We start from the raw sequence: 72,089 nt of genomic DNA on the forward strand, positions 1-72,089 counted from the left end.
GTGCTGGGTCCGCTGTTATTTGTTATTTATATTAATGATTTGGATGAGAATTTAGGAGGCATGGTTAGTAAGTTTGCAGATGACACCAAGATTGGTGGCATTGTGGACAGTGAAGAAGGTTATCTGGGATTGCAACGGGATCTTGATAAATTGGGCCAGTGGGCCGATGAATGGCAGATGGAGTTTAATTTAGATAAATGTGAGGTGATGCATTTTGGTAGATCAAATCGGGCCAGGACCTACTCCGTTAATGGTAGGGCGTTGGGGAGAGTTATAGAACAAAGAGATCTAGGAGTACAGGTTCATAGCTCCTTGAAAGTGGAGTCACAGGTGGATAGGGTGGTGAAGAAGGCATTCAGCATGCTTGGTTTCATTGGTCAGAACATTGAATACAGGAGTTGGGATGTCTTGTTGAAGTTGTACAAGACATTAGTTAGGCCACACTTGGAATACTGTGTACAGTTCTGGTCACCCTATTATAGAAAGGATATTATTAAACTAGAAAGAGTGCAGAAAAGATTTACTAGGATGCTACCGGGACTTAATGGTTTGACTTATAGGGAGAGGTTGGATAGGCTGAGACTTTTCTCCCTGGAGAGTAGGAGGTTTAGGGGTGATCTTATAGAAGTCTATAAAATAATGAGGGGCATAGATAAGGTAGATAGTCAAAATCTTTTCCCAAAGGTAGGGGAGTCTATAACGAGGGGGCATAGATTTAAGGTGAGAGGGGAGAGATACAAAAGGGTCCAGAGGGGCAATTTTTTCACTCAAAGGGTGGTGAGTGTCTGGAACGAGCTGCCAGAGGCAGTAGTAGAGGTGGGTACAATTTTGTCTTTTAAAAAGCATTTGGACAGTTACATGGGTAAGATGGGTATAGAGGGATATGGGCCAAGTGCAGGCAATTGGGACTAGCTTAGTGGTATAAACTGGGCGACACGGACATGTTGGGCCGAAGGGCCTGTTTCCATGTTGTAAACTTCTGGTGTTGTAAAATTGTTTACAATTGTAAACTTCTAAGAGATGGAGCTCCCTCTGGTGGTTGAAAGTGCAAATTGCATCCATTCCACATGCAAGGCCTGGAAAGGAACGCCTATTGCAGGTAAGTGCTCCCTTGGGACCAAACTTGCGTCTTGCCTGCCCAGGGTCCGTCGGGCGTGGGGTGTTAGTGCATCGTGCTAACATCGCCCAGAACAGACCCTTAACCAATTTTTCCCCCTTATTAACCAAGCACTATGTGGCCTCCTTATTCTTCCTACCAAAATGCACCACCTCACACTTATCTATGTTGAAATTCATTTGCCAATTACATACCCATTCTGTAAGTTTATTAATGTCCTCTTGCATTTTGACGCAATCTTCTTTGTATTAATTACACCCCCCAATTTGGTGTCATCTGCAAATTTTAAAATTGTACTTCCGATTCCCGAATCCAGATCATTAATGTAAATTGTGAACAACAGTGGTCCCAGCACCGATCCCTGTGGAACATCAAGTCCCACTTTTTGCCAGTCTGAGTAACTACCTTTAACCCCTACTCTTTGTTTTCTCTTTTGTAGCCAGCTTGCAATCCATTCTGTTACTTGTCTCCTGACTCCACATACTCTGGCGTTAGTCATGAGTCTACTATGCGGTACCTTATCGAAGGACTTTTCAAAATCCAAATATATTACATCTACTACCTTACCCCAGTCTACTCTTCCTGTTACTTTTTCAAAGAATTCAATAAGGTTGATCAAGCTTGTCTTTCCCTTCTGAAATCCGTGCTGACTATTCTTTATTATATTTTTATTCTCTAGATGTTTTTCTATTACATCTTTGAGTAAAGCTTTCATTATCTTTTCTACGACCGACGTTAAGCTAACTGGTCTATAGTTCCCTGGACATGTTCTATCTCCCTTTCTAAATATAAGAATAATATTAGCTGTCCGCCAGTCTTCTGGCACTATTCCCTTTTCTAGTGAATTTTTATATATATGTAATAGTGCCTCTGCTATCCCTTCACTAACTTCTTTAATATTTGTGAATGCAATCCATCCGGGCCAAGGGTTTTATCCTCTCTAAGTTTGATTAGTTTATCAATTATCGCCCCCCCTTACTAACTTAAATGTTTTAATATCTTTTTTGATCTCTTCTTCTAACGTCCTACCCACCTTGTTAGTCTCCCCGGTAAATACGGAGGCAAAGTAATTATTCAATATTATAGTCATTTCACTGTCATTACCTATGAGTTTATCTCCTGCATTCCTTAATGGCCCTATCGCTATTCTGATTTTTCTTATGTTATTTATGTGCCTGTAGAATACTTTACTATTTCTTCTTATATTTCTTGATCGTTTAATTTTGTAGTTCCTCATTGCGTTCCTAATTGTTTTTTTGATTTCTTTCCTAACCTCTTCATATTCCCTTTTGTCATCCTTTCCTTTATTGTCTAAGTACTTCGTGTATGCCTTTTTCTTTAGTTTCAATTTTACCCTTATTTCTTTACTCATCCATGGTGTTTCATTATTGGCTAGTTTGTTCTTATTTTTTAGAGGAATATATTTCTTCTGAACTCTATTGATCACCATTTTAAATATTTCCATTTAAATGCTGTTCTGTCTCTTTCTTTGTCAAAATCTTTTTCCAGTTTATCTTCCCCAGTTCCATTCTCATCCCCTCAAAATTAGCTTTTTTCCACTCTATTACTTTGATCTTTGTCTTACTTATGTCTTTCTCAATCATTATTTTAAACCTTATGTTATTATCGCTATTGCCTAGATGTTCCCTTACGCTTACTTCTCTTATCTGTTCTGATTCAATTCCCATCACTAGATCCAGCAGTGATTTCTGCTGAATCTAGTAATGGGGTTGGGCTTCTCACGTACTGGGTAAGAAAGGAGTCCTGTACACACTGTAAAAACTCCATTCCCTTTTCTCCTTTCCCTACCTCTTCTTGCCAGTTTATTTGGAGGTAGTTGAAATCTCCCATGATTATTATTCATTGGTTTTTACTCATTTCGTAGATTTGTCTACTTATTTCATCCAACATTTCCCTTCCACTATTAGGTGGTCTGTGGAATATACTTGTTAATGTGATCAATCCCTTCTTATTCTGTGTCTCAATCCATACTTGTATAAATATTTCTGTAATTTGGCTAGAAATGTGATTTGGAAAAAAAGCTGAGCAGTTTTCTCTCTATTATATCTATTTAAAAAAAAAAATATTTATGGGCAGTGCTTTTTTTAATTCATTCTTAGGATGTGGGCATAACTGGCAAGACCAGCATTTATTGCCCGTCCCTAGTTGTCCTTGAGACTGATTTGGTGGGCCACCTTTTTGATCCACTGGTAGTGGTTTGATACAACTGAGTGGCTTGCTAGACCACTTCAGAGGGAAGTTAAGAGTCAACCATATCGGCCAGACTGGGTAAAGACCCAGATTTCCTTCCCTAAAAGACATTAGTGAACCAATTGGGTGTTTACGATAATCCGACAGCTTCATGGTCATTTTTGATGATGGCAGATTTTTATTTCCAGATTTTTGTAAACTGAAATCAAATTCTCAAACTGCCATTGTGGGATTTGAACTCACATTCTCTGGATTACTAGTCCAGTAATATAACCACACTACCATATCCATAACCACAACAACAATATGCATTCATATAACGTCTTTAATGTAGGAAAACATCCCAAGAAAACTTCACAAAAGCATAATCAGACAAAAATCAAGACCGAGTCAAAGAAGCAAGTATTAGGAGGAGTGACTAAAAGCTTGGTCAAAGAGGTGGATTTTAAAGAGCGTCTTAAAGGAGGAGAGGTGAAGTGATATAAGGAGAGAATTGCAGAGTTTATGACCTAGAGGGCTACAGTGCAGTTTTAAATATCTGTCTGGGCATTGGGATATGGATTTTGAAGTTAGAATCCTCCCCAATTAGATCAGTCAGTTATAATCTTTCTCCTCAATACCTGTTTTATTCTTAGGTCAGTTTGGTTAAGTAATTCCATAGTATTTCTGCTCCCTAATATTTTATATCTTTGATATGCGTCCATACAGATCCTTGGATTTAGCATGGCCATACTTATCAGCCAATGGCCCAGGGCTGCTTAGCTCCCCACATTCTCAACAGGCACAGCCATAAATATACTTTCAATCAATTGCCCTGTGGAACAAAAAATAAATTCCTCACCCTGGCACAGTGGGGAGGTCAAGAATCATCCTAGGAGGCTTATGATCTTCATCTTAAAATTACTAAATATTTTGCACTCTCACTCCATTCCTTTTTTGGTCCTAGCTCTTGATCAGGTAGTTTTCTAATATTTAAGGATGCATTTTCAGCTGGGATTCATGACCAGCCATGACTTTAACCGTGAAGATTTACATGAAGATTATATCAGCATGGAAGAAGCTCAGCACCTATCCATTTTCTCACCTCCCAAATAAGTCAACTTACCTCAGTTGGAAGCACTCTTGCCTCTGATTCAGAAAGTTGTGAGTTCCAGCATTGCCAGCGATGCTGCTCACTGAATAAGACTTCAAATTGAGAGGACTTAAAGGGACTCTTTCGCTGCCTCGCCCAGGTTGGGAGGAACTCTGCAGTGTGCACCAGGTAGTATGTGACATGATTAATTATAGCTTGCTGTGCCCTTCACAACTTTGCCATTCAAAAAGAGCTGCACTTTAACATTATTGGTGAGGAGACCCTGGCTCAATTGGAACCAGAACTAAGTAGAGAAAAAGCATCATGATGACCGACACTCAGAGGACTCTTCAGTAACTGCTGCAAGGGCCATCGGAGCACATGAAGGGCTTTTAGGGTTGCATGTTGTAAGTGATTGCTGTCAGGGGATTGGATAGCCACAGTGCAAGATCCTTAACCAGACAGCATTGTGAAGGGTTAGTTGTACAAATGGGTGTTGTATAAGGTTAAGAATATGCTGTTTCCTCGGGTGGACAAGAAAGAAAAGGGAGATTGTGTTACCTTGCCTGCCCTGGTGAGGTCCAGGTGGCATGATTGACATTCCTGGCAGGATTGCTGGCACGCACACCGAGGAATCTGTGCCTCCTTTATTCAATTTCCTTTCCGAGGGCTTGGAGGTCCGAATCAGAAAAACTTCTGTGTTTATCTTTGTGCCCGGGTACCTTGTTTGGCTGCTTGCTCCAGAGGGTCCTGCTGTAGGCATTCTTGGAAGGTATGAGATAAAGATCGATGAGTCATGCAGTGAAGTTATCTGAGAGTCAAGTGAGACTCTCCTTCCTTACCTGCTTGTCCCCCAGTCTGTTGCTGAAGTGTGCAGGTGGAACTGTCTTTTTAAAGGCTGCACTCCAGTTTCCATGCATGCGAATAGATTACATCTGTTTTACACAGGATTTACATCAATCACGACACCAATGTATACGCAAATGAGTGGACCCAGAAAACCCTTGTGTAAATACCTGTCCTGACCACCAGCACAAAACTTAATCCCATCTTTGTCTTTGAGATGCTGATTGCTCTCCTGTGCACTCCCAGCACTTCTTGTATTTAAAAAAAAATTACATAGCAGTGTCATTGTTTGCATATTTTTACATCCCAGGGTTTTAAAGGAAGTAGGTGAGCACATTGCAGATGCCCTAACTATAATCTTTCAAAGTTCTCTAGATTCAGGAACTGTCCCTCTAGATTGGAAAATTGCACATGTCACTCCGCTTTTTAAGAAAGGAGAGAGAGGGAAATCAGGGAATTATAGACCTGTTAGCCTAACATCTGTTTTGGGGAAATTGCTGGAGTCTCTCATTAAGGATAGGGTGATTGAACACCTCGAGAATTTTCAGTTAATCAGAGAAAGCCAGCATGGATTTGTGAAAGGTAGGTCGTGCCTGACAAACCTGATTGAATTTTTTGAAGAGGTGACTAAAGTAGTGGACAGGGGAATGTCAATGGATGTTATTTATATGGACTTCCAGAAGGCATTTGATAAAGTCCCACATAAGAGACTGTTAGCTAAGATAGAAGCCCATGGAATTGAGGGAAAAGTACGGACTTGGTTAGGAAGTTGGCTGAGTGAAAGGCGACAGAGAGTAGGGATAATGGGTAGGTACTCACATTGGCAAGATGTGACTAGTGGAGTCCCGCAGGGATCTGTCTTGGGTCCTCAATTATTCACAATATTTATTAACGACTTAGATGAAGGCATAGAAAGTCTCATATCTAAGTTTGCCGATGACACAAAGATTGGTGGCATTGTAAGCAGTGTAGATGAAAACATAAAATTACAAAGCGATATTGATAGATTCGGTGAATGGGCAAAATTGTGACAAATGGAATTCAATGTAGACAAATGTGAGGTCATCCACTTTGGATCAAAAAAGGATAGAACAGGGTACTTTCTAAATGGTAAAAAGTTAAAAACAGTGGATGTCCAAAGGGACTTAGGGGTTCAGGTACATAGATCATTGAAGTATCATGAACAGGTGCAGAAAATAATCAAGAAGGCTAATGGAATGCTGGCCTTTATATCTAGAGGACTAGAGTACAAGGGGGCAGAAGTTATGCTGCAGCTATACAAAACCCTGGTTAGACCGCACCTGGAGTACTGTGAGCAGTTCTGGACACCGCACCTTCGGAAGGACGTATTGGCCTTGGAGGGAGTGCAGCGTAGGTTTACTAGAATGATACCCGGACTTCAAGGGTTAAGTGACGAGGAGAGATTACACAAATTGGGGTTGTATTCTCTGGAGTTTAGAAGGTTAAGGGGTGATCTGATCGAAGTTTATAAGATATTAAGGGGAACAGATAGGGTGGATAGAGAGAAACTATTTCCGCTGGTTGGGGATTCTAGGAGTAGGGGGCACAGTCTAAAAATTAGAGCCAGGCCTTTCAGGAGTGAGATTAGAAAACATTTCTACACACAAAGGGTGGTAGAAGTTTGGAACTCTCTTCCGCAAACGGCAATTGATACTAGCTCAATTGCTAAATTTAAATGTGAGATAGATAGCTTTTTGTCAACCAAAGGTATTAAGGGATATGGGCCAAAGGCAGGTATATGGGGTTAGATCACAGATCAGCCATGATCTTATCAAATGGCGGAGCAGGCACGAGGGGCTGAATGGCCTACTCCTGTTCCTATGTTCCTATGGTGTGTGTTTGATTCGTGGGTGTATTCAGCAAAGCAAACATGAAAATAATTAAAGACTCAGAGGAAAAGACCGGGGAAAATGTTTGTATATAGAAGGGGGTGGGGGTAGTGGGGGGAGGTGGTGGGGGGTTGGGGTTGGTGGAGTTCTCCTAATCGTCCACTATTATTACAGTGGAAGATCGGTGGAAACCCCAGAGAATTTCTGTTCCTCCAGGTTTCCGCCGAAGTGAAGGCGGCCAATCTGAAGATCTCATCGTGATCCAGAGCACTGAAACACCAGAACTTCATCTGATAAAACTGCTATATTCAAATTTTGTTACTGCCACAGCCTTTAGATATCAATAATAATTTGCTCACACGTTGACCTGTGCGTCTGTAAATAAAAAGCAAAGTAGCTTCTTGAAGACTGCACTAGTTTCAGCATGTCTTTTAGCCTGACATCTCTTTTCAGCTTTGTAATAGCTTTTTCTATTGAAAAAGAGTTCTCTGCCTTAGCAAGGAGTGATCAATTACCGGGTCTGACACTTAATTAAAATCTTTTCCTGTAGCGATGTGACAACCTTCAGATTGAGTCAGTAAGACATTCTGGTTAGTGCACAAAGGAGAGACAAACATAGGGCCAAATCTTGCTGGAGTGGCTCATCTCGTGGAATGCACTGTTAGTTAGACTTTTTCCTGCACCCTTCAGTTCAAAATATTTTTGCAGCGTAACTTGCTGGAAGTACGAGCTGATAACGTGCGGCAAGGGCATCGGGGCATCTGGGTCCTTAGTGAACAATGGGACCAACAGTGTATCTCCTTAATCAATGAGATTTAACGATCGAGAAAGAAACAGAGGAATGAAAGAGAAGGAGGATGAGCTGGAGTCAAATCAGGTACGGAAAGAGAAATAAAGAGAGGGAAAGAAAGATTGGATTAAGAGAGAAAAAAGTAACAGAAAAGAAAGAAAAAAAAATTAAAATGTTAAATTTGTAATTTTTAAAATCTCTAACAACTATTTACTACATGCAGAACATATTGTTAGGATGGACAACATATGATTGCCAAAGCAAATGCTTTATGGAGAATTAGTGGATGGGAGAAGGCAGCAGGGCGCACAACAAAGGTGCTACAAAGACTTACTGAAGATTCACAACATGGTCATTAACTCTTTGGAAACCCTGGTCACCAACAGACCGCAATGGCATGCAGAAGTGAGAGAAGGAATGAAGGGCTTAAACTACAATGCCGTGCCAATGTGGAAGCAAGACATGAGAGACAGAAGAATCAGCAACGTCAGAGGGATCAACAGGGGGAAACTACCCAGGAACATGGTTATGTGAGGCTTGTGGTAGACAATGTCTGCCATATATCGGCCTGCATTGTCATCAATGCATTCATCCACCAGGAACTAAGGCTCTCTTCATTGTGGGAACCGTCAACCTCGAGTACGAGGGACACATTGCTACTAATTTCCAATTAGCTCATTTACATCTATAAATGAAATCCAGAAAAATACCTCTGCTCCACCCCATTTTACAAATGGAAAAAAAAATCCTTTTTTTTAATGTGTGTAATTTAGTATGTGATAAGTGAACACAAAGGCTTCCTTTGGGTTTACTTGGGAACATGAAAATAGCAAATTATAGCACTTTACTGGCAACACATGTCCCCTTATTCTGCAGTCCAAGCTGTTCCTGTTGGAACAAGCGTAATACTTAAAGTGGTTAATTGACACAGAACCATTGCAAAAAAACAGTAAATAGGATGCATAACCACACTTTAGATTATCAACCATTGATTGGCTGGCTAGGTATATATATATATATATATACTGTGTATGAGCTGCAAGGTGAGCGTTAATAAAGCTGTTTATTTGGTATAATGACCTTGTAACATACTGATGTGTTTTCGCTATGACTTAATATTGCTTTGAGCTAGAGAAGGAGATATTCATCCTGTGTGACAGAACTAAGAGCAAATCAGCTCACGGTGACTACTGCTCACATCTGGCTCATGCAATCATAAGGAGGAGCAATCACTGGTCCATTATTACCGATGTTTTGTCACTTCTCTCAGGCAGTTCATAATAGTTTCTTAATTTCCCAAAAGAAGCCTTGTCAAGATATCTCAAACCATGACCAGTATCGGGTTTGGCATAGCCTGCTTCCTGATAACTGTGCCTCATAATGCCACTTCCTTGATTCATATACTCATCCACCCCCTCACTGATGAAATCTTGCTACCTCAATTTGATAATGATTTTCCTGACTGAGGAGTTTTCTCCTTGACATTGCAACTAACAGAAGGTGGTAATTTGTCTGTCTATACAGGCAGACCAGCAGTATGTGTACCTATGATTGCTACATTTTGGAACCATCCTGCTCCTCTCCTTTTTCAGTTTAGAATGGATACTGGAGAGACCGCACTTTAGGAAACATGTGAAGGCCTAAGAGAGGGTGCAGAAGAGATTTACTAGAATGATTCCAGGGATGAGGGACTTTAGTTATGTGGATGGACTGGAGAAGGTGGGGTTGTTCTCCTTGGAACAGAGACGGTTGCGAGGAGATTTGATAGAGGTGTTCAATATCATGAAGAGTCTAGACAGAGTAGATAAAGAGTAACTGTTCCCATTGGCGGAAGGGTCAAGAACCAGAGGACATAGATTTAAGGTGATTGGCAAAAAAATCAAAGGTGACTTGAGGAAAAACTTTTTCACACAGCGAGTGATTGGGATCTGGAATTCACTGCCAGAGGGGGTGTGGGGGCAGATTCAATCATGGCTTTCAAAAGGGAACTGGATAAGTACATGAGATGAAAAAAATTGCAGGGCTATGGGGATAGGACATAGAAGTGGGACTAGCTGGATTGCATTTGCATAGAGCTGGCACGGACTCAATGTGCCAAATGGCCTCCTTCCGTGCGGTAACCTTTCTAAGATTCCATGATTCTACCTGGAATTAGAGGGCGCCATCGTTATTGGAAGACTCTACTCTGAATAAACATTGTCTGTTCTCTAAGGATCAATTAAAAAATACCTGGTAATCTTTTCAAACTGCCAGGTTACCACAGCGCAGTTTATAATGAGCTCCATGAGGTTGGGCAATAGTGGAATATTTTTCAGTTGGAGGTTCTGAGCTCATTGGGGAATTGAGATTATGCAAGTAGTGATGAAATTAGGAAGAACTGGATAACGCAGAGGTGCAAACTCTTGATTGTAACAAACCAATAAACTCAGTATATTTTGGAAAATTAGTTGATAGCTGGAGTTCATTCAGAAATTGCAATTCTTGAAAAACAGTAAAAGCCTGGAATTCAGATTTGAACTGAATGCATTATTCCTTTTTGCAGAAAAAGGCAAGGCCTTACCTTAGCTTTGTGAAGCTAAGTGCACTCTTTTCATTGCATCCGATTTATGCATCTACATAGTCGCAATGAAGGCTCATTTTGGGGACCAATGTCCTGTGCTCCAAGGACACCTGAAAGGCATCTGACCCAATATTGGGTTGGACCATTTTTCAGGTGTCTGGGGCAACCGCCTAAAATGGGCATTAGATCACTTGCATATGCTAATGAGGGCCTAATGCCTGATTTAAGACCCCTCATAGAAATTGGGTTGCCCTGAATGGAGCAGGCATCAGGTCTGCTCCACTCAGGTTTCCTTAAGTTCACCCAAATAATGTTAATGAGGCCCGAGGCCCAATTTTGGGCAGGTGTTCCTTGTGCGGGGCCCATTTCAGATCCAAAAACAGGCCTGAGGGATTTTCCACCCCATTGTGTTTCCCTGACCCCAAAAAAATGCAATCTGTACAAAATGCACAACCCTACATACTGTTTACTTTTTGGCTGAAACCAGATATTAAAAAGCGATTTGATGCCATCTCGTGGTCAGAAATTGCATGGTTCCAACAAGCTGCTGAACCCATAATAACCAAAGATTGTTAAACTAGAAAAATTAAGCCTGGAAGTAAATGCAACTTGTTCATCAGAACAATGCACTTTACTTATCAGACTCAGTCAGGTTAAAAAACAAAAAGCCACAGACATGTATATCTGCTTTAAAAACTGTCAATTCATTTATTCCTACATTAATTCAGTGTACAGTATGTTAAACTGTTACAATGGATTAAACAAGCTTTTCAACAATTTAAACAAAACAGCAGTCTGAGAGAAAACAACAGTGCTCCTCATTTAGGCATTTAACAATGGGCAGAAGACACCTATTAAGGAACAGAGACCCTAACTGGGGGGAGGGAGGAGGGAGAGGTCAGAACACACAATTGACAGGACAGGTTTTTAAGAAGGAGAAGTTTTAGGGAAAAATATTGTCAACAGCTGTTTAAATATACAAAATAAGTCAGTCACGTTATAATTGTAGGAAGACAACAAAGGCTACCGGTTAAAACTGCCTATTTCCAGAGGATGCAACAGAAATCAAAAGGCTTGCATTATGACCGTAACCTGTGAAGACAAAATATCTTTACATGTGTGTCTAACAACAGCTCCAACAATGCTTAATGACTTAATCAGTCATGACAGTGGAGGTTACAACAGTGAGCTGTATTTCACACATTTCTTTCTCAAATGTTTCGGCCTTTTAGTCAAAAGCTTTAAATAAGTTGTCCTGGATGGTCGTTTACTGTTCTAGAACAAAAGTAAGAGAATCCAAAAACATGTTATGCATGAGGCTTTAGGTTATATTTGTAAATAACTTGACAAATCTAGAACAGTACGAGTTGGTATAAAAAATACCCTAAATTATTATCTACAGAGTATTTTTAAGCTCTTTCTACTAAACAAACAAAAGCCACACATGGTAGGCTGTTCAAATATTATTGCAGACTAAGAAGAAAAACACACAGGGAATGCAGACAATCAGAACCTATGCATCAGAACCAATAACAACAGCATGATTAAATTACTTATTTTTGTTGGACTAAACATGGTCATTTAAACTCATTGGGGGTAATTTTGACTTTGGGCAATAGTGTAAAATGGGCAATATTGTATCTGCAGCTAGTTATACATCTCTCCTGATTTTACTTGCATTCTCTGCATTAATGAATTACTGCCAGTGTTATTATATTTGACCATTTCCACTGGCGCCTTCATCCTACACGTGTCCGCACACACACTTTTCAGCTGGAGTCACTGGTGAGCACGAACCCTGGCTGACTCTTCCCCTGCCTAACCCAAGTGTACCATCCCACCATCGTCTCAGCTAAGATCGGCTAAATCAGCACGGATCAGTAATTGAGCCTGGAGCCTTCACAGTCGTTATCATTCATTCCACTTTAGGCGGTGCACTTACTAACTCATCAGGTGGGCCTGTCAGTGATATCCTAACCTAGGCATTACAGTTGGTTTTGTGTCTGAAGAAGTGCTAATGTCAGCAATAATTCCCTGTTTAGGTCTTCTCATGCCATTCAACATTCGCTGGGTGAGTGAACAGCCAAGTGGTCTGCTGCTGATCCTATGCCACTCTAGAGCCAGTCACTAGGATTTGCAAGAGTACTCTTCACCGGTTCTGATGAAAGGTCATCGATCTGTAACATTAACCCTACCTTCCTCTCTCCACAGATGCTGCCTGACCTGCTGAGTGTTTCCAGCATTTTCTCTTTTTATTCCATGTCAATCACTAGCTCATAAACTCCTGAGGAGAGAGGTTTTCCTACAAGCCTTAAGGTATTTTTGAAACTAGGAGAGATTTTGAAAATAAATTGGCTGCAATTGAAAGTTTATTTACATGAAAGTATAGTTGAGTTATGATTTTCATGCTAACAGTACTATTGAAAGACCAACAAAAAGAAGTGATTAATGCTGGGGAGAAAACTCTTTACCTCTCAAATTTATTTGAGAGGTAAAGAGTTTGCCTGAGGAAGGAGAAAATCTCCGAAAGCTTGTGAATTTAAAATAAAATTGCTGGACTATAACTTGGTGTTGTAAAATTGTTTACAATAATCAAAGCAAATAGAGAGTCAAGATTAACTCTTCAAAAGTTTCCCATCCCTGGCATCATTTTGGTCAATCAATATTGTACATTGTCTATAGCTTTAATTTCTTTTCGATAATGGTGGTCCCAAAACTGAATAAAATCCAAAATGTTGTTGGTCTTTTTTTAATGCCATTATCTATCTGCACTCATACTTACTGTACATTTTAACCCTAGGTCTTTCTGTTCACCAACACGTTCATTGTTTTCCATTGAGTGTATATCTCCATTCCTTGTTTTTGCTGCCAAATTGTATTACCTCACACTTATCCATATTAAACTGCATCTTCCACCTGTCTGCCCATTCTGAAAGCCAGTCTATGGCCCTGAATTTCCTCGGACTTTCTGCCTCTGCACCACAGTAACTTTGTCAGAAGTGTGGTGGAAACCCCATTTACGTGCATAAACCAGGTTTCTGCTACACTTCTGGTGAAGTTACAACAGCGGAGCGGGAAACAGCTCCAGAGGAAATTCCAGGTCTATGTCTTTCTGAAGTCTTTTAGAGTCCATCTCACTGTTAGCTAATTTGTATCACCAGCAAATTTTAAGATGTTGCTCCTTATGCCCAAGTCCAAATCATCCATCTACATATATCGAGTATCAATGAAATAGAAGGTCAAGAACTGCTGTTCTGAATGTGCAAAATCCCTAATTGTAATTACTGTGCTTATCTTGTACCCTGATCGTCTGAATGTCATTACAGTTAAATTTCAGAATTGGTTTACTCAGGGAAACATTGATCCCTGGTTAATTAAATTCCAGTTTATTGCATTGTCAAAAAGACAGTTACTGGAAGAAACAATATCATTCCATTCAATAGCTTTAAACACATTGACCCAATATTGTGCTATTCCTGACAGTGGTCCCTGAAATTCCATGGGCGTTCTACTGGTCTCCCACCATAACTCTGGTAGGAGACTGGCAGAACCCCTAGGGAAACAGTGTAAATGGCCGTTTTCAGTCGGAGTAACAGTCGTCGATCGGAAGAATTCCACTGCAATTTCAAGGCCCATGCCTTTGAGACAGTCTACTTTCCTGAAAATGCACGCTCACACACTGACATACATACACACGCACAAACACTTCTAGATCTTTATGTAAAGTTCAAAAACAACTGTTTAAATATGTGCAATTAATCACATTCTTAGTCCCATAAGATTTTAAATGCAGTTAAGGCAGATTTCTAAATCCCGTACCCATTTACCAATCATGTGTTGGTTTGGTTAAAGTGGGTGCATAATGTTTAAAAGGGCCTATCCCAAGATAGGTTCTTAACAATGGGGTTGAACCATCATTTCATTAAGACAATAGTTTTATTTATAACATTCATTTTTGTCAGCAATAATCCATCAAAAAATAAAGACGTTCAATCACGTTGACAAAGCAACCAGGTCTTCAAATAAGTCACATAAATAGGCTCTGCGGTCACCTATTATGCAAGAAAAAGGTATTTGGCTCAGCCCAAAGATTGACAGAATTTTACTGCTGTTGTTGCAAAGTGCATATTTTGGGCAGAGGGCACAAACAAAATAAAATTCAACTGTTTTTTTGCTCACAGCAGCTGATAGACTGGAAGGAGCTTGGTGCTTCATTTGGTAACATTATGAGCACCTTAGACAGCCATTCTGGGAATTGTTATTGGGATCCAGTTGAAAAGTTCAAACAGCTTTAGTATTTGCTCTTTCACCACAGGGCATCTCCACTTTTCTATAACTTTTTAAATTAATGTCACTTTAATACTAGGGTTAAATCACCTCAAAGTTGCATTTGTGTGGACACCAGACAAATATTGAATTCACAGTGTTCTCAAGGTTCTTGGTGACAGGCCCTCTGGACTCTTTTGAACCACTTTCAACAGTTATTTTAAGAAGCAGCTTATTGTCTTTTCTAACCTGGAACAGCAACAATAGATACTTGGAGCATTCCAGCATTTGTTTTATAATTTAATCTCATACACTACACTATTGCTGTGCAAAAAGCAATGGTTTGACTTACATGGTCCAATCCAATGGGTTTATACAAGTTCTTTCAACAACACAAGGTTATTTTCTTAACCAAAACAACAAAAAAGCAAAATTGAGGTTCTTATTAATTGCGGTACATTGGACTGCTTCACTCCAATACAGAGTTTTTAACTGAAATGGTCTAAGTCCTAGGCCTCAAATTCTTATTCCGTCTGCATATCTGCATTACAGTGCAATCTATTTCCCATCCTAGATTTGGTAATAGTTTGTTCAATTTTTTTCAAATCAATTTGAATGTTTAACAGACCAACTACAAAAGATGACAAGTACAACACTTGTTTGAAGCAGGTAAAGAATTTTTTCAAAGCTGTAACTGATTTTGATAAGTTGATTCTTAGAGGGTACAGTAGCCTAGTAGTTATTAGAGGGTACGGTAACCTAGTAGTTATTAGAGGGTATGGTACCTAATATTATTAAAGGGTATGGTAACCTTGTAGTTATTAGAGGTTGCAGTGCCTAGTAGTTATTAGAGGGTACGATAGCCTTTTTGTTATTAGAGGGTACAGCACTTAGTAGTTATTAGAGGGTACAGCATCTAGTGGCTACTAGAGGGTACAGGGGCCTGGTAGTTATGGTACTAGATTAGCAGCCCTGAGGTCATGAGTTCTAATCCATGCCAAATTGTGAAATTGAATTTAACAAATCTGACAATTCATGGGCTAACATCAGGAAATGACCATGGAAGCTGCCGAATTGTCAGCAATACACAACTGGTTCATTAATATCTCTTAGGGAAGGGACCCTACCTGGTCTGGCCAATGTTGTTGACTCTTAGTGCCCTCAAGGCAACTAGAGCTCAGCAAAAAATATTGCCTTGCCAGTATTGCCCACATCCCAAGAGTACTGCCGGTCACTAAATCATAGTGGGACTGCTGCTGCAGCACCAGAAGAGATGGCTCAGCATTTATAGGGGCAGAAGAGCCCTGAAGATCAATGCAATGTCAGTCTTACAGGCTATGGCAGAGGCCTACACAGGTTGCTGAGTGGGGCCATTATGGAGGGCAAGGAAGCCCCTACTAAGCCCTCACTCTGCATTCCTGCCCTTGGCCACTAGCCTGGGCCTACTGCTGGGAAATGATGGTAAATGGGGCAGACAGGTGGGAAATTTTCCAGTGACATGGGCCCCATGCCCCCACTGGTATTTGCATGTGATAGCCAGGGAAGGAACAGCCAGCGGTCCTATTGGCGGGGATAGGGAGAGAGAAATCCAGGTCGGAGAACTGATGCCTTAGCACCAGATTTTTGTCTCATTCTTTGCCACTATGCTGCTCCAGTTTGGGTAGGATCGTGGAGAAGAATCCAGCTTCATATCCCTTTTGTAGGTCTTAATATAAAACTATAGTAAAACCACTATAAAAAAAATTATTACCTCTCAATCTGGGTTTAGTTAAATAATTATGTGGCTGGAATTTCTGCATGGGTTCTCCAGTGGGAGATCAGCTGAACCCCCTGAGAAATGATGTAAATGGCTAAAAATGGCTATTTTTGTTGGGTTTTTTGGGTTTCTGCTGACCTTTTGCCAAAATTCCAGCAGGAGATCGGGAAAACCCCATAGAAATTTAGGGCCATGATCTACAAGTTTATAAGAACTATGGGGGTGAATTTCCGTGGGAGTCCTCCTGTTTGTCCATCGTAACTTCAGTGGAAGAGCCGTGGAAACCCTAGAAAAATGGTGAAAATGCCATTTAGGCTGTTTTTCCAGGGTTTCCTTGGCTCTTCCACTGAAGTTCTGGGGGACGAGCGGGAGAATTGCTACGGAAATTCACCCTCTATATATCCACCATTTAACCTGAATCACTACAAAATATCTCAAAGTCAGTGTGAGTGTTTGCTCCTGTCTTAATTATTTGTTTGATCCTTTGACCTTTATTAGCACTTCTGTCTCTGGTGCTGCACAGTTAAAATACCATCAGTACATGGCTCTTATTGCTAAGCTCCTTGGCAGTTTGACAAAGGGGAGAAAGTCTTTTCATTGGACAGAATCGACCTTTCTGGCCTGAACAAAAAGGGTCAAATTATGGCTTCATTGAAGCATTAATGTGACTAGAGAACAGGAATGTACCTTGGGACATTTTACTCCATTAAAGGCGCTATATAAATGCAAGTTGTTGCTCTTGTTGTACCTGAAGGAACATCAGATACTGCTTTCATAGTGATTGTTAAAACCCATTTGATTCTACCTTGGCAAGCTTCAAATGGCCATCTGATTTAGCTGAAGGGTAGGTCCTCTTCTGGTAATGATCCCAGACTTTACCACACTCCTCCAAAGGCAACTTGCAATCCTTTTACCTTCACTTGCAGCCTTCAGCAAATTGCTGCTCCAAGTGTCAGTAGGTCTCCATTTCGGGGCAGCCCAGTTGCGGAATGTTGGTAGGAGGTTTGAAATGAGCTCACCCAGTATGGGGACAGACCCACATTCAGTCACTCAAATGCAGCATTGTAGACCATTACTGAGTGTTGGTCCTCAATCAAAACACTGCTTGTTGGCATTGTGGCCTTAACAATACAATAGTGAGTTACACTATTGTACCGATAGTGTTGCTGTGGACTGCAGTAATGCTACTTTGCACACATCTACTTGCAGAGCCGTTGGTACTATGCTTGCAACTGAGTTCCATCCAAATCCTGACAGTTTTGTTGACAATTCTACTACATTGGGTAGTTTCAAATTAAATGATGCAATGGCCAAGTGCACAGACAATTAATAAGAACCTCACTAGGATGGACAATAGGAGGATTAACCCTGGGTTGAAATTCTAAATCTAGTACACATGACGAGGAAGCATTAGTTATAGATATTGCTCATTTCATCTAATAATGTTCAAGTTTATTTTGAGCTATACTTGTGCATAGCAAAAGAAAGATGCTTCAACAGGTTTTTGATTGGTTTCGCATTTCCTGCAAAAGAGAAAGAAAACATTCATAAATCATTTCTAATTCTAAAGTTTTTTTCATCCAGATATGAAAGCACCCAGAATGCTGCAGACCTAAGCTACATCCTTTCTTTATATAAAATGTCAGCAGATTAACCATAAATAAGAACCTCAGCTGGATACTGATAACATCATACCTGACTTGTTGATTTTATGGACCTGTGCCACCTTATGCTCTGTCAACCAGTCAGTGCTGAGGGAATATGTGAATAGAGAGCGGTGAAGTGAAGGCAGGCAAGGTTCTGTGCTGCTTACCAGCTTTTTTTTTTATTCATTCATGGCATGCGGGCATTGCTGGCAAGGCCAGTATTTATTGCCCATCCCTAATTGCCCTTGAGAAGGTGGTGGTGAGCCGCCTTCTTGAACCACTGCAGTCCATCTGGTGAAGGTTCTCCCACAGTGCTGTTAGGTAGGGAGTTCTCCCTGCTGGTAAGAATTTTGATAAGAAAATGAATAAGCTGACCATTTGAAGTGTGGAACCTGCATCACATCCAGCAGAGTTCAAGTGTAATAGTATATTGGAGATAATCAGCTTAGAAATTGGATCACGCTACACCCATTATAAAGGCTTAAAACAGACACCCAAGGGTCCAATGTGGCCGACAGCATGCTCATGCTCATTCCGTGCTGGAAGTGCGCCACCTGCCTCATTGGTTAAGTCTCCTCCAAAGGCATCCAAGGCGCGTTGGCCTGAAACAGGCGGTTGGCCCTTTGCATATGCATATTCGAATGCACATGGCCGCAGCATGTGCTGTTTGTTCAGGCATAGCAAATGCCTACAAACGCCAAGCTAATGGAGAGGTACGAAAAATAACTTAAAAGCCTAATGGAATGTTGGCCTTTATCTAAAGAAATACAAAGGGGTGGAAGTTATGTTACAATTGTACAGAGCTCTGGTGAGACCAAATCTGCAGTACTTGATTCAGTTCTGGGCACCGCACCTCAGGAAGGATATATTATCCTTGGAGGGGGTGCAGCGCAGATTCACCAGAATGACACCGGGGCTAAAAGGGTTAAATTATCAGGACAGGTTACATAGATTAGGCTTGTATTCGCTTGAATATACAAGAGTAAGGGGCAATCTATTTGAGGTGTTTAAGACGATTAAAGGATTTGATAGGATAGATAGAAAGAAACTATTTCCTCTGGTGGGAGAGTCCAGAATAAGGGGGCATAACCTTAAAATTAGAGCTAGGCCATTCAGGGGTGATGTCAGAAAGTCTTAAAGGGTAGTGGAAATCTGGAACTCTCTCACCCAAAAAGATGTTGAGGCTGGGGGTCACTTGAAAATTTCAAAACTGAGATTGATAGATTTTTGTTAGGCAATGGTATTAAGAGTTACGGAACCAAGGCGGGTAGATGGAGTTAAGATACAGATCAGCCATGATCTAACTGAATGGCTGAACAGGCTCGAGGGGCTGAATGGCCTACTCCTGGTCCTATGTTCCTATGTCCTACGTTCAAATCCAGTGGTCCTTAAAGGGACCACTGGAGGCTGCCATCAGAAAGGTCAAGTTTGAAATGTTTTACTTAGCTTATTGTCGAGCTAGATAGAGCACTCATGCTCCTCCCAACTCGACATTAAATCCGCAGGCCATTTGCAGCTGCCACTTGCCCCCATCCCGATTTCCTCCCCCCCTCACCTCCCCCCTCCCGGACTCCCCTAATGACCGTGGCCGATGTCTGAGTCGGCCGATCTTGCTGCCCCCCCCCCCCCGAAACCAATGATCTGCCTCTGGGGCCGTGACTGGTGCCAGCAGTTTGCCGGTATTAAACATGTGAGGCCGGCGGACCATTTTGCTGTGGTCCTGACGTTCGCCTCATTAGGCGTGTGCTGCATGCGCTAAGCCGATCTTTCTTGCAGCAATACATCGCCTTTTGTAGCTGGCATCTCATTTGTATAGTGATGGCAACTGATGCCAAATGTGTAGATATGTTCACTGGCGGATAATTGCTAAAATCAAAATTGGAGTGAGAATGCAGTTTTTTTTTGGAAATCAATTTAGAAAACGAAGCATCATCACTCAAGGGGTTCAAAGTTCAGAACTTCCAAATCCAAATGTAAATAACTAGGAAAAAGATTGGATTTTAGACCAATCTGATACAGACTGACGAGCTGCCCTATCAGACCTGAAAGTAACTGAAATGCATTCAGCAACCCCTCATTAACCACATTGAATTGGTTACACTCCTAATTTAGTCCATCGATAGTTTAATTTAAAAAAAATCATTGGTGGCTCCAGCTATAAATAATGGCTATAAAGGTCAGCAGATACTCGTTTATTGCTGAGGTCCCTTTGTGTGCCTGTAGAATGTTCTGATGGGACAAACAAAATGGCAGCACTGATACACTCAATAGCTTTGCCTGTCTGTGCTCTTGGCATTTTATTTCAGCTGAATTTGTCTGCATTCAGATTTTCCAAATTAGTCTGATCAGCTCTCAATCTGATCATTTTGCAAAAATAAAGCTACAGTGAGATTTGAACGCCTTTTGGCAATATGGAATTGGACATTAACTTAGAAACAATGAACAGCTTTGAAAGATACAGCATCAGCCAAAAAGACAGAACGAACTGTTGTTACCATAGTCCCTTTGTGCAGCTGGACTTTTGATTGATTTAAAACTGCAGTTCTATGGAAAAGCTTCTAGAAGTTTTAAACAAGTCAACATACCACAGAACTGATACCATTGAGAAACTGTGAGACAGTTAGAAACATGGACACATAGGGCTCGATATTAGCACCCGCTATCGGGTGCGTTCCTGGCAGGGGGGGCTCTGAAAATCGGGGAATCCCGGAGCGGGTCGGGAGCCCGGCTCCAACCCGCCCACTTCTGGGTTCCCCACAGATGCGCTGACGTGTGCGTGCAGCCCCCGCATGTGGGACTCCCGCAGGCAATTAAAGCCAGCGGGATGCCACTTGACTGTATTTATTCTGGTATTTCAGGTCATTAACAGACCTGATTAAGGAGATATTTCAGGAGGGGTGGGATTTTACAAACAACTGGGACAGTTTCCCGCACTGGGGGAAGCACTCCCAGTTCAAATGGACCTGTTGCAGCCATCAGCCTGTGGCAGCTGCAAAGGTCCATTTGACAGGTGGGGGCGGGGGAGACCCTCACTCATTGCAGGAGGCCACTCTGTCACTTGGGACAAAGTTTGACCTCCACCACCCTCCTCCTAACAATAAAATTCACCAACTTGCACACTTACCCCGGGGTCCAGACACATGTACCTACCTTGCGGACCCCCTCCGATGTACATCTTCCGGATGAGGGCCGCCGTAGCTGCAGTCATGACCTCCTCGGAGGGCGAACAGCATCACCAGCCTCGCCGGCCACGCCGTCCACCTCTGACACGTGGAGCTCCACAACACAGTGCTGTGACACATCCACCTGCACAGCAGGAGGGAGGGCAAAGGCAGAGAGAGATGCGTTGCAGAGGGCACTACTCTCGCCACAGGGTCTACAGACCGAGGTTCAGCTTCCTGGACCTCTCTGAGCAGCAGTGCACACAGAGGCTCAGAGTCACTCGACATGTAGTCGTGGACATCTGCAGCCTCCTTCATGCCGAGCTGCTCCCGGTTGGCCCGAGCACCATCTTCTTACCTGTCGCTGTCAAAGTCACCACTGCCCTCAACAACTTCTCATCCGCATCCTTCCAGGGTGCCACCGGGGACATCGCCGACGTCTCTCAGTCGTCTGCACAAAAGAGCCCTGCAAATACACCTACACCCACTCTGCAGTGACACAATGGGTGGCATCAGTTGTGGGTCTTCATTGTGATCCTCAGGAAAGGGTATTATTGCACAAACCAGACAAGATTCGCAAAGACGTGGCAGTAGTGGTGACAATATATGTAATGTCAGTTGGTCAGAAATTAAATATAAGTAAAAACCATGACAAACTCTCAAACACCCTGTGCATCCCCTTCATGCTCACGACACGTTTGCCTTACGCTGCCTACTGCACATATGTGATGCATGCACTGTGGCTGCAGCACAGGTAGTGGCAGGTTGAGTGAGGCTGACTGTGAAAGAGATGCATGAGAGGGTGAGTATGAGATAGAGCCATGAGATTGTATGAGGATTGGGTTGAGTGGTAGTGGCGGGATGAGTACTGGCGAGGTGAGTAAGTGCAGGTAAGATGAGGATGAGGTTTGAGTGGGTGTGAGGGGTGATGTGACAGAGTAGTGTTGGCAGTGCAGAAGGAGATGTGGGGTGGGGGCGGTGATGTGGCAGATGGAGTGTAGGGGAATGAGTAAGTGTACTCACTTTGGCTGACCTAGTTAGGTCATTGCAGCGCCTCCTGCACTGTATGCAGGTGGGCGATATGTTGGTGGCGCAGGTGACCTCCTCTGCCACCTCGAGCCAGGCCTTCTTGGTGGCAGAGGCAGGCTGCTTCCTCCCGCCCGCCGGGGGAAAGATCTCTGTCCTCCCCCTGCTTCTCACCCCATCCAATGATACCTGGAGTGAGGCATCATTAAACCTGGGAGCAGCCTTCCCCCTGGGCTGCTCCATGCTGTAATTTCTCCTATTTCTTGCAGCATCAGTCAGTGGAGGACTGCCCCTTTAAATAGAGCTCCTCCAGCTGACAGACCTTCCTGCGCATGCGCAGTCCGCCCGCCGCGCAGCTCAGCAGCGGGGAACTCGGAAGACCAGGTAAGTGGATCCAATTAGGCTGCGATCACGCATGGGGCAGACTGATTTCACCGGGCGTGTTACCCATGCGCCCAATCACCCCCGCCCCCCCGCCGCCAATCCGCCGCCCTCCTAATATCGAGCCCATAAAATCAGATGAGCACAGATAAGGGGGGGGGCCTTTACATGCCAAAGTGCTTGAAAAGCCAAATGAGCACAGATAAGGGAAGCCTTTACATTTTAAAGTGCTGAGCTAATTGTACCTGGTTTTTAACGATGTAACTGTTCATCTTGGAAGCTTAATCACTGGAGGTGATTGGACAGAATGACTCACTTACTTTACTTATGCCCCAAAGTGCAAAAAACAACATAAAAAAGAAGTCATTGCAATGGAACTGGCACTGCAGTCGGAGGACAGAACAACAGGAACTCACCTCAAGAAGAAGGACAACACTGAAGCCCGGGAAACTCAACAACCACTCTCTACTTAGGAAAGGTCGTATGAATTTGTGCCAATAAAGTTGTTTGGTCTTAAAGCAATTTGTTTGTGTAGTACTTTTCCAAAAGCTACCGTCCAGAGTTCGTCAACCCTTGGACATTGGTAAGGACTGGTGTTTGGATTGTGTCGGCAAACCCTACACTACTGACACAAGTCAGTGACTAGCTGAGGCTGGGGCTCAGGTGCTTGTGGTTTGCTTGGTATGGGTCTGATTTCAGGAAGAGAATTGAAATTTTTTTGATGAGCCAAGTTCAAAATTATTTAGCCCTGGACTGGTAATCAAATTAGGAATCATGATTTACCTCTAATACTCAGACAAAATAATGGTGAAACAGCAAAGTAAAAATTAATACTGCCACAGGAAACTTGAACGCTTCATCATTTAAACATTCTCAAAAGAAAGTCTGCACAATTGTTAAAATAACAGCTGCTAAATAAACTGAATGCTGATTAACTGCACATTGGTACATTAATCCACATACTGTAAGTACAATAATGGATAATAGTACACAATAACTTATGGTCAAACAAATAGAACCCAAGAGGGCAGGAATAGGAGATTGACTGGAATGGAATTTTGCAACAGAGGGCAAGATTATAAGTGCAAAGACTGAGTCTGAGTGCAATGAGTGAAGCACCCAAGATTCCAAAACTAACCATTTTTTGTTTCACTGGCAGATGTGCTACTTTAGGACTGTATGTGGGTGTGAGGTCATCATCCTGTTCGGGGCCAAGTATATTTTCAAGTCTTCTCATTCCCCCATTGTTAGTTAACGAAGGAATGTATTTGAATGAGGAAATGTATTATGCAGTTAAATTTATTCCTCACAGCAGGAGTTCTTCACTTAACTTGGGATGCCTAGATATATATTCACAAAATAAATCCTCTTTCTTCTCCTACCTCAAGTCTTAAAATAGTCGGGTTTAACTTTTATTCAAATTTTGCTACAGTTTTGGCAAGGAGGGACTTCACTGAGTTTGGTTCTAATTTCATCATCTTCAGTCTCAAGCACTGAACGGTTATGTAGGCCTAGAAATTTCACAGGACTCTCCCGGTCTCCTGCCAGAAGTTCAGCAGAAGACTGTCAGAGACCCCAAAGAATTTTAGGGCCATAATCTACATTAAACTATTCACTCACCTGCACTGAAGCATGTTAAACCTTTCTGTGTCGGGCTCCATTTTCATTGGAATCGAGCAACTCTTCTGCAGTCCTACAGAAGTAATGATAGTTAAATTGGAACAGAAAGTGTTTCAAATCAAACTTTATATCAGAATTACAACAAGAAAAGCTACTTACAGTTTCTCTGGAAATAATTCGTCTTTCGTGTCAATAGCCATTTGTCAGAATGTTTACATGGGAAAATAAAACAGTAAAATGGAGTTACAGAGCAACTGACCTCGAATGATAATCCAATAATACAATATAAAGCAAGAGTACATTCAAGGAAGCAGCTTGTAACATAGATTGTTGTACTCCCTGATAAAATAGACCAGAATGTATTCTGAATAGCACTGATAGTGTTGGAGGGGGTGGGGGGGGGGGGGGGAGGAAAGAGGAAAGGGTGACTTTCACTTAGTGTCTCATTTCTCACTAGTGAACATGATTTTGCACAGGGAGTCCAGTGAGGAGAGAGACAGGAAAGTCGGGTATGGAGATCACATCACCTGCCTTCACCCATACCTCAACCCATCTGCTGCCGAAACCTTCATCCATCCCTTTGTCACCTCCAGACTTGCCTATTCCAATTCTGTCCTGGCTGGGCTCCCATCATTACACACTCATTAAACATCATTTTCTATCCCGCACCATAAGAACATAAGAAATAGGAACAGGAGTAGGCCATATGGCCCCTCGAGCCTGCTCCACCATTCAATAGGATCATGGCTGATCTTCAACTTCAACTCCACTTTCCCGCTCTATCCCCATATCCCTTGATTCCTTTAGTGTCCAAAAGTCTATCGATCTCAGTCTTGAATATACTCAACGACTGAGCATCCACAGCCCTCTGGGGTAGAGAATTCCAAAGATTCGCAACCCTCTGAGTGAAGAAATCTTTCCTCATCTCGGTCTTCAATGGCCGACCCCTTATCTTGAGAACATGACCCCTAGTTCTGACTCTCCAGCCAGGGGAAACAGCCTTTCAGCACCCACCCTGTCAAGCCCTCTAAGAATTTTATACGTTTCAATGAGATCACCTCTCATTCTTCCAAACTCCAAAGAATATAGGCCCATTCTACTCAATCTCTCCTCATTGGGCAATCCTGTCATCCCAGGAATCAATCTAGTGAACCTTCGTTGCACCCCCTCTAAGGCGAGTATATCCTTCCTTAGGCAAGGAGACCAAAACTGTACAGAGTACTCTAGGTGTGGTCTCATCAGAGCCCTATATAATTGCAGCAAGACCTCCTCACTCTTATACTCCAACCCCTATTCAATAAAAGCTAACATACCATTTGCCTTCCTAATTGCTTGCTGTGCCTGCATGTTAACTTTCTGTGATTCGTATAAAAGGACGCCCAAATCCCTCTGAATACCAATATTTCTTAGTCTCTCACCTTTTAAAAAATATTCTGCTTTTCTATACTTCCTACCAAAGTGGATAATTTCACATTTCCCCACATTATACTCCATTCTCACCCACTCACTTAACCTGTCTATATCCCTTTGCAGACTCTTTGTGTCCTCCTCACAGTTTACTTTCCCACCTAGCTTTGTATCATCAGCAAATTTGGATACATTACACTCGGTCCCCTCATCCAATTTATTGATATATATTGTAAACAGCTAAGGTCCAAGCACTGATCCTTGCGGCACCCCACTAGTTATAACCTGCCAAACTGAAAATGATCTGCTTATTCCTACTCTCTGTTTTCTGTCTGTTAACCAATCCCCAACCCCATGAGTCCTTTTCTTATGTATCAACTTCTTGTGTAGCACCTTAGCGCCTTTTGAAAATCCAAATATATTACATCCACTGGATCCCCCTTATCTACCCTGCTAGTTACATCCTCAAAAAACTCTAAGAGATTTGTCAAACACGATTTCCCTTTCATAAAACCATATAGACTCTGCCTAATCATATTATGACTACCATTCTTGGTGGGGGGAAAGAGGGGGAGTGGTGAATACCATGTCCTTCCTCACTGACCTACATTGGCTCCTGTTCCTCAAAAGTCTCAAATTTAAAATGGTCATCCTCTTGTTTAAATCCCTTTATGGCCTCACTTCCTCCCTATCTCTGTAACCTCCTCCAGCCCCACAGCCGCCCCTTCCCTGAAATTCTCCACTGCTCTTATTTTGGCCTTTTGTGCACGCACCATCACTTCACCCCACCATTGGCAGCTCTGCCTTCAGCCGCCCAGACCTCACACTGTAGAATACCTTCACTAAGCCCATCTGCCTTTCCCTCTTCTCCTTTAAAACCCCCTTAAAACCCACCTGAACCCTCCTAAGATCTCCTTCTTCGGCTTGGCATCCTGTTTTTCTTGATTACGCCTCTGTGAAGCACTTTGAGACATATAATTGCAAATTGTTGCTGACAAAGGCATGGATAAGAATTTCAGTGGCAGTAGGGTGAGGTCAGAGGGGGGACAATGTTTTGTAGAAGTAAGTAGTCAGTCTTGCTGATGCACCAAACTTGACATGTAGAGAGGAAATGACGCAAATTGAATTTTATCAGATTTAGACACAAATGTATAAATTTAGCTCCATGTCCACCAATTAATATTTAGATGCACTAGCTTGCTTTTCATGGTAGGCCATGGAAAGTGAGAAACAACAGGTCTTCAGCATCAGAGACAAGTTTCTATATTATTCTTAATTTCTGGGAGTGCGTCGGTGACGTCACGATATGCGGTTCCAGGAGGCAGGTGAGGCTCCACGCTTGATACGCACGTTCATAAAATTATGCCTATAGTTTTCCTGGTGGGCTGTTAGAAGTGTGTGTTTGATCTATTCCATTCCTGGTGCGGGTGAAGAGAGGGAGTGGTGAAGAAGTCCCATACTGAGTACCAACTAGCTCAAATGTCCAGAGTTATCAAGTTTCAGTAAAGAATTTCAGTACCATTCTTGGATAAATTAGGACAATCCCTAGTATCCATATAGGTAAGGTGCTAAAAGCACAATTTTTGCTCAGCCAAAGCAATTTTCTACATCTTTGTTTTTATTAAAAAGACAAAAATTGTGCTGACAAACCATCACAATACAAGATTCAGATTTTAGCTGAGGTGTATAATTGAAAATGATAGCTACGACAATTGATTTTGTTTCAGTTTCGAGTAAAAGGTTAAAATACAAAAATGGCTGAATTCTTACCAGCAGGGTCTTCCTTCTGCTTCATCTTTCTCTCACAAGCAAGAATGAAGATAACTAAAACTAGCACCTCGGCAACAATACAAAGGAAAGGTATGATAGCAGCGACTAGGCTGTTAACCTTCAGGTAGATCCGCAGTCCACTGGACCCCACTTCGTAGACAGCATCACAATGGTAGTACGTAGTGTTATCCATTATCAGGCTTTTTATTAAAAGCGATGATTTGTTGCCATTACTACGGATGTAAAATTGGTCGTCTGTTTCATTACTCAGGGTCTAGATGGGTAGAAAGAGGAAGAAAAGAAAACATTTTTCGCACTTTCACACTGGGTTGGCATTTAAGGGGAGATTTTCTTATTGGCACTCTAAGAACACACTGCCATAAACACCAATACAATCATTTCCTGTTCACAGCAAGTAGCGTGTTGCAACAAATTAATTACTCACAGTAGTGCCACTGGCCTTTTATTAGTCTACACTGTGAGGGGAGGGAGGGGAATAAACTTATGGAACCGGTGCAAAAAGTTTGGCCGGTAATTTCTGTGGGGGTTCTCCCGATCTCCTGCCACAACTTCCGCGGATGATTGGTGGAAATCCCCAAACAATAGGCCATTTCCGCCGTTTCCACCAATCTTCCACCGAAGTTATGGCGGGAGATCAGGGTATCCCCGTGGATATTCTACCCATTTATGTTTTACTTCTCTGTCTATTCTCTGTTAAATGCATGAGGCAAAATCTTGGGCTTTATTTCAAACAAGCTCTTTGTAGCAAAGGTGCTGCTTCCTCACTTACCATTCTCCTCCACCCCCTGTGACTACCCCCACAGTCCTCACATCCTCCAAACATTTTTCCCACTACAGATGCAAGGCTCATCTGGTTTGTAATTTCCAGATTCACGCTTCAGTAATTTTATTTCCCTAAGTTTTCCTCCTTCCTCTCCTGAAGACACTGCCTCACACTGAGGTATGATTCCATAAGGCCAGCTGATCTCTGGCACTTTGTGCAAGTAGACGTTCTTTATGGATGAGCTCACGCTGCAATACATCCAAGCCCAATCCTGCCCTCCCCTAATATTGACACATGCACACTTTGCAGCAAGAGCTACTGGATGTCAGACAGGAGCACGACTTCACCACTTCACAAGAGTTGACTATTCCTAGAACTGTTTATTCAAAACGGCACCACTTTGTGATGAAAAAATACTTTACCGAAAACAGAATGTTTCTTTTTGTTGGTCTGAATGGACTACAGTCAAGAGTGCTGCTAGAAACAAGAATAAAACAGCTGATGGTGCAGGTCGGAATGAGGCCTTACAGAAAGAGCCAGAAGATAAATTGTAACACAACTTTTATTTTTGTTTGGTAAGGGTATCAAGGGATATGGAACAAAGGCGGTGAAATGGAGTTGAGGTGCTGATCGGCCATGATCTAATTGAATGGTGGAACAGGCTGGAGGAGCTGAATGGCCTGCTCCTGTTCCCATGTAACGGATTCAGGGATCAAATTTTTCACTTTCTAGCAACTCCTAACTGGTGATTTTAAAATGTTTATCTGTTTACATAATTAATGAAAAGGAGATAAAAAATAGATTTGTACTGAAATAAATTACTTTGATCAGTAAATCAGGCAACTGACCAGAGTAAGAAAACAGCCCCATTTCCTACAAATGTGAGAGACCACTGATTAACAAAATCAGGTTCAATGGTTATACTCCTACAATTCTACTTTCTAAAAAACCCGATAAACAGTGTTATCCAACATGATATAGAAGTTATTCAATAGAAATAATCTACTCAAAGATCTTACTTTGTACATCAGAAATTCAATAACATTAAACAGATGGTTCAAATTAAAATTAGCTGCTTTTTCCCGATGTACTGTGGACATTCCACAAATTCATAATGGAATCTAACCAGATAATGCCCACACTAGATAGTCTTAGTCAGGTTTTCTTCATAATTTTAAATACAATCTTCCCAACCAATATATCAGATCCGCTGGTCTCTTTTTATTAAGAATCAGTTAAATGATTCCTTACCACCTTGTTGCCGTTGACCTCCTTTGACCAAATCCAGTAGAGGGGAATATATTGGCCACTTTTGCACGTTAAATTAACATGATCACCATCTGAACGTATCTCCTCTTCATTTTTGGACCAAATAGGAGGAACTGAGGACAGACAAACCAGTTTGGAGATTACTGTAGGCCCTCGGCTCTAGCAACGCATACAATTACTTGTTGTTGTAGATGTTTCACCTGCTGGTTCACTGAATAAGTATAGACCTCTTTAACTGAACCATTGCCTTGAAGGCTTATTTTAGCGACAGCCAATGTGATAGTGCTTCAGGATAGCTTGCTTGAAAACCCAATAAAAACAGCTTTAATTTTTTTAAAACATGTGCATCATGTGGATTTGTGGTTTGAGAAACTAATCCTGGCAGAAAGCTTTGTATCCAGAGTGGCTTTGGCACCTATAAGTTGAGCTATGATGGAGTCGCTGAAAGCGAGCATTCAGGTGCAGCAAGCTGTTAGGAAGGCGAATGGTATTTTGGCCTTCATTGCAAGAGGATTTGAGTACAGGAGAAGGGATGTCTTACTGCAGTTATACAGGGCCTTGGTGAGACCACATCTGGACTATTGTGTGCAATTTTGATCTCCTTATCTGAGGAAGGATGTCCTTGCCATACAAGGAATGCAACAGAGGTTTACCAGACTGATTCCTGGGATGGCAGGACTGACGTATGAGGTGAGTTTAGAAGAATGAGAGGTGATCTCATCGAAACATATAAAATTCTAACAGGACTAGACAGACTAGATGCAGGGAGGATGTTCCCGATGGCTGGGGAGTCCAGAACCAGGGGTCACAGTCTCAGGATATGGGGTATGCCATTTAGAACCGAGATGAGGAGAAATTTCTTCACTCAGAGGGTGGTGATCCTGTGGAATTCTCTACCACAGAAGGCAGTAGAGGCCAAGTCATTAGATGTATTCAAGAAGGAGATAAATATATTTCTTAATGCTAAAGGGATCAAAGGATATGGGGAAAAAGCGGGAACAGGGTACTGAGTTAGATGATTAGCCATGATCATTTTGAATGGCGGACCAGACCTGAAGGGCCGAATGGCCTGCTCTTGCTCCTGTTTTCTATGTTTCTATGAATACCGGCTATTTCACACCGAGTGCTGGGCGCCTCGTCTTTGACTCTTGTGTATGTACTGCTCCACATTTGAGCTAAAACACGAGTGAGTGCAGAGTAGGCTAAGATGTTAAGCATAGTCAGATGGGATCGTTTTTTTTAAGCTTGCTCTTAAGTTTGTTAAAATAGATTAACCTGCATCAGAGGAAATAAACACACTGAGTCCAGCCTTCACCTGTCCAGCTGGCTTAGGCTCTGCCATTTCATTGTTCAGGGCTCAAATTCAATGGAGTGAGGTCAGTTCTCCTCGGAATAACTGAAAACCTTTTCCTAATAAATCAATTATTCTTTAATACTTGTATTCATATTACTGCACCAGCAGATCTACTGCCACACTCCTCACAGTAAATTGAAGGATATATTGTTTTTTAATGATGAGTGTTATTGCATGTAATGCACAATGTCTTATAAAATAATGAGGTAAATGTTTACAATGTGATTACTTTTTCCTAATAGGCATAAAAGGGATTGCTTGAGGAAAGTTATCGGGTGCTAAGATGCGTTTAACTTGGCCTATCCCTTTAAGGCTACATGTGGGGAAGTGTTCTGAAGAGTTATGTCTTAAAGTCAATTGGAGGTGTTGTTAAAGGAGTTTGTAGGTTAGCAGCTGCTTATAAATTTCCAGTTTCTCAAGGTCAGAAGAAACAAACAGGAAATAACTAGCTTTCTTTCTTTTTTTTAATATATTTTTTAGGATTGTTCAATTATAGTTTGTTGCTCTTTTATGAATATGATATTTGATCCAGTCAGGTACACTTTGCTTGTGTGACTGTAATATTATAGGACTTTTACCTACATGACCTGGAAGGGATTTCAGTTTAATTTATATTATGTTATTGATATAAAGTCAGGTTAAGCTTACAATGAGTTAACTCCCAGAGATACACAAACCATTTAGAGTGTTGTTTAGGTCGGGGCCTGGGTGGAATACCAGATGGGCCAACTATCATAAACTATTTCCTTTTGCAATTTGTACCAGCATTGAGAGAATGGGAAGTCACTGAGGAAATCTCAGAGCAACTTGCACTGTAATGCTAGAATGGTGCCAGCCTTGAACTGTGGGCACTGTGAACATCTAGTCATCTCTGTCACTGAAGGGCAATAGATCACCCACTGTAGCCCTGAAATGTGGTCAGTGTTTGTTTGATGGAATACCACATGAAGATTCATTTGTGATGCAACATGTTCCATACAGATTATGGAGTTAAATATTTAATTGCTATGCATTTCCACTACCAAAATTAATTTACTTTAGCTCAGGGTGTCCAACCTGCAGCATTAGGGCCACGTGAAGTCCCTGAGCCCTGGCAACTCAGTCCTGAAGCCCACGCAACTCAGTCCTAATTCACTTCTCCTTACCTGCTGATTTGTACTGCAAACTCTGTGAGTCCAGTGGTTTCCAAAAGTGTTGGTTTTAACACAATTGCCTCTTTGGTGGATAAATATTCAATTAAACACTAAGATCTGATAGTGTTAGCAACTTGTGATAGGAACATGGATTTAAACTTTATATATGGCCCCTAAGGTGCCATGGTACATATCAATATGGCCCAGGAAGGCAAAAGCTTGGACACCGCAGAATAGGCTATGAGAGTATTTGCAAAATATTGGGAACCGTTCTGCTACAGTAGGTGTTAAACTCACTTTGTACTTCAAACTTGCCTTCCGATTTTGGGTTTGTGTCAAAGACACAAGAATAGTTCCCAGCATCACTGCCATTCTGAAAATCAAACCTGCAATCACAAACCATGATAATGTTAAAAGACCTCATAATTTATTTAATGTTATGCACAGGACATTTGCCCCAGTTTTAACATCTTAATAGATAAGTACATGAGGGAGAAAGGATTAGAAGGATGTGTTGATAGGATGAGATGAAGTAAATAGAGAGGGAGGAGTCTTGTGTGGAGCATAAACACCGCCAAATGGCCTGTTTCTGTGCTGTAAATTCTATGTAATTCTGTATTAATATGTCTATAGATTATGGCACTACTTACCAAAGGATATCCAATAAAGATGTGATGTGTTATACGCATACAGACATTCATATCTGAAAACGTCTCACCAATGACATAGCTACACCTTTGCTTTTTTTGCACCAATTGAATACAAAATTTAAAATAAACCTTGAATTCCCAAACTGTACATTAATTTTCCTTTGTTTCACTCCATTAAGCATGGAATCTGCAGTCTAAATACATAGATTTATTCTGAATCTTGTGAAAACTATTAATTGTAAACAGCAAAACAAAATTTTAATACAAGTGGATCTGAAATGAGCAAAACTGCAACTTGGTCAATTGTTGTCAAACACTTAATCACCAGTGGCCCAATCATTAAAATACTACAATATTGAACATTCAACAATGAAATCTATTTGAAGCCTCTTCTTAAACATTTAGTCAGATCTTCCTTAAAATACAAAGAGTTTGCCAGCGTTAGCTACAGGAGAGAAGAAATAATAAATATTATGTTGTGAAAAAGGTGTTTGCGAAGGGTGCCTCCTTGTGGGTCATCGAAGGAAAGGTACTTTTCAAGGCAATGGGCTGAACCATTGACAGATGAAAGCCTGGATATAGGGAGGAAATAAAAATAATAATTCTAGCACACTGCGAGAAGTAAAGCAGTTTTCACATCCTGTGACGTTTTCCAGGTTTTCAAAGCCCTGTCATCAAATTTGAATTTGTTGTTCTTATTCAGTGCCTCTCCACCAGGAGTCAGAGAGTAGGGATAATGGGCAGGTACTCAAATTGCAGGATGTGGCTAGTGGTGTCCCACGGGGATCTGTGTTGGGGCCTCAATATATTCACTGTATTTATTAACGACTTAGATGATGAGATAGAGAGCCACATATCCAAATTTGCCGATGACACAAAAAACACACTAAAAAGGGTAGATCAGAGTACTTTCTAAATGGTGAAAAGCTCGAAACAGTGGAGGTCCAAAGAGACTTAGAGGTCCATGTACATAGATCATTAAAATGTCATAGACAGGTACAGAAAATAATCCAAAAGGCTAATGGAATGCTGGCCTTTATATCTAGAGGATTAGAATACAAGGGGGTAGAAGTTATGCTATAGCTATGCAAAGTTCTGGTTAGACCACACCTGGAGTAGTGTGTTCAGTTCTGGGCACCACACCTTAGGAAGGATATATTAGCCTTGGAGAGAGTGCAGCGTAGATTTACTAGAAAGATACCTGGACTTCAAGGGTTAAATTATTAGGAGAGATTACAACTAGGGTTGTATTCCCTGGAATTTAGAAGATTAAGGGGTGATTTGATCGAAGTTTTCAAGATATTAAGGGGAACTGATAGGGTAGAGAGAAACTATTTCCGCTGGTTGGGGAGTCTAGGACTAGGGGACATAGCCTAAAAATTAGAGCCAGGACTTTCAGGAGTGAAATTAGGAAACACTTCTACATGCAAAGGGTGGTAGAAGTTTGGAACTTTCTTCCACAAATGGCAGTTGATGCTAGCTCAATTGTTAATTTGAAATCTGATATTAATAGATTTTTGTTAACCAAGGGTATTAAGGGAAATGGGGCTAAGGCGGGTATAAGGAGTTAGGTCACAGATCAGCCATGATCTCATTGAATGGCAGAACATGCTCGAGGGGCTAAATGGCCTACTCCTGTTCCTATTTTCTTATGTTTACAGTAGCTTATTCTGCTTACCATTCCATACTTGTTTGAAGTTAAACATTGTTTCTCCGATCACTCCAGGAATATTCACAGGAGTCAATTATCAGTTGTCGTCTTTTGTCCGATGTTAATGATTTGTGGAGTTTGTGGGGTCTCCAGCATTGATAAAAAGTTTGAAGGAGAATACTACCTAAAATGTTTTGAATTTTGCCAATAACACCAAGCTGTGTGGCTATTCATTAAGTGTAAGTTGAGTACAGTTTGATAGCAAGTTCAATCCAGAATATTACTTTGAAGGAAATTGTGAGAGTAGTGCAAGGGGACGCTGCCTCAAACCAGTAAAAGGTAAATTTAGGACTGATCTCAGGAAATTCTTCCTTGGACCTAGAGTGATCAAGTCATGGAATGTGCTCCTGGATAGAGTAGTGAAACCCTGGAATCTGGAATTATTTAAATATCAAACGGATACTGCAAGGAGGGGGATGGTAGCTACAGTAGGGTGTTTCTGGACGGATGAATTAAGATGGGCTGAATGGCTTTCGTCATCCTAATTATCGTGTCACTAATACCAAGGCGGTACAGATGAAAATTTACCCCCATGTATTACCAGGAACTGACTCTTACACCAACTAATCGGAAAGAACAGTTTTATAATGTGTTTTTTTTAATGTATTAAATAAATCTTTTATAGTTTCAGCCACAGACAAGTGGTAGAAAAGAGAATAAGAATTTGCTGCGATATTTAACGTAGCACAAAGTGGCATTCTGCAGTTGCAGATGATCATTATTTAGCAAGCCATAGCCTATTGAAGATTTGCTAACATTATAATAAATTGCTCCCTTAAATCTTACTCCAAATGTTTAGATTTTTCTCATTGTTTTTCAGCTTGTATTTCTTTTCTGCATTTTTGGCTTATAATATTCTGTAATTTCTCAGTTCTTGAATAGACCCAATCTGACAGCAGTGCTGCTATAGCTTTCTTCTTATTTTAGCAATCTTCAGTGTGATGCTAAAAAGGAGACCTGAAGGTAGAAGTTACTATAGTGATATTATTGTGCGAACACTTAATACATGCCCATTATTTCCTCACTTTGCTATTTTAACAGATATGTTACCCATTTAAAATAATCAGCTTAATGTCCTTGTTAATTCAGAGGAGCGAGGAAACTGACAGAAACATGACACGTCTGTACAGTAACATTCTGATAATAGTTCCTACCCTCTGATCTTTCCTCAGCTTGAATGAGAATTTTCACTTTAGTTAAAATATTTGCTTGTTTTCCCTCCAACTTGCCTACTTACTCATATTTTTGAGATAAATAACCAGCTTTCTGGTCAAAATCAATGGCCTGCCTATCAATCTCGTTGCCATCTTTTTCCCAAGTGCCAGTTATCGGAGGTTTTTGTGCAGCCAGAAGAGTCAAATTGCAGGACAGCACGATCTTTGTAGCCTTCGTTATGTTCACCTTCATTAACGTCAGTCCAGATGACCCTGAAACAATTTTGAACAAATGCAGTAAAAATCTAAATTTTAAATCTGAATTCACCAAACTAAAAGATTTAGCAGCAGTTTCTCCTCAGGATCTTCCTGAATTTATAATCAAAACATTTAGCATTCTATAAATTTCTATGAACCGAAAAACTGAAATAGTTACATACTAGATAGACATTAAAGTGGATACAAAGCTGCATTCTTTCTGAACTTAGCAGTAATGAATGTTTGGATCAGCCCAGAAAAAAATGACAATTTTATTAATGATTGTACTTTGCACTATCACAATGGGAACTATGGTGATATATTGAAGAAAGCACAGCAGTGAGCTGTTTGATGAAAATTGCTGATTTTCCTGTGCTTTGTGCCCAGGAAATGCCTATTCTCCGGGCACAAAGCATAGGAAAAATGGGCAAAGACCTACGACCCCAGGGTCTCCACTCCTTTTGCATTGTAGATTAATAGCAACCATTTAAGTGAGGCAAGAGGGACCTTATTCGCGATTACTTCTTTGTTAAAATTAGTAAAGACAGGAATTTCAACCACAGGTGGTTTGGCGTTCCAAAAATTAGCGCTCACGTATACACAAGTTTTTACATAGTTACTTGCAGGTCTGTCAGTCCTGTCAAGTTGAGGCACAGTCAAATATATCAATCAACATGCAGCATAATCAAATGGAGATTTGGGGCAGCTGAAATTGCTATGCATGCGCCCATTTTTCGGGTTTAAAATGAGCACAAAACATACCAATTTAACAGTGGGACAACCTGCGCCTGAGGCAAGCTACCTGCAATTGGATTCCCCCCTTGCGCATGCTGCCTGTAGAGGCACGACCAGTACCAGCAGCCTGCCCCGAGCAGATGAAACCCAAGGACCAGTTTCTATCAATCCTTGGACCACGAACCAGGCTGGAAGGGTTGCACCTCAACAGAGCTGGGATCAATGTCCTTGCAGGGAGGTTCAGTAGTGCTCTGGGGGGGGGGGGGTTAAACTAATTTAGCAGGGGGATGGGTACCAGGATGTAGCATTGGAAAGGAGAAACAAGGTGCACAAAGGATTGGGAGAGACAAATAGCACTAGAGTAAGAAATAGTAAGGTATTAGGAGGGATCAGACTAAGAGAGAATACAAGAAGTTCTAAGATAGGCTTACAGTACATATGTGTAAACGCACAAAGCGTGGTAAACAAGGTTGGTGAGCTGCAGGCGCAAATAGCCACATGGGAATATGATGTCGTGGTGATAACGGAGACGTGACTCAAAAAAGGGCAGGACTGGGTACTAAATATTCCTGGATACAAGGTGTTCAGGAAAAATAAAGGAGAGAAAGTAGGGGGTGTGGCAATATTGATTAAGGAGAATATTGCAGTGCTGGAGAGAGAGGATGTCCTTGAGGGGTCAAAGACAGAATCTATTTGGCAACCAAAGCCAGAGCTCCCTGGAGTTAAGAAACAATAGAGATGCCATTACTCTACTGGGTGTATTCTAGTGGGAAGGATATGGAGGAGCAAATTTGCAGGGAAATTAAACAGAAGTGCAAAAATCATAGAGTAGTGGTAATGGGGGAACTTCAATTAAAGTGGGGGAGCATTTAGGGAACAGTGATCATAGTATCATAAGGTTTAGATTAACTACGGAAAAGGACAAGAAGCAATCTAGAGTAAAAATACTTAATAGGAGGAGGGCAAATTTCAGTGGGTTGAGAATGGATCTGGCCCGGGTAAATTGGAATCAAAGATTGGTGGGCAAAACTGTAATCGAACTATGGGCAACCTTTAAAGAGGAGATGATTCAGGTACAAAGTACGTTCTAATGAGGGAGAAAGGTAGGGCAACTAAAGCCAAGGCTCCATGGATGACGAAAAAGAAAGTAAAATGAAGCAGAAAAAGGGGGCGTATGACAGATGTCAGATTGATAACACAAGTGAGAATGAGGCTGAATATAGAAAGTTCAGAGGGGAAGTGAAAAAGGAAATAAGAGGGGCAAAGAGAGATTATGAGAATAGACTGGCAACTAACATAAAAGGGAATCCAAAAGTCTTCTATGGGCATATAAATAGTAAACGGGTAGTAAGAGGAGTGGTGGGGCCGATTAGGGACCATAAAGGAGACCTACACGTGGAGGCAGAGGGCAAGGCTGAGGTACTAAATGAGTATTTTGCATCTGTCCTTACCAAGGAAGAAGATGCTGCCAGAGTCTCAGTAAAGGAAGATATAGTTGGATGGGCTAAAAATTGATGAAGAGGTGGTACTAGAAAGGCTGGCTGTGCTTAAAATAGATAAGTCACCACATCCAAATGGGATGCATCCTAGGTTGCTGAGGGAAGTAAGGGTAGAAATTGCAGAGGTACTGGCCATAATCTTCCAAACATCTATAGATATGGTGGTGGTGTCAGAGGACTGGAGAATTGCAAATGTTACACCCTTGTTTAAAAAAGGGTGTAAGGATAAACCCAGCAACTATAGGCCAGTCAGTTTAACCTCGGTGGTGGGGAAACTTTTAGAAACAATAAACCGGGACAAAATTAATAGTGACTAGGACAAGTGTGGATTAATTAAGGAAAGCAGCACGGATTTCTTAAAGGCAAATCATGTTTAACTAACTTGATTGAGTTTTTGATGAGGTACCGGAGAAGGTTGATGAGGGCAATTTGGTTGATGTGGTATATATGGACTTCCAAAAGGTGTTTGATAAAATGCCACATAATAGGCTTGTCAGCAAAGTTGAAGCCCATGGAATAAAAGGAGCATTATGGATACGAAAAGGGACAGCATGGATACGAAATTGGCTAAGTGACAGGAAACAGATAGTAGTGGTGAATGGTTATTTTTCGGACTGGAGGAAGGTATACAGTGGTGTTCCCCAGGGTGCAGTACTAGGACCACTGCTTTTCTTGATATATAGTAATGACTTGGACTTGGGTATACAGAGCACAATTTCAAAATTTGCAGATGACACAAAATTTGGAAGTGTAGTGAACAGTGAGGAGGATAGTAATAGACTTCAAGAGGATATAGACAGGCTGATGGAATGGGCAGACACGTGGCAGATTAAATTTAACGCAGAGAGGTGCGAAGTGATACATTTTGGTAGGAAGAACGAGGAGAGGGAATATAAACTAAAGGGTACAATTCTAAAGGGGGTGCAGGAACAGAGAGATCTGGGGGTATATGTGCACAGGTTGTTGAAGGTGGCAGGGCAGGTTGAGAAAGCAGTTAAAAAAGCATACAGGATCTGGGCTTTATAAATAGAGGCATAAAGTACAAAAGCAAGGAATTTGATGAACCTTTATGAAACACTGCTTCAGCCACAATTGAGTATTGTGTCAAGTTCTGGGCACCGCACTTTAGGAAGGATGTGAAGGCCTTAGAGAGGGTGTAGAAAATATTTACTAGAATGGTTCCAGGGATAAGGGACTTCAGTTAGGTGGACAGACTGAAGAAGCTGGGTTTGTTCTCCACAGAGAAGGTTGAGAGGAGATTTGATAGAGGTGTACAAAATCACATGGGGTCTGGACAGAGGAGATAGAGAGAAACTCCTCCCATTGGCAGAAGGGTCAAGAACCAGAGGACATAGATTTAAGGTGATTGGCAAAAGAACCAAAGGCGACATGAGGAAAAACTTTTTTACGCAGCGAGTGGTTATGATTTGGAATGCACTACCTGAAAGGGTGGTGGAGGCAAATTTAATCATGGCATTCAAAAGGGAATTGGATAAGTACTTGAAAGGAAAAAATCTGCAGGGCTACTGGATTGCTCTTGCAGAGAGCTGGCACGGGCTTGACGGGCTGAAAGGCCTCCTTCTGTGCTGTAACCATTCTATGATTCTTTCTTTGGGCACACGCTAGTTGTGCAGTGCTGAGCCTGGACCCGAAAATGCGCCCTGATTAATTTTTGCCCCATTAACTTTTTTGAAAGTCAAATTTTTGTGGCAATATATTATGAGCAGCAAATGCCTTGAAGGCCATTATCGCTATGAAAATTACTTGAAGGATTAAATGCAGAAATGTGATGGATAAAGAGGCAAAAAGAACTAAGCAAAAAACTACAAAGAAAATATTTATGAAAGGTGTTACATTTCAGGATCTTTTGCACCATTTTCTCATTCAGTAGTTTGATGACAGTTGTTACATCTCATGATTTGAATTGTGTCTGTTTGCTCTCTGCCTCTACAAAGTGCAATGACCCAAGGACTAACGATTAATCCAGTTATGGTACTAATGCTGGATTAAGAGCAGCCTTGTGCTATGCTCCAACACACACTTCGGACAGATGAAAAATATTACACATAGATCAGAGATTTCACCAGTTAAACAATTAATCAAACTGATTGACAATATCATCTAGAGTTATAAAATATAGCAAATTAGACTAATAATAGTGTACAAGATAGCTCATTAGAGCTCGCAAAAGCCTTTCTCCAGCAGTTAGTGCATTGACCTTAATACTGCACAGTGAATGGTACCAGACCTGACACCTTGTGCCCAAGTAGCCGAATGCAACCTTGATCCACATCCCTCAAGTAGGGAGTTTTACATGAAATGTGTAAGGCAACTTACAGAGCGTTTAGTTGAAACATCCTTCAGAATGCATTAGGAACTACAGAATCTGAAAACAGACCCTGCTTTATATACTTAGGCCCCGAAATTCCAGAGGGCAGAGAGCAGGTGTTTCACCCACTGAGGTGTTGGAATTTGAGGTGAATCCCAGTTCTGCTGGGGTTCCACCCACGGAGGAAGGGCATAAATTCTGAACAAGTGGGAGCAGGCAAGTCTCTGCATTCCACCACCCCACCACCGCCCCACCACCACCATGTTTGGGGAAGTTACCAGGCTACCCCAGGATTTTTGTCCATCACACTCTTGTGGTGCCTCAATAGAACTCTTGCCAGCTGAGAGCCGCCATGAGTAGTGTTGTGGCCTTTGGAAAGGCCCCAAAAGGTAGCAGGACAAAATAATTGACCGCGAATGCGATCATTTACCGTAGTAATTATCGCCTTGAAATCCTTTAGGAGCTGAAGAATAAAACAGGCAATTTAACCTTTGGCCCAGGAAGGGCCTCTGATTCCTTCTAGCGGAATGTCTGTGGGTCGCTCCAACTTCCACTGGTGGATTGGGGCAGGGGCTACTGAAGTGCCCTAATAATTATGTCCCCTGGAATTTAGAACATGGTCGGTGTTGGCAGACTTAAGCCATAATTCACCGCACTTCCATCAGCAGACCAGTGACTTTGGAATTTTTGGGCCTTCATTTCTTTGAACAACAAAACCAGATAATTTTTAAATATACCACCAAACAAAGATACAATGAAGTAGCTCCTTGCATTTTTAGAACAGACAATAGGCACTTTCATGTGTAAAGATTATTCAGTTCAAATACATAACCACATCAAATATACATTTGAATCTGATGTTACACCATAATAAGATTCAAACAAACAAGACTGTACATTGTAAGTAGAAGACTAGGGGCAACAGGTTACCACATTTTTGAGGTTGTAGGAAAGAATGATATAGTGTAGGAGACAGTGCAATTAGTCTTACTTTCCACACAGTGAGAATACAAGAAAGCAGAAGAGTATGTAGGGTAACATACATGAAGTTTAGGGATAATAAGAGAGGATGGTAGTCATTGATAAATTAGAGACAAGAAAGGATTTGATAGAGACAATTGTTGGAGACTAGACGTGAGAAAGATTGCCTAACAAATAGCAAGCTTTTTTCTTGCATCATGTCCATGAGTATGAGATAGGTGCTAGAAAAGTCTTCCCAGTATAGCAAGAAAGAGAAAAGCAAGCTTCTACGGATAGCTTTAGCAATGGAGGAGGAGAAGTGCAAGTTCCATTTGAGATTATAAGAGGTAAGCCAAGAACATCAATAAATAAAGGAGTAAAGGTGGAGCCATCAAAGTTAAGCAATAAAAGCTGTTCTTTGGACTTTATGACATAGAAAACAAAACTATGCCTTTAAAGAATTGAAGGGTACAGAAGAGATCAAGCCATATAGATTGAACTATAGGATGTAAAGCTTCAGATGGAGGAATCAGAGCTGGGAACCATCATAAGGTCATGAAGGACTAACACTCGATGCTGACCCAGGATTCCTGGCAGGCAGGCTGCTAAGTATCTTCAGAGGTTGGCTAGCAGCTTTAAATGGATAAACAGAGGTACCTGGCTGGAGATAACTAGCAGGCCAGTCATTAAGCTAACCTACTTGGCTATCTCGCCAAAGTCCACAATAAAGCATATGAATGTTTTGTAGGCTAATACATTATCCATTCTGAGCTCACCGAGCTAGCTAGCACCCGTAGGTCTGTCACCTCCGTGTGGATAGTAGACTGTGATTCCCTCATAAAAATGTTAAGCTGGGAGTGTCTTCCAATTATAAGTTCAGGAAGTCTTTAGGAAGTGAAATATTAACCCCTGACTATGATAGTTGAGCTGGTCTTGTTTTTTTCAATTTTTTTTCTAACTACAACACATACGTCCAACTGAATTGGTTCCTGGTGGTGGTTGCTCCTTTTGTTGGTTTGCTGTGATTTTCTGCTCAACAAGTAAAGGCATTCTGTTGTCAGAGGGAATGGTCTCTGATGGCCATGGGATATTCAGCACCTTTGGCTCATTGTCATCTATAATCACAATGGTGGGATCCATAGCTTGTGATTTAAGCACTCCATAGCTTCCAGTATCACCTATATGGATTAAGAGTGACAAGTGTCAGCCAACCCTTGTAAACTAGTGCTGTTTAATGGATAATATACAGACACTGGTAGATAGGAACATGATGTTTAGTTTACAAGCACTGGTAAATAGGTACTTGATCATTGTTTATCTAGCAGAGTGATTAGCCCATTTAATGCCTGCACTAAAAAAGCAGAGGGAGGAATTTCAGACGAACACATTAAGCAGTTGTACCTATCACTGCACTGTGTAATTTTAAGACCAATATGAATGGTGTGATGTGAAATTAACAATTAGTACACTTGAGATCTGCCAAAGCAACTACTGTATTACACATTTCATACGGTTGTGCATATAGACTTCAGAAGACTTACCAGATTCCTTCTAGGGCTTTACCTTTGATAGATTATATACAGCCGAGTTATGTTATTTTCTGCTCCACAGGTGAAGTCTATTTTAGGATTGGGGCTCTCCTCCTACAGCATGCTTGGATTGCTTACTGTAGGCTATTTTGTCCTTAGCAGTTTTTTTTCCTTCATTGAGGAGCTTTTTTCAATACTCCCCAGTTTCCAACTTTTTGGACTGCAGTTATATCCAACAACAGAGCATTCTCATGATTTTCAGTCAAAGGAATAAGATCAACAAATTACTTTTCACTGTTTTACAACTGGAATAACAAAGAGGCCACATGCTCCCTGAGATGTTGCTTATTTTGCTGCTTCCTCCCCCTTATTTTGCACTGCTCTCCACCAGTGTTAGACTGAGTCACAAAGGTCAAGAAGCTCCAATTCTAATTATTAATTTGCTTACTTTAGTTAATAGCTTGATTGCCTATTAAAACGTACAAGTGGATTTAAAACCAAAACTGAATGGAAAATTTGTTGCTAACCACTTGGACAGTCATATGGAATACCTCACCCTCATGTTTAAACCTGAATTTTGGAAGTTTTTTTTCTTGATAGTTTACACTCTTATCTGTAGCCACAGCTAACTGCTAATGCCTTGCTTGAAAATTGCATGAATGTGATTTTAAAAAAATACATAGCATTAAATCTTTACCTAAAACATGCTATTGAATTTTTTAATTTTCAGGTAGCATCCCAGTCAATACTGTAAAATATTATAGGATCGCAGAGGGTATTTAAAAATAAAGTTGTCCTCATGAGGTTTTGAAAATCTATGTTCAACTGAAGGATCTCATGTTCAACGTAAGATTCAAATTTATTATTAAGTACAATTATACACTGAAGCAAAACATGTTTGCACAGTCACATATCATTAGTTGAATTACATATTTTTAGACTTAAATGAAATAAATATCATGTTAGAATTACCTGATAGATGAATAGTCTCCACCACTGGTAAGTGGTTTCCATCGTGCATGGATATTCTTGGTGGTGAGGTTGTGTCATGAGAATGATCTGAAAATTTTAAATACATGAACCTTAGTAAAGCCATTCCACTGTACTGTGATTTCTGAAGCAGTTATTTGTCAAAACAAAACTGAATCGTTTGACTTTGCTGACAATTTTTGACATTTTTACTAGTTTACCTCTGTATCCCCTACTCCTGCTCATGCAATTTACTTTAAAGTAATTTTTGGGATTTACTTTTAGCATATAATTAACTATCTTATAAACTTCTATTAGATCCCCCTTTTAGATTTCTTTCAAGGCTCAACAGCCAAAGTTTCTCCAATCTTTCCTTTCAGACCTCTGGCACTAGAGATCAACCTTGTGGCTCTTTGCCAATATTAAATATCTCCTCTGTGACACATCACCTAAGGTGTAGTCCAACTAAAGCACAATACAGTTTGATCATGACCTCCTCTTACTTATATTCTACAAATTTGGCTACATTGTGGGCATGTTGCTGGGTTTGTTTTAGAGAAGGGATGATGGTATTGCCACACTAAAAGTTTCTGGGTAGGTTAAGTTACTGGGAGAGGCTGCTTTGGAAATGATACAAATCCACTACTACATACAGGTGAGTGAGGAATAGGCAGAGCTCAACATTCAACATGTCCAACCAATGCAGAGCAGTAATCAAGAAAGCCACTAGATTGTTGAACAGTGTAGCCAATTCAGGAGAATATAAGTCAAACGAGGTCAAATATAGAGACATCAACCAGAGAAATTGTGTATGAGCCCTACACATTAATGCAAAAAGAGAGGGAAGGAAGAAAGATAGAGATAAAAAGAACTAAAGTACAAAACAAGCTTACACAGTTCCAGGACAAGAGAGATCATTTAATTTTTTTTTGTGACAGGAGATCAACTAATATTTTAAAAAGAGTTACAGCTGAGCTAACACACTCCTGGCTGATTCTTGCCAGTGTGATATCAATGGCCACATCCTCATCTCAAACACTTATAGGCCAGTGAGAAAATAGTGCATAACTACAGCATTTCCTGTAAAAAGTAACTTTGTTTCATAAATGAAGGCGGCGCAAATGATTGGCGAGGCTGAAGGGAGAAGTATTTTGCACTGAAAGTGCTTCACCCTCTAGTTCCAGCCTCTTTCAATTAAAAATTAACAAATAGATCAAATGTCATGCTTCAGCATCTGCTGAAACTCGAACTGGTCCTGGTAGCCAACATAGTGGACTTGTAACGTTTCCAAAGCAGCCTTTCCCAGTCACTTAACCTACCCGGAAACTTGTTAGTGTAGCAGTACCAACATCCCTTCTCTAAAACAGACCCAACAAAATGTCCACAAAAGCAATCTTGACTAGTTTAGAACACAACAGCAGAGCATGACCCAAGACTTAATCTGGGCTCTGCAGCAGCAAGTCATACCCCTCCCCCCAGCTCTCATCGCCAAACACTGCAGAGATAGTATAATAGGCACACGTCGAGTGATATTACAGTGACATCTAGATATTCAAGCACTGACTTTGCATTATCTATCACGTTACATTACCAACCCAATGTTATTCAGTGAAACAGAATTAAACCTTGCAAGACCTAATTATTTTCTAAGATTATATGTTTTAACGACAGATTTCATGTACAACCCTACACATAAAATATAATGGCAATTATATTCTAGCTAAGTAAATAGGATTTATATGTATAAACACACAAGAATTTCTTACAGATATTTATTTTATCCGGGGTGCCTATGTTTTCCCCCTCTTAATAAGTCTTCTAAAACAGTTTGTACACATTCCCACAGCCTCTTCCGTGTTTTGTGTGAATGACTGTGTTCAGCAGCAGGCGAGAGACTGCAGTAAGATGGTGAAGTACCATCAGAGGAGAGAGCGGCTGAATGATGCGGGAACGGCCAAAAGCAGCACCTGCACAACGGAGCCACTGCTACCCACCCCGAGTGAATGAGATCGCAATAAATGATCCCTTTCAGATGAATCCACCTCAAACCACGGTTTCCCCAACACACGAGGACGGGCGGGCTCCAGGGCACAAGGGCGCCCATGGACCTGTGACTATTAACACACCTCCCAGTGACTCCAGTTTCATTCATATCGAACGAAGGCCTCGTTCAAAAAGCGACGACGATGTTTTTTTTGTTCCCCGAGTAAATATAAAACGGCTCTGGAGAATTTACCTGATTCGACCTGATCCCGAAAGGAGATGATCAGGAAGATCGCGGAGAGAGTCCGCTTTACCAGTGGCCCAGTCATCTCGATCTAAGTGATGCTGTCAAGGTGATGTCCTTCCCCCTGGGGAATCTCTTCTCCCTGTCGCTGCGACCTCTTTCTCTCCAATGAATGGTATTTCTCTATCTCGGATGTCTCTCTCTCCCAGATCTCCCTTCTCTGTCTTCTCTTTCTCCTCCAGATCCCCTGAAGGTTAAAGTGTGCGCATCGAGTGACTCACCGTTCAAATTTAAGTCCTCAAGAGGGAAACCTTCTCCCAAACAACAACACAGACACGTTATTGACACTCAAATTACTTATTGGACAACAGGGGTTATTCGGAGAAAGTGCAATTTCGAACTTGCATGTTCCCAGATTGATTACAAGGCGATGTTGCACTTTCCCGAATTTCCCAAGTCAGGATTTTAAAACATGCAGCACCTTCTCTGGGCTGAACATACCTGTTTCAACAAGTGCCCCATCCAATCAGACCCTCACTGCTAGCTGACGCACAGCATTTTCGTCTTATTAAATAAATAGTTTTGAATTAAATAACAAGGTTATTATTAGTGGCAATGCAGCAAGATCTGCAATACTCTCAATCTTGCAATTGGTTTTCACAGTGATCCTTTTATTATTCGTTCATGGGATGTGGGCGTCGCTGGCAAGGCCGGCATTTATTGCCCATCCCTAATTGCCCTTGAGAAGGTGGTGGTGAGCTGCCACCACTGTGGACTGTGTGGTGAAGGTTCTCCCACAGTGCTGTTAGGAAGGGAGTTCCAGGATTTTGACCCAATGACGATGAAGGAACGGCGATATATTTCCAAGTCGGGATAGTGTGTGACTTGGAGGGGAACGTGCAGGTGGTGTTGTTCCCATGCGCCTGCTGCCCTTGTCCTTCTAGGTGCTAGAGGTCACTGGTTTGGGAGGTGCTGTCGAAGAAGCCTTGGCGAGTTGCTGCAGTGCATCTTGTAGATGATACACACTGCAGCCACAGTGTGCCGGTGGTGAAGGAAGTGAATGTTTAGGGTGGTGGATGAGGTACCAATCAAGCAGGCTGCTTTGTCCTGGATGGTGTCGAGCTTCTTGAGCGTTGTTGGAGCTGCACTCATCCAGGCAAGTGGAGAGTATTCCATCACACTCCTGACTTGTGCCTTGTAGATGGTGGAAAGGCTTTGGGGGGTCAGGAGGTGAGTCACTCGCCACAGAATACGTAGCCTTTGACCTGCTCTTGTAACCACGGTATTTATGTGGCTGGTCCAGTTAAGTTTCTGGTCAATGGTGATCCCCAGGATGTTGATGGTGGGGGATTCGGCGATGGTTATGCCGTTGAATAGGAACATAGGAACAGGAGTAGGCCATTCAGCCCCTTGTGCCTGCTCTGCCATTTGATAAGATCATGGCTGATCTGTGATCTAACTCCATTTACTCACCTTTGCTCAATACCCCTAGATACCCTGACCTAACAAAAATCTATCATCTCAGTTTCAATTGATCCAGCATTAACAGCCTTTTGGGGGAACAAGTTCCAGATTTCTACCACCCTTTGTGTGAAAAAGTGCTTCCTGATTTTGCTCCTGACTGGCCTGGCATTAATTTTAAGATTATGTCTCCTTGTTCTTGATTCTTCCACCAGAGGAAATAATTTCTCTGTATCTACCCTATCAAATCTTTTTAACATTTAAACACATTTACGCTTGTATATACTAATCGATCTTCCATGCTATTACAGACGAGGAGTGAAGGACAAGTGTGATAAAGGGGTTCAGAGTGGGCAGATGCAATTCAGTCCCATTTTAAAGCCATACATTCTGTCATTTTTATACAGTACTTTGACAATTATCTCAATTTGGGAAGGTTAGAGTTAGTCGCAGTGTAGGAGTTTCTCTGCAGTACAGGCTGAGGAGCTGAGAGATGCAAAATGAGGTGCTACAGCATCACCACAATGTTGTGTAATCACAGCATGACAAGGTTACAAAGGCTTCCACTATAAATGAGGACATTGGAATTTATAAACGGAAGTTTGACACAGGAAGAGCGCACAGACATAGGGGCCCTCAATTGGTTCTCCCAATCACCTGCTGTAACTTTGGTGTGAGATGGGCAGACCTCCTGGAGAAACAATGTAAATAGCTAAAAACAGCCAATAATTCCATTTCTCTGGGAGTTCCACTCACCTTCCACTAGAGAAGCCCATTGAAATTCCAGGAGAAAATATTTAACATATTCTGGATGATTGTATATAATCATAGGAACATATGAACAGGAGTAGGCCATTCAGCCCCTCATGCCTGCTTCGCCATTTGATAAGATCATGGCTGATCTGTAATCTAGCTCCATATACCTGCATTTGGCCCATATCCCTTAAGACCTTTGATTGCCAAAAAGCTATCTATCTCAGATTTAAATTTAGCAATTGAGCTAGTATCAATTGCCGTTTGCGGAAGAGAGTTCCAAACTTCTACCACCCTTTGTGTGTAGAAATGTTTTCTAATCTCACTCCTGAAAGGTCTGGCTCTAATTTTTGGACTGTGCCCCCAACTGGAATCCCCAACCAGCGGAAATAGTTTCTCTCCATCCACCCTATCCGTTCCCCTTAATATCTTATAAACTTCGGATCACCCCTTAACCTTCGAAACTGTAGAGAATACAACCCCAATTTGTGTAATCTCTCCTCGTAACTTAACCCTTGAAGTCCGAGTATCATTCCAGTAAACCTACGCTGCACTCCCTCCAAGGCCAATATGTCCTTCCGAAGGTGCGGTGCCCAGAACTGCTCACAGTACTCCAGGTGCGGTCTAACCAGGGTTTTGTATAGTTGCAGCATAACTTCTGCCCCCTTGTACTCCAGCCATCTAGATATAAAGGCCAGCATTTCAATAGCCTTATTGATTATTTTCTGCACCTGTTCATGACACTTCAATGATCTATGTACCTGAACCCCCAGGTTTCTTTGGACATCCACTGTTTTTAACTTTTTACCATTTAGAAAGTACCCTGTTCTATCCTTTCTTGATCCAAAGTGGATGACCTCACATTTGTCTGCATTGAATTCCATTTGCCACAGTTTTGCCCATTCACCTAATCTATCAATATCCCTTTGTAATTTTATGTTTTCATCGACACTGCTTACAATGCCACCAATCTTTGTGTCATCGGCAAACTTAGATATGAGACTTTCTATGCCTTCATCTAAGTCGTTAATAAATATTGTGAATAATTGAAGCCCCAAGACAGATCCCTGCGGGACTCTACTCGTCACATCCTGCCAATGTGAGTACCTACCCATTATCCCTACTCTCTGTCGCCTTTCGCTCAGCCAACTTCCTAACCAAGTCCGTACTTTTCCCTCGATTCCATAGGCTTCTATCTTAGCTAACAGTCTCTTATGTGAGACCTTATCAAATGCCTTCTGGAAATCCATATAAATAACATCCATTGACATTCCCCTGTCCACTACTTTAGTCACCTCTTCAAAAAATTCAATCAGGTTTACCTTTCACAAATCCATGCTGGCTTTCTCTGATTAACTGAAAATTCTCGAGGTGTTCAGTCACCCTATCCTTAATGAGAGACTCCAGCATTTTCCCCACAACAGATGTTAGGCTAACTGGTCTATAATTCCCCGGTTTCCCTCTCTCTCCTTTCTTAAAAAGCAGAGTGACATGTGCAATTTTCCAATCCAGAGGGACAGTTCCTGAATCTAGAGAACTTTGAAAGATTATAGTTAGGGCATCTGCAATGTGCTCACTTACTTCCTTTAAAACCCTGGGATGGAAACCATCTGGTCCTGGGGATTTGTCACTCTTTAGTGCTATTATTTTCTTCATTATTGTTGCTTTACTTATATTAATTTTATCGAGTCCCTGTCCCCAATTCAATATTAGTTTTCTTGGGATTTCCGGCGTGCTATCCTCTTTTTCTACTGTAAATACTGACGCAAAGCAATTGTTCAACATGTCCTCCATTTCCCCATTGTCAATGACAATATCCCCACTTTCAGTTTTTAAGGGGCCAGCACTGCTCCTGACCACCCTCTTTTTCCTAATATAACTATAAAAGTTCTTCATATTGGTTTTGATATCCCTTGCAAGTTTCTTTTCATACTCTCTTTTTATAGCTCTTACTATCTGTTTGGTGGCCCTTTGTTGATCTTTGTATCTTTCCCATTCGCCAGGATCTGTGCCATTTTTTGCCTTTTTGTATGCCCTTTCCTTATGTCTTATACTGTCCCTTACCTCTTTAGTTGTCCATGGCTGTTTTTTTTTGGCAAGTAGAATTCTTGCCCCTCAGGGGTATAAACCGATTCTGTATCACATTAAATGTTTCTTTAAACATTTCCCACTGATCATCAGTCATTTTACCCATGAACAGATTTGCCCAGTTTACTGTGGACAGTCTCTGTCTCATCCCATTGAAGTCGGCCTTACCCAAGTCTAGAATCTTAGCAGCTGACTCACTTTTTTCCCTTTCAAACACTACATTGAACTCGATCATATTATGATTGCTATTGGATAGATGTTCGCGTACAGTTAAGCCGTTAACTAAATCTGGTTCATTACTCATTACTTAATCTAGTATTGCTTGCCCCCTTGTTGCCTCCAGGACATACTGCTGTAGAAAACTATCCCGAACACAATCAAGAAATTCACTACCTTTCTGACAGTTGCTAGTCTGCTTTTCCCAATCTATGTGAAGGTTAAAGTCCCCCATTAAGACCACTATGCCTTTCTTACACGCTTGTCTAATCTCCGCATTTATACAATCTAGCACTTCAGAGCTGCTGCCAGGGGTCCTATACACAATTCCCACTATTGTCTTGGATCCTTTCCTATTTCTCAATTCAACCCATAAGGTCTCTGTTGGCTGCTTACCTCTCGTCATATCCCCGTTTATCATTGAAGTGATTTCATCTTTGATCATTAAGGCTACTCCTCCCCCTCTTCCATTTTCCCTATCTCTCCTGTAGACCTTATAACCCGGTATATTTAGTTCCCAATCCTGGCCATCCTGCAGCCATGTCTTAGTGATAGCTATCATATCATACCCTCCAATTTGAATTTGAACCTGTAGTTCATTTAATTTATTCCTTATACTCCATGCATTTGTATATAGAACTCTTAGTTGGGCCACACACCCTAGCCTGACCTTCAGCTTTGACGCTGGGTTAATCGCCTTACACCTTCTAGTTTTCACTTTATCTGTAGTGTCTAAAGTACACTTTCTTTCTGCTGCTCTACGCTTTTCCCTTTCACTTGTTCTTGAACAACTGTTTGTACTATTTGTATTGTAAATTTCCCCTGGGTCTTCCCCTCTCTTGCTGCTCTCAACTTTACTCCCTTCTGACTCCCCTCTCAGTTTCCCATCCCCCTGCCCTCTAGTTTAAACCTTCCCCAACAGCACTAGCAAACACTCCCGCGAGGACATTGGTCCCGGTCCTGCTCGGGTGTAACCCGTCCCGCTTGTACAGGTCCCACCTTCCCCAGAACCGGTCCCAATGTCCCAGGAATCTAAATCCCTCCCTCCTACACCATCCCTGCAGCCACGCATTCATCCGGTCTGTTCTGCAGTTCCTATACTCACTAGCACGTGGTACTGGTAGTAATCCTGAGATCACTACCTTTGAAGTCCTGCTTTTTAATTTATCTCCTAACTCCTTAAATTTACCTTGCAGGACCTCATCCCTTTTTTACCTATGTCATTGGTACCGATATGGACCACGACTACTGGCTGTTCATCCTCCCCCTCCAGAATGTCCTGCAGCCGCTCCGCAACATCCTTCACCCTAGCACCAGGGAGGCAACATACCATCCTGGAGTCACGTTTGAGGCCACAGAAACGCCTATCTGTTCCCCTTACAATTGAATCCCCTATCACTATAGCCCTGCCACTCTTCTTCCTCCCCTCCTGTGCAACTGAGCCACCCGTGGTGCCACAAACTTGGCTCTTGCTGCTTTCCCCTGATAAGCCATCTCCCCCAACAGTATCCAAAGCGGTATATCTGCTTGAGAGGGAGATGGCCCCAGGGGACTCCTGCTCTACCTGCCTTGTCCTTTTACTCTGTCTGGCGGTCACCCATTTCCTTTCTGCCTGCGTAATCTTTACCTGCGGTGTGACCATCTCACTGAACGTGCTATCCACGATAGTCTCAGCATCACGGATGCTCCACAGCGAATCCACCCGCAGCTCCAGCTCCGAAAAGCGGTTAGCCAGTAGCTGCAGTTGGACATACTTCCTGCACACATGGTCGCCAGGGACACCGGTAGTGTCCATGACTTCCCACATAGTGCAGGAGGAGCATATCACGGGTGCGAGCTGTGCTACCATGACTTGCCTTAGATTTACACTGCGTTCATCTCAGACTCTCCTCCCACTCTCGGTCTCTCCTTTTATACTGTGTTCACCTCTTGGACTCTCCTACCTCACCTGTGACTGCTGGCGCTTTTATTCCCCACTCTCAGTCCTCTGCTGCTCAGGTCGGCCGCCGCTCTGCGGAAAAAGTTAGGAAAAGCAAGGCAAAGCAGCACCTCCTTCCCACACTCACCAAACTCTCAGCTGATCACTCTGTGCTCCGATGCACGAACAGGCCCCTGTATTTCAACAGTTTGTGACTTGGATGAGTCAGGCCTGCTCCATCTTCAGGAACCAGTTTAATCTAGCTAACCAATTAACTTACGACAGCAGCTCTCTGCTGAAGCCTGACAGAAACTTAAAAATTTAAACTTTAAAATTGAACTTAAACAGTTGATAGCAATTAAACTTAAACAGTTGCTAGCAATTTACACTAGATTGTAAGGAGATTAACCCTTAAACTCCCACACTCACCAAACTCTCAGCTGTTCACTTTGTGCTCCGTTGCACGAACAGACTTATTAGTGCCTCATTCATCATTCAGAGGTGGTTGTTGCCAGCATTTTATAAATAATCACTTTTCCTATCAATTCGGGTACACAACGGCAATAGCCAGATTAAAATTGAAAAATCTGGCTGAAGTTTCCAGGCCCATAGAACAGGAGTTAGACATTATAAAGAATGAAGAGAATATGAGAGGAGATGAATTAAATCAGGAAATGGTGATTAAGTGATACCCAGCCTGGGTTTTAAAAGCCTGAAGACTGTAAGAGTTAGGGAAGACTCAGGGAAGCAAACATTACACAGTTTTGAGAATGAGTTAGGCTTGGAGTCGGTGAGATGAGTCTTGAGGGTAAATTTTATGAATGCACACTCCAGGCTTGGAATTAATGGCTGAAAACTTTCATGCGCTCTGCTGACCCCCATGCCTGAATTCTTTATTTGTGCTCCTGGCACACAACGTTCCATATCAGTAATACAAATTTATAATGTCTACCCTCTGATTTCAATTGACTGAGGATGTGTGAGATGGCATATTTGCAGCTTAGGAGAAACAAGAGGAATGTGGCCATCTTTGGCACTGAGGGGGATCCCTCCTATTAGAGCCAATGCGCAGCAACTGTAGCAAGAGGTGGCCAACAGAATCAATGCCATCTCAAATGTGCATAGGTCATGGGATCAAACACAAAAACAAACAAAGACATTCTCCAGACTGAGGAAGAATGCCAAGGCTTGAACAAGGGGTACACACTCATAAGAATGCCTGTACTATGCGTGCCCAAAGCACTCAATCCACAGTGTGCCACATCAGTAACACAGCTTGCAAAGCACTGCTGAGCGAAGGTACTACGAGGTGCATGCAGCCACCAGGATCATTATTGAGCATGCTATAAGCATTTGAAGCAGTGGTTCAGATGTCTGGACACATCAGGGAGTATATTACAATACAGTTTCACCAAGGTCTCCAAGGTTATCATTTTCCGCAGCAAGCTGCACAGTTTGGCCATCCAGAAAGGCTTAATAATGGAACAGATGGAGGAAGAAGAGCCACAGCCAAGGGAAGAGCAGGACCCTGACTGACCCAGAAGACATCTCTGCTGAATTACCTTTACAACCAGGAAGAGTCATACACCTGGTTCTCTAGACAGGACCTTTATTAAATGGCTGAGCTGCCAATGCACTAATAGTCCTGCCCATATTTACACAACGCAGTGGCCCAATACACCTTCACCAATATTGTTCTCTATACTAATTCACCTACTATGGATTTTGCTCTGCTAAGACTTTATTCTGCACCATCAGAAGCAACTGTCTGGGCACAGTTGAAATAAAGTGCAACGAAATTTAATATCATTAAAAGTGATAAGGGTACATACCTCCTCTTTTACCTCATTGTTTCCTCTTGGTGATGGTATATGAGTTATGTGTTCCAGACTTCGAGGTGCTTCCCCACTGGTAGGAGTAAGTGGAGTGGCTATCTGCTGGGTATTGGTAGGAGCCTTTTGCAGCTTGGCATGTGCTTTGCTGGAATATGGATGTTTATTTTTATTTGTTCATGGGATGTGGGCATCGCTAGCGAGGCCGGCATTTATTGCCCATCCCTAATTGCCCTTGAGAAGGTGGTGGTGAGCCACCTTCTTGAACCGCTGCAGTCCGTGTGGTGAAGGTTCACCCACAGTGCTGTTAGGAAGGGAGTTCCAGGATTTTGACCCAGCGACGAAGAAGGAACGGCGACATATTTTCAAGTTGGGATGATGTGTGACTTGGAGGAGAACGTGCAGCTGGTGTTGTTCCCATGTGCCTGCTGCTCTTGTCTTTCTAGGTGGTAGAGGTCACGGGTTTCAGAGGTGCTGTCGAAGAAGCCTTGGCGAGTTGCTGCAGTGCATCCCGTGGATGGTACACACTGCAGCCAGGGTGCGCCGGTGGTGAAGGGAGTGAATGTTTAGGGTGGTGGATGAGGTGCCAATCAAGCGGGCTGCTTTGTCCTGGATGCTGACAAGCTTCTTGAGTGTTATTGGAGCTGCACTCGTCCAGGCAAGTGGAGAGTATTCCATCACACTCCTGACTTGTGCCTTGTAGATGGTGGAAAGGCTTTGAGGAGTCAAGAGATGAGTCACTCGCTGCAGAATACCCAGCCTCTGAACTGCTCTTGTAGCCACAGTATTTATATGGCTGGTCCAGTTAAGTTTCTAGTCAATGGTGACCACCAAGATGTTGATGGTGGGGGATTCGGTGATGGTAATGCCGTTGAATGTCAAGGGGAGGTGGTTAGATTCTCTCTTGTTGGAGATGGTCATTGCCACTTGTCTGGCGCGAATGTTACTTGCCACTTATCAGCCCAAGCCTGGATGTTGTCCAGGTCTTGCTGCATGCGGGCTCGGACTGCTTCATTATCTGAGGGGTTGCGAATGGAACTGAACACTGTGCAATCATCAGCGAACATCCCCATTTCTGACCTTATGATGGAGGGAAGGTCATTGATGAAGCAGCTGAAGATGGTTGGGCCTAGGACACTGCCTTGAGGAACTCCTGCAGCAATGTCCTGGGGCTGAGACGATTGGCCTCCAACAACCACCACCATCTTCCTTTGTGCTAGGTATGACTCCGGCCACTGGAGAGTTTTCCCCCTGGTTCCCATTGATTTCAATTTTACTAGGGTTCCTTGGTGCCACACTCGGTCAAATGCTACCTGATGTCAAGGGCAGTCACTCTCACCTCACCTCTGGAATTCAGCTCTTTTGTCCATGTTTGGACCAAGGCTGTAATGAGGTCTGGGGCCGAGTGATCCTGGCGGAACCCAAACTGAGCATCGGTGAGCAGGTTATTGGTGAGTAAGTGCCGCTTGATAGCACTGTCAATGACACCTTCCATCACTTTGCTGATGATTGAGAGTAGACTGATGGGGCGGTAATTGGCCGGATTGGATTTGTCCTGCTTTTTGTGGACAGGATATACCTGGGCAATTTTCCACATTGTCGGGTAGATGCCAGTGTTGTAGCTGTACTGGAACAGCTTGGCTAGAGGCGCAGCTATTTCTGGAGCACAAGTCTTCAGCACTACAGCCGGGATGTTGTCGGGGCCCATAGCCTTTGCTATATCCAGTGCACTCAGCCATTTCTTGATATCACCTGGAGTGAATCGAATTGGCTGAAGACTGGCTTTTGTGATGGTGGGGATATTGGGAGGAGGCCGAGATGGATCATCCACTCGGCACTTCTGGCTGAAGATGGTTGCAAACGCTTCAGCCTTGTCTTTTGCACTCACGTGCTGGACTCCGCCATCATTGAGGATGGAGATTTTTGCAGAGCCTCCTCCTCCCGTTAGTTGTTTAATTGTCCACCACCATTCATGACTGGATGTGGCAGGACTGCAGAGCTTTGATCTGATCCGTTGGTTGTGGAATCGCTTAGCTCTGTCTGTAGCATGCTGCTTCCGCTGTTTAGCATGCATGTAGTCCTGAGTTGTAGCTTCACCAGGTTGGCACCTCATTTTTAGGTACGCCTGGTGCTGCTCCTGCCATGCTCTTCTACACTACTCATTGTACCAGAGTTGATCCCCTAGCTTGTTGGTAATGGTAGAGTGAGGAATATGCCGGGCCATGAGGTTACAGATTGTGCTGGAATACAATTCTGCTGCTGCTGATGGCCCACAGCACCTCATGGATGCCCAGTTTTGAGCTGCTAGATCTGTTCTGAATCTATCCCATTTAGCACGGTGGTAGTGCCACACAACACGTTGGATGGTGTCCTCAGTGCGAAGACGGGACTTTGTCTCAACGAGAACTGTGCGGTGGTCACTCCTACCAATACTGTCATGGACAGATGCATTTGCGACAGGTAGATTGGTGAGGATGAGGTCAAGTAAGTTTTTCCCTCGTGTTAGTTCGCTCACCACCTGCCGCAGGCCAGTCTGGCAGCTATGTCCTTCAGGACTCGGCCAGCTCGGTCAGTAGTGGTGCTACCGAGCCACTCTTGGTGATGGACATTGAAGTCCCCCACCCAGAGTACATTTTGTGCCCTTGCTACCCTCAGTGCTTCCTCCAAGTGGTGTTCAACATGGAGGAGGACTAATTCATCAGCTGAGGGAGGGCGGTAGGTGGTAATCAGCAGGAAGTTTCCTTGCCCATGTTTGACCTGATGCCATGAGATTTCATGGGGTCCAGAGTCAATGTTGAGGACTCCCAGGGCCACTCCCTCCTGACTGTATATCACTGTACCGCCACCTCTGGTCGGCCTGTCCTGCCGGTGGGACAGGACATACCCAGGGATGGTGATGGAAGAGTCTGGGACGTTGGCTTAAAGGTATGATTCTGTGAATATGGCTGTGTCAGGCTGTTGCTTGACTAGTCTGTGGGACAGCTCTCCCAATTTTGGCACAAGTCCCCAGATGTTAGTGAGGAGGACTTTGCATGGTCGACTGGGCTTGGTTTGCCTTTGTCATGTCGGGTGCCCAGTGGTCTGATGCCGGGTGGTTTGTCTGGTTTTATTCTTATTGTCACTTTTTTTAGCGAGATTTTACAACTGAGTGGCTTGCTAGGCCATTTCAGAGGGTAATTAAGAATCAACCACATTGCTGTGGGTCTGGAGTCACATAAAGGCCAGATCGGGTAAGGACGGCAGGTTTCCTCCCCTAAAGGACATTAGTGAACCAGATGTGTAGTAAGCAATGAAAGAGCTGAAGGTGTGAGAGCTTGGCACGGGTCAGCAGTAAGTGTAGAACAGATTGATAGGCAACAATTTGTGGCATGCATACTTTGACCATCAACCTGGTAAATGTTACTGTTGGGTAGTCTTATCTCGGCAGCTTCCATAAAGTGTGTTGTCTCCTGCTGCATCTGTTCCCAGGTCCTGCAGGTCGTATATACAGAGTTATGAATGGTTATCACCTCCTGTCAGGCATGCTGCTCTGTTGCCATGGACTGCTTAACAGAACAAACCTCCTTGTACCCATCATATGCGGCAGCATCTCCATATCAGCAGCCATCAAACAAAGGGCAGCTGCTAAACTGGTCTATTTCTTGCCCACAGACTCGATTTCCTGTCACTGCATTTGTGTTGAAATCCGTTGGTTTTTCCCAGCCATTTCCTGCCTGGATAGACTTTGCACAGACTGAAAAATAATTTCAGAATTATTGTAGCCTTTGCAAAGGCTTTCTGAAAGAATTTTGCCCCCACATGCAGTCATTTACCTTTCAGTGGCTGCATCAATTTAATTCAGGTGTGTAGCCCTTTAAGCGCTGAGGATGTACACCATTCCCTGAGCCCTCCAGACTGCAGGGCCAATCCAGGCCAAGAGTACATCTTACTTACCACATAATGACCAACTGAAACATGGTGATGTGTTACTATGTGTTTCAGACACCTAACTAGAAGATTTCATATGGTTGGTCTTACCCGATTTGAGCGAGAGAAAAGTGTTGAGCACTCCGGCTCCTATGCTTCAGTGCCAGGACTAGAAAATAAGCCTTTGTGTTTGACTTGGTGTAAAAAGATGGATTAATGGCGCTTTGGCACTATCATAATCATTCTCTCCTTTAATAGTAGTGCAAACTAGATACAGTCCCAGTGCATCATGTGTAATGCACTGGGAGTGTCAGGAAAAATGCAACCTGCAAGGTCTCGGCAGATAGACTGCCAACTCTGGCAGCAATGCACAAGGGTTGTAGTTATCAGCCCCTTTTCAATAAATTAGTTGTATATCAGTAAGCTGTTGGTCTCTTATCACTTATCCTGTTTTCTTCTTGTGAGCATTCATTTGTTGTTCCATTTCTTGTACTGACTCCCATTTTTCTTTATTTATTGTAGGTTTAGAAGTTGTCGGAGAAATCAACATTGTAGCTTGTTGTCCAATCTATTTCCAGATTTAACAGCTTTTTGTGCTTGTGAAAGAGTGTTTATAGCCTAAAATTATTCTTGGGCTTTACATTGATTTTATTAGGAATTATGAAGATATTACTGTTGCTGTGGAGACATGCTAATGATTTAAGTCATTGTTCTTAAATTTGCATGCAAGAGATGCAGCATTTTTCCAACTGCTTTTTCTGTGTTTCACAATATGCTAACTTCTGATGTGAATGGCTTTAATACAATGTGACATACACAATGTAATTCAGTCTTGCATATTTATTTGTGATACTTTTGGAGGTTGCATCTGTTATTTTATACCGGGTTTAAACAGTTCCAGTGGATGGAAGCATAAACAACCATTATACAATCATCAGTATTATAATGAGATACCTTTCTAAATCCTGTATCTGTAAATATGAAATTAAACACTTGCACCTTTTAAAGAACAAGGTCTCAGTTGTTGAACTCATTTTGTTTCCATCCTTTATATAAGTAATATATTTTACAGTTTGAGTCTTTAAGCAAAAAGGCTGCAAGGTGTTTTGTTCCAAAGTATAATAGCTTTATTATGAAGTTATAATAAGGAACAAAGGTGTTAAAATACAACAGTACAATTAAACATACTAGTAAGATGAATGCAAAGTTTATCACTGTACAAAGATTCGAGGTGCACCTCTCGAAGGTCTTTAATTAGTTGAGCGATCCAGCCTTGTTCCGAGAACATTCTAATCAATACGAAGAAGCCTCCAACTTTATATATGTGTTAGACACAATTAGCTGTATATGGCCCGCCCATCAATCATCCTCTCTGTCTCATGGGGCTGCCATCAGTCCTACTTCCATATACACATACCCGACTTTACCACCTCCCTCATGATTAGTTGCCTCTGAGATGTGAGGAACTCTTATCTTTACCCAAAGCATAATAAAGCTAGAGACAGCTCCCCTTTCCTAACTTATAAACAGGACCAAGTTATAGTCCAGCAATTTTATTTTAAAATAACATTGCTGGACTATAACTTGGTGTTGTAAAATTGTTTACAATTGTCAACCCCAGTCCATCACCGGCATCTCCACATTATAAACAGGAGGTGGGGATGACACCAGATGCTCATTACTCAGAGGCCCTCTCTTGCACAAGGTCATAAAAAGCTTGTTTTGGATAGACAGAAAGCCTTTGTTCACAGGGAAAACTGACATAATGCTTTTCCCTAACAAAGGTTTACAATATTATACAGAAAGCTTGCATAATGCTTTTCTTACACTTATAATTGAAGGAACCTAGTTTATCACTTTTTTCTTCTATCGAGTTTGATTTATTTTTCGGCTTGATTGTTTGAACTGTAAACAAACTGAGGGAAGCTGTTCAGTTAAAATGTTTTTGACAAACTATGACACTGAGTGGAAATGACATATCAAAGCCAACATGAATGGAAGTTGTCAGCAGGAACAGCCTTTGAGAGACAGACAGAGTGACTGGGAACTGCTGGCAAACAGAAATGTGGGGGTGGGGTGAAGCCTTTGAATAAGTAATGTATTGAAGTAAAGAAGATTCAAAAACAACAAGGAAACACCTTCAGGAGAGGAGGGGAGGGGGAAAATTGGCAGTGGAAAGGCATACAAAACAAAGAAGTGAGATAGAGAGAAATCTAAATGGATGCGATCGAGATTAGAGGCAAGAAAGGAAAAGTAATAAGAAAATGAAGGGATTGGGAAAAATAATCAGACACTAAAAATAAATGAGAAATAAGTAAGAATAGAATAAAATTATAGATTTGTTAAAAAAACTAAAGGGGAACCCAATCAGTCATTAAAAGATAAGGAAATAAAATTTTAAAAATGAAAAGAGAGAAGATAAACATAAAGCAAAATACTGCAGATGCCACAAAGTGTCCAAACCTGAAACATCAACTTTCTGTTCTCTCCACAGATGCTGCCTGATCTGCTGATTGTTTCCAACATTCTTTGTTCTTGTTTTAAACAGAGATTATTTACTCCTGGGCACTCATTCCACTGGTATAAGTCAGGTTGCAGAGATCAAAAAATGGGCAGGTGCATTCCATTGGAAGTTTGCCCACTTTGTGCTATGGTGTTGTTTTGGACGGCAGGGACCAGTGGCATTGGGTGCTTCATTTCAATATTAATTTGGGAATGGGGCTATTCTGCACATCATTTTCCACTGCTCTAGAGTGCAGGATGTCAGATGTAAATCACATCCACGTGAAAGGGCGTTCAAGGTTTGCTAGGTGGTGATAAGTATATAGAGGATTATGGATTGGATACAGTAATGTTACGGTAAGTGTATGTCAGTCATTTTTAACCATTTTTTGTTTTTCTCTGTTGGCGCTTAAATCTCTGCACCAATTGTAGATAATTAATTTGTCCCTAGTACCTTACAGACATCAATGAGTTTCCCAATGACAACCTTCTAACTGAGGTATTTGGAAGAAAAGGAAGACCAATGAAGGGATGCCAATCAGTTCAGGCTTCACAAGCGACGTTCTGTGCCCATCCACCAGTACCTGCACACCCACATTTGCAGACAGAGATGAACATTTTCTGGTAAATGATTAGTAAAGATGGAGGCTCCACTTCTCAAAGGAAGCTGGAACAGCAGATGGGTAGGCACCATTAAGATACATGAATGGTTGACTAACCATAATGTTGGATACTTCCCCGGAAGCACCCTAATTAAAAAATGTCATGTTTTTCAGTGGCATTGCATGAAAGTAGGCATGCCAAGGGAAACTGTCTTTACAGGAATTTGGTCAGTAAAGAACCAGATGTAGAGATATACCATCTGGTGCAACAAAGCCTGCAACCACCATGCAGCGTAGGGCTGGTGCATCCAGTGACAGTAACAGTAAGCTATCGCTTGGCACTTGGCTGGACCTTGATACTGCAATGATGACCTGTGTGGTTAGTCTGGTGAGGAGTGGCACAGAGAGCCATTCACCTTGCAAACCCTCCATGTATCACACTTCAGCAGCAACAAGCATGGTGTTCAGTGCTGGAATTCTCCATTTACTTGCCTACGGTCTCATTTCTTCACCTTGGGTTTCCTTTCTCTTCATTTTTACCATTATTGTCATTATCTGCATTATTGTCACTTAGAAGTCCCCTCCCCCTTCATCCTTAGCAAAGGCTGCCATTGAGTTGAGATGCTTTCTCTGCCTTTCCAAAAGCTTTCAGAATTTTTGCCTTTATGTTCTGGCACTACCCTTTAATTCTTTCCTTCCCTTTGAATTTCACTTACATGCATTTTTCTGCTCCTACAGCTAATGTACTCCGTGTACCCATATACTTTCATCTAAAACCCATCACTAGCTATTTGCATCCAAACTACAACAATAGTGGAAAACCTAGCTAGAATCAGTAAAAGTAAAATTAACTAAAGACTGGAAAAAGATATGGGAAGGTATAAAAAATAAATAGAGTGCAACGGTGAAATAAGAAGCCACTTGAAGAAGGAAAGAAAGAAATAAAAATCTGGAAAATAGGCCAGCAAAAATGATTAAGGAAAGGAGCAGGAGGAGTTACTGTTGAGACAGAAGAGAAAATTATAGCAGGCACTGAGAGTTGGTGCGGCTGAATTCCACAGAAAAGCAGCGTGAATAGCACTTTAGTAGCATAGGCTGAGACTTGTCCACGGGTGAGCAGAGACTTTTATTGTCCTTTCATTTGGGATTGATGCTGTTTGTCTTTTCTGCTATTTATTTTACCATTGTAAGCCTTGGCTATTGCTGTGAGGACATTCAGTCACATACAAGGCCTGTGTGTAATCTCACGAGCTGTCATCGAGATGACATTTTGATTGTTTTGTGTGATCCTGGAGAGTCAGTACGTCTCAACTTAATTAAAGAATATAGTGTTGTCGGCACAAATCTGGTGAATTGGAATAAAACAGAAGCGCTCCCTTCAAACTGTTGGTGTGTCAAGACAGATGTGGATAAATCTTGGTTACAGTGATCTTAACATAAGCCTGGCTCCTCTTGTATTTCACTGGAAAGTTCACGTAAACTATATTCATTGCTTCATAAGATCTGGCAGGACATGACCAAAAAGAAATGATTACCTGTATGCAGTTATAGCTGCAATTGAGATGAAACATTATAAATAAACAATCTGTTCCAGATGGCGCCATTTAATGGTGTTTATGATTGTTCCAAAAACTCAAAAGTCTGTTTATTGAATTTCAGTGGAAGGGAGAAACAGCCAGACTCATTTTGACTGAGGTAGACTGGGACACTTATAAAATAGCATGTACGATTCAAAATACGTATCAGTATGGGATAACTCTTATGAAGGCATTCTTACTTAGAAAGTTTCATGAAGTAAATACTACCAGTTAACCTTTTCCCCATTTGGGCCATTTCTCCAGGGTTTCCGCCAATCTACCTCCAAACTTACAACAGGGGATTGGGAGAACTCCCTTAGAAAGTCTACTCCAGATGCTCAGAAAAATATAAAGAGGGGAAATTGATGTATAAATGCTTTCGGAAAAAAATTGTGCCAAACTAAAGATTGCAAATGTGAGCTTTGAAAACTGAACAGCAAAAGAAGCAGATGTTAGAAAAGATAAATGCCTGAAAATTCCAAGGGGGCTCTCTTGATCTCCCGTTATATTTCAATGGCAGTTGACACTGTTTCTCCAGGATTTTCATGATCCTCTGCCAAAGTTACAGTGGGAAATCAGGAGAACCCTCACAGAAAGTCTACTCCAAATAAACTGCCCGAAAAACAGGAGTTGCTTACAAAATAAAACAAGAAAATAAATCACAGAAGAATGAATGAAATAGATCTACAGACATGTTGAAAAGCAAAGTTTTCTTCTCTGTATGAAGTACTCACTGTTGTCTCTCTGTAATTAGGAACACCACAGAAATATAAATGGTTGCCAGAAGCAACTTGTATTATAATATATTATATTATAGTTCCAGATGAATCATTAACTTTTGATATTTAGTACAAAATGTGCACCTTTCATCTGTTGCTAAATATCACCGTCTCTACTGATCTGCCTGCTGTGTTAGTAGACTAAAGAGTTCTGCGCTAAAACAATATTCAGTTAGACCTCTGCTCCTTACAATGGAACTTTTAGGCTATGTAATAAAAGGGTATAAATTACTATTGTTATATGAATGCTCAATGCAGTCTTATGATGTTCCTCTCAGAGCTATTTTAATGCAGATTAACCTATTAAACATTCTTATGAAAACTTCGCTGAATAATTTGTACCCTTTAATGAGCATTTCTTCTGTTTATCCTTCGACGAGGCAGGAAAGAACTTGTTGCTGCATCCACTTTGTGTTTATACATTTCTCTATTTTTTTGTTAATTTCAAATAAATGTTGGAAATTAATTCCCGCCCTGTGATGTTTCCCACCTTGTTTCTTATTCCCTTCCCTTCGCTTGATCTTCATGACATTTTTTGTTTTGCCTCCATGCTTTTTCTCTGATCTCCCAGGTCCTCCATTTCTACAAGAATGCAAATCTCAATATTTTAACATTTCTAATGTTAGCATCTCTGTTAACCAAGAGGAAAGAACATAAGAAATAGAACCAGGAGTAGGCCATACGGTTCCTCGAATCTGCTTCGCCATTCAATAAGATCATGGCTGATCTTCTACCTCAACTCCACTTTCCTGCCCGATCCCCATATCCCTTGATTCCATTAGTGTCCAATTATCTATCGATCTCAGTCTTGAATATACTCAACGACTGAGTATCCACAGCCCTCTGGGGTAGATAATTCCAAACATTCACAACCCTCTGAGTGAAGAAATTTTTCCTCATCTCGGTCCGAAATGGCCAATCCATTAACTTGAGACTATGACCCCGAGTTCTAGACCCTCCAGCCAGGAGAACCAGCCTCTCAGCATCTACCCTGTCAAGCCCTTAGAATTTTATATGTTTCAATGAGATCACCTCTCATTCTTCTAAACTCCAGAAAATATAGGCCCATTCTATTCAATCTCTCGTCATAGGACAACCCTCTCATCACAGGAATCAACCTAGTGGACCTTCATTGCACCCCCTCTAAGGCAGGTATATCCTTCCTTAGATAAGGAGATCAGAACTGTACACAGTACTCCGGGTGTGGTCTCACCAGAGCCCTATATAATTTTTTTTTTTTTATTCGTTCACGGGATGTGGGCGTCGCTGGCAAGGCCGGCATTTATTGCCCATCCCTAATTGCCCTTGAGAAGGTGGTGGTGAGCCGCCTTCTTGAACCGCTGCAGTCCGTGTGGTGACGGTTCTCCCACAGTGCTGTTAGGAAGGGAGTTCCAGGATTTTGACCCAGCGACAATGAAGGAACGGCGATATATTTCCAAGTCGGGATGGTGTGTGACTTGGAGGGGAACGTGCAGGTGGTGTTGTTCCCATGCGCCTGCTGCCCTTGTCCTTCTAGGTGGTAGAGGTCGCGGGTTTGGGAGGTGCTGTCGAAGAAGCCTTGGCGAGTTGCTGCAGTGCATCCTGTGGATGGTATACACTGCAGCCACAGTGCGCCGGTGGTGAAGGGAGTGAATGTTTAGGGTGGTGGATGGGGTGCCAATCAAGCGGGCTGCTTTATCTTGGATGGTGTCGAGCTTCTTGAGTGTTGTTGGAGCTGCACTCATCCAGGCAAGTGGAGAGTATTCCATCACGCTCCTGACTTGTGCCTTGTAGATGGTGGAAAGGCTTTGGGGAGTCAGGAGGTGAGTCACTCGCCGCAGAATACCCAGCCTCTGACCTGCTTTCGTAGCCACAGTATTTATATGGCTGGTCCAGTTAAGTTTCTGGTCAATGGTGACCCCCAGGATGTTGATGGTGGGGGATTCGGCGATGGTAATGCCGTTGAATGTCAAGGGGAGGTGGTTAGACTCTCTCTTGTTGGAGATGGTCATTGCCTGGCACTTATCTGGCGCGAATGTTACTTGCCACTTATCAGCCCAAGCCTGGATGTTGTCCAGGTCTTGCTGCATGCGGGCTCGGACTGCTTCATTATTTGAGGGGTTGCGAATGGAACTGAACACTGTGCAGTCATCAGCGAACATCCCCATTTCTGACCTTATGATGGAGGGAAGGTCATTGATGAAGCAGCTGAAGATGGTTGGGCCCAGGACACTGCCCTGAGGAACTCCTGCAGCAATGCCCTGGGGCTGAGATGCTTGGCCTCCAACAACCACTACCATCTTCCTTTGTGCTAGGTATGACCCCAGCCACTGGAGAGTTTTCCCCCTGATTCCCATTGACTTCAATTTTACTAGGGCTCCTTGGTGCCACACTCGGTCAAATGCTGCCTTGATGTCAAGGGCAGTCACTCTCACCTCACCTCTGGAATTCAGCTCTTTTGTCCATGTTTGGACCAAGGCTGTAATGAGGTCTGGAGCCGAGTGGTCCTGGCGGAACCCAAACTGAGCATCGGTGAGCAGGTTATTGGTGAGTAAGTGCCGCTTGATAGCACTGTCGACGACACCTTCCATCACTTTGCTGATGATTGAGAGTAGACTGATGGGGCGGTAATTGGCCGGATTGGATTTGTCCTGCTTTTTGTGGACAGGACATACCTGGGCAATTTTCCACATTGTCGGGTGGATGCCAGTGTTGTAGCTGTACTGGAACAGCTTGGCTAGAGGCGCAGCTAGTTCTGGAGCAAAATCTCCGTACTCTTACACTCCAACCCCCTTGCAATAAAGGCTAACATACCATTTGCCTTCCTAGTTGCATGCTGCACCTGCATGTTACCTTTTGTGATTCATGTACAAGGATACCCAAATCAACTCATATTGATGTATGACACAACTCAGCTGCTAGGGGAACCTTCCAAAAATGCAGTTCACTTAACAAGTCTGCTCATGATTCCACCAAAAGAACTTGCATTTATATAGTGCCTTTCACATCCTCAAGACATCCCAAAGTGCTTCACAACCAATTAATGACTTTTCAAGTGTAGTTACTGTTGTTATGTAGACAAACGTAGTAGCCAATTTGTACACAGCAAGTTCCCACAAACAAAAATGAGATAAATGACCATGTGATCTACTTTTGGTGGTGGGATAAATGTTAGCCAGGGTGAGCTCCATGCCTTTCTTCAAAGCGTGCCATGGGATCATTCACATCCACCTAAGCAGGCAGATAGGGCCTTGGTTTAATAACTCACCTGAAAGACAATGGTCCTGAAATGTGGTATACGAGTGGAACCCCAGGGAAAGAGAATAAATGGGGGGAGACCAGTAAAACCTTTGCAATGTTTCAGCTCCAGCACCTCCAACATTGTAGCACACCCTCAATGTTATACTGAAGTGTAAGACTAAATTTAGTGCTGAATTCCTGGAATGGGACTTGACCCCATGACTGTCTGACTCAAAGGTAAGAATGCTATCACTGAAGTAAGATGATTATGGATGTAGGTTTATTATTTGAGAATCCTGCAGCTTTTTTCACACTATCACAAGGCAGCTCATATTGATGTATGACACATTTCAGCTGCTAGGGGAACCTTCCCCAAAGATGTGTTACACTTAACAAGTCTATTAATGATTCCAGTAAAAGTAACTTGAATGTTGTATGCTCATTAACTCATGTTATGGGGAGAAGGGAAAACACATGTTATGTCAGGTTTCATCAAAATTCCAGCACTTCATCAATTTGTTTATGATTTTAGTAAAATGAAACACAATAGAAAGGAGAGCTGAATAACAGGAGGTCGGAGCCCCAGTCCGAAGCCCCTGGAAGAAATTACCCTTGAAACAGTGAGCCTGGAATTTGTGGAGCCAAATGCAAAGAGTCATGCAAGGAAATATTGTGCACTTCTTTCATTCTTCCTCCCTGTAATCCTTTACGCACTCAAGCACTCTGGCATTCACAACATGGCATGTATTGGCAAGTCACATTTGTTATGAGGAGTGTTTTGCTGATCCCGCTGTAACAATTATTCATCTTGTATTTCCATAGGTGCTTCTGTGGAGCTCTTGGCACCAGGAGTGCCATCTGCACTAAGTTTATCTTAACTGAGGCCCTAAGCACAAATATAGGCTCTCTTGAGCATGTTCTCACCAATGTTATAGAGGCCTTGTGCTCTGATGTCCATGAGTCTATCCTATATGGATTCATCATGTTAGGGCATCAGCTGGACATTATTCTGGCAATGGGCTTCAATGACCCCACAGCATCCCGACAGTCTAAGGAAGTAGCTCGCAGCATGGGCATGATAAATGGAGGCACAAACGGAGGAGCTATTTCCCCAGGCAGTACTACATTCATGTACTCCCCGCTGTCCCATTCAAATGACCCAGACTTAGCCATAAGTGCAGCCTCTGATGTGGCACCCGCTGCTTCAGAGCCATCTCATGAGTAGAAGGAGGTACAAGGCCACAGGCAATCCAAGTGGCTATCCTTTGATCCTCTGAGCAATCAGCCACTTCATTTCCTCCTCCCACTGGAGTAGCTCCTCGAAGAAGCGCTGGGTTAGCTTGCACTGGACACAAACCATGTATAGCCAAAGAGAAGCACCAGGGTAAAAATATTAAGTTATAATGCACCAAGCACTATTAGGTGAATCAATGCTTTGAATTCCATTACCACTCTGTACATCGACTTTGTTATAATGGGGTGGATTTCTGTAGTAGATGAATGGATGGGTATGCATGGTGGATGAGGTCAAGTAGAGCATAATGATGGTCATTGTGTTTAGTGGGTCCGTTCATTGGGGTCTACCTCTGTACATTCCTGTGGAACTCCTCCTCATCCTCTAGCACCCTGAAGTAAGAGGAATTGCCAGAGTAATGGCCATCATATCTATTTAGGTTGTTTAAATAGAAATTTAAACTCCCTTCAATTCTAGATGGTGGAAAAACAAAAAAAATAAAAGTCATATTACAAATGATGGTGGAAATAAGAATATAGGTGCACTAGTGGAGGATGTGGAAAAAATGTTAAAGATAAGTGTAGGAAATAAATTGCTGTGAAAAGATTGCATATGAACATACAAAAACAAGGTTGGGAAAAGCCCATTGACTGTCAGCCCCCACCCCCAACCCCTCCCGTCCCGCCTCCCCCATAGTCACATAACCTCCTAAAAGAGGTTGAAATGTCCAACCTAACTCTTTGCCTGCGTACTTTATATGCATGTCTTAGTTCTCCCATCCCTACCCATTCAAATTACTGGTTCAGAACAGGATCTAATGCCTCCATTGTTCAAACGAATGGGTGGTGAATGATGGAGGTGGGGGAAACATGCTTGAATTCCTGTTGTGCACCCCTGGCAGGAAAGGCTTCCCACTCGGAATGTGGTTTTGTATGATTACCCCTAATATCGCTTCTGTTATCCCACAATAATGAGCTTCATCAAAAATAAATTTAACCTATTGTCACATAGAAGGACAGCAACACATTACCAGCCATATAGTTTCAGGTTTAAATTTTAAGAATATTATCACTCACCACCAACTAAACCACAAGTTACATCAGTTCTCATTTGGACAACTAGATGGAGCTCCTTGTGAACAAGGAATAATGCCTCATAAATGAAGGAAAAAGTGGGGCTGCCCAGTGTCACTCAGCTATAATTGTGCTTCCCGTTGACCAATAATGAGCGGTCATAAAGATTTCATGATCCAGATTACCTCACCTAGGGCTGAAATGTGGAATAATGGTTTCTGAGAAGGAAAAGAGGGAGCAGCAGTGGATAATGCAATACAGCTCAAAATAAAAACAACATTCCCAGTCTTGCCTGCAGTGAAATGTTTGTAAGGAATTAATATTGTTTTAAGAATATTCTTCAGATATCTCAGAAAGGATATTCAGTTTTAGAGAGTTGGGGCCTGATTTTAGCAGGCCTGCGGGTTTCCGGCGGGTTGGGTTTCGGGAGCGTGGTCAACACACTCGGAGAAATTAGTGGGTTGCCCGCGCGATCGTAGCAGGCAACACACTAATAGGAATCAATTACCTGCTCCTCCGGGGTCCGCGGTGCTGGCCTGCGCGTCGGTCGGGCTGCGCATGCGCAGTACGATCTGTCAGCTGGAGGCTCTCTAGTTAAAGGGGCAGTCCTCCACTGACAGATGCTGCAACCAATGGAACAAATTGCAGCATGGAGCAGCCCAGGGGGAAGGCTGCTCCCAGTTTAATGATGCCTCACCCCAGGTATCATCAGATGGGGTGAGGAGGAGGGGGAGGACACAGATCTTCCACCCGGCGGTCGGGAGGAAGCGGCCTGCCTCTGCCACCAAGAAGGCCTGGCTCGAGGTGGCAGAGGGGTTCACCTGCGCCACCAACATATGGACCACCTGCATACAGTGCAGGAGGCGCTGCAATGACCGCAGTAGGTCAGCCACAGTGAGAACACGAAGTCTTTCCCCTACACTCCGTCTGCCACATCACTGCCCCCACCCCAAATCTCCTTCGGCACCGCCAACACTACTCTGTCACATCACCCTTCATACCCACTCAAACCCCATCCTCATCTTACCTCCACCTACTCACCTCGCCAGTACTCATCCTGCCACTAACACGCAACCCAATCCTCATACAATCTCATTGCTCCATCCCATACTCACCCTCTCATGCATCTCCCTCACGGCCAGCCTCACTCAACCTGCCACCACCTGTGCTGCAGCCACAGGGCATGCATCACATATGTGCAGTAGGCAGCGTAAGGCAAACGTGTCGTGAGCATGAAGGGGGTGCACAAGGGTGTCTGAGGGTTTGTCATGGGTGTTACCTATATTGAATTTCAGAGCAACAAACAGCACACATTATATTGACACCACCACTGCCACGTCTCCGCGAATCCTGTCCGTTGTGTCCAATAATGCCCGCTCCTGGGTATCACTATGAGGACCCACCACTGATGCCACCCATCGTGTTACTGCAGAGTAGGTGCAGGTGTATTTGCAGGGCTCGTCCGCGCAGACGACTGAGAGACATCGGCGGTGTAGCCGGCTGCACCCTGGAAGGATGCGGAGGAGAAGGTGTGGAGGGCAGTGGTAACTTTGACAGCGACAGGTAAGCAATTGGTGCTGGGGCCAGCCAGGAGCAGCTCGGCATGAAAGAGGCTGCAGATGTCCACGACTACATGTCGAGCGAATCTGCGCCTCCCTGTGCACTGCTGCTCGGAGAGGTCCGGGGAGCTGCGCCTCGGTCTGTGGACCCTGTGGCGAGGGTAGTGCCCTCTGCGATGCGTCTCTCTCTGCGGTAGCCCTCCCTCCTGCTGTGCAGGTGGGCATGCAACAACACCGTGTTGGGGGGCTCCACATCTCTGCAGCGGACGGCGTGGACTGCGAGGCTGCTGGGGCTGGTCATTTTGTTCGTCCTCCGAAGGTGTCCACACACCACCCATCTGGCAGGTGTTGGTCTGAGGGGTTGTGCAGGGTAGGTGGGTGGTTCCTCGGACTGGGGCTGCGGTTTCGTGTCGGTCTGTCCTCTGGCTTGGCGGGGGGTGGTGGGGGGCAGGGGTTGCCCTATGTGACGCGGTGGCCTCCTGCGTGGGTGAGGGCTCTCCCCCGTGGAGTGCACCTTGGCACCTGCCACAGGCTGCTGGCTGCAACACGCCTGGTTGGAGAGAGACTGTTTCACCCAGTGTGTGAAACTCACTGCCTTGAACCTAAAATCCCACACTTCCTCTTTTGACAGCTGATTCAGCTCATTAACTGACCTCAACAAGCAAGGTAAGTACACTCAAGTGGAACCCCGCTGGCTTTAATTGCCTGCGGGATTCCCACCAGCGGGGCTTTCGCGCGCAGCCCCGCATGTCAGCGCGGTACCCGGAAGTGGCCGGGATTTCGTCGCGATCCGGTCACGTGACCGGATATCGGGATTTTCGGGGCCCCCCCGCTGGAAACCCGCCGGAAACCCGACGCCAAAATCGAGCCCTTGGCTTTTCTTACCTTTCTTTATAATACTCATAACAATGACAGAACAGCTGAGTTCTGTGAAATGATTTTAATATATCTTGCTTTTTGCCAACTCATAAAATATTACAAATGTATTGGCTAGAAAAATAAGAGCTTACATTATTTTATTTTGGAGTTTTTATATATAAGAATAAAAAAAGAACCTTTATTTATAAAGCATCTTTCACATCCTTAGAACATCATAGAGTGCTTTCAAACCAATAAATTACTTTTTAAGCATAGTCACTGCTGATCTGAAAGGCAGGACCTCCAATATTGCAGCACTTCTTCACTGAGGGGTCATCTTTAGGTTATATGCTCAACTTCTGGAATGTGGCTTATACTACTATGTATCCCAGGCCAAGGGTCGAGGTCTTGGACCAAGTAAAAAAGCAGGGTAGAGGCAGGCTGGAGGAGGAGCAACAGACAAGAATTCAGG

At 42.6% G+C, this 72,089-nt stretch overlaps 1 protein-coding gene across 1 annotated transcript; it reads right to left on the reverse strand.

Annotated features, from left to right (window-relative positions):
- Nucleotides 1-17,867: 17,867 nt before the first annotated feature.
- Nucleotides 17,868-46,271, reverse strand: LOC137329058 (embigin-like). Its single transcript, XM_067994391.1, has 10 exons — nt 46,050-46,271; nt 43,817-43,903; nt 42,287-42,493; nt 35,618-35,807; nt 32,317-32,405; nt 29,515-29,645; nt 27,480-27,753; nt 24,462-24,483; nt 24,303-24,375; nt 17,868-17,991 (listed from the first exon to the last, which is right to left on the reverse strand). Exons 1-9 carry the CDS (start codon nt 46,123-46,125, stop codon nt 24,318-24,320), a joined length of 1,134 nt encoding a protein of 377 aa, XP_067850492.1. The 5' UTR covers nt 46,126-46,271; the 3' UTR covers nt 17,868-17,991; nt 24,303-24,317.
- Between the last annotated feature and the right edge of the window lie 25,818 nt (nt 46,272-72,089).

The sequence above is a fragment of the Heptranchias perlo genome, chromosome 1, assembly GCF_035084215.1.
Source record: "Heptranchias perlo isolate sHepPer1 chromosome 1, sHepPer1.hap1, whole genome shotgun sequence".
Taxonomy (NCBI): Eukaryota; Metazoa; Chordata; class Chondrichthyes; order Hexanchiformes; family Hexanchidae; genus Heptranchias; species Heptranchias perlo.

Excerpts from the sequence above, each read along its gene's own strand:
- LOC137329058 (XM_067994391.1), bottom strand. The coding sequence starts at position 46,125 with ATGACTGGGCCACTGGTAAAGCGGACTCTCTCCGCGATCTTCCTGATC. Across the intron at positions 43,904-46,049 it reads TCGGGATCAGGTCGAATCAG|ATCATTCTCATGACACAACC; the intron begins GTAAATTCTCCA and ends TAAAATTTTCAG. Across the intron at positions 35,808-42,286 it reads AGGAACCAATTCAGTTGGAC|GGTCATCTGGACTGACGTTA; the intron begins GTATGTGTTGTA and ends AAATTGTTTCAG.